Source organism: Tachyglossus aculeatus, chromosome 2, assembly GCF_015852505.1.
Source record: "Tachyglossus aculeatus isolate mTacAcu1 chromosome 2, mTacAcu1.pri, whole genome shotgun sequence".
NCBI classification, from domain to species: Eukaryota; Metazoa; Chordata; class Mammalia; order Monotremata; family Tachyglossidae; genus Tachyglossus; species Tachyglossus aculeatus.
Window position 1 is genome coordinate 29,347,863 of NC_052067.1, and position 72,089 is coordinate 29,419,951.

A 72,089-nucleotide genomic window follows, 5' to 3' on the forward strand; every position below is an offset into this window, starting at 1 on the left:
CACCTCCTCCAGGAGGCCTTCCCAGACTGAGCCCCCTCCTTCCTCTCTCCCTCCCCATCCCCCCAACCCTACCTCCTTCCCCTCCCCACAGCACCTGTATATATGTTTGTACAGATTTATTACTCTATTTTACTTGTACATATTTACTATTCTATTTATTTTATTTTGTTAATATGTTTTGTTTTATTGTCTGTCTCCCACTTCTAGACTGTGAGCCCGCTGTTGGGTAAGGACCATCTGTATATGTTGCCAACTTGTACTTCCCAAGCACTTAGTACAGTGCTCTGCACACAGTAAGCGCTCAATAAATAGGAATGAATGAACGAACAGTGCTTGGCACATAGTAAGTGCTTAACAAATACCATCATTATTATTATTATTACAACACCTTTCTCATGCCGGGGAGGTGATAGCAAAATCAGCATCTAAGGCAATATCACCATCAGAGGAACATGGGACTGGAAGTTAGGAGACCTGAGTTCTAGTCTCAATTTTACCACTCGTCTGCTCTGTGTCCTTAAGCAAGTCTCTTAGTTACTTTGTTTAGTTTCCTCTAGTGTAAAATGGGGTTAAGATAACTGCTTTCCCTGTCTCTTACATTGTGAGTCCTTAGAGACATGGATTGTTTCATTATCATGTATCTATTCCAAAACTTCACACAGTATTAGGTGCATAGTAAGCACCTAATGTCATAATCATTGAACACAAACTTTGTGCAGAACACTGTATTAGGATCTTGGGGGATAATGGTTAATGGTTGAAAACATAATAGTTAATGGTAAGAGAATAGGTACAAATAATGAACAGAAATAAGTGAATTCTAAACACTAGTGTTGTAGTAGCTGATAAAATGATCTGTCCAAGATGAGGAGATAAATTGAGGAAATAGCTCCTAGAAAAGATGCTATTAAAGGAGGCTGTGAAGGAGCAGAGGGAGGTGATTTGGCAAAATGAGAGAATGTATGTACCAACTGTGTTATATTGTACTTTCCCAAGTGCTTAGTGTAGTGATCCGCACACAGTAAGTGCTCAATAAACTTGACTGATTGATAGGGAGGAAAGGCATTCTAGGTGATGAAAAGGCATGTGTCATTGAGCAGAGGTGGGAGTCAACAGCTTTACTTTGCCTGACAGGAGATCAAATGTTACTGGCCTATTGGACAACATTGGAATTGAACATACACCCTATGTTACTATCAACCTGGAGAGGACAGAGTAAAACTTCTTTAATCTGATATGTCTGGCATTATCCTGATTTTTCTGAAGAGCCAAATTTATTTAATGTGTGGCAGAACCCCTGTTTGCATTTATCAATTGCTTTTGTGAGGTTTACAAATTAAGGATAGAATTTTTTTAAGGTATGTGTTAAGCCCCCCATCTCAGGATTGCACCTGGAGAGTTTCCAGTCTTGGATATGGGAGGGAGAGTCAAGCAGAGGCATACTCCTTCCATTCCTAGATTGGGCAATGGCTAGCAAGTGGAAGGCAATCTGCTACAAGTCAAAACTCACCTATTCTGGGCGGCAGTGGCCTGGCAGAGAGTCGAGGGTGGAGACTCAAGTTTACTGTGTGAAAGAAGGCAGTGGTAAACCACTTCCGTATTTTTACCAAGAAACGTCCATGGATACACTACCAGAACGATCGTAGAGGAGGTTTAGGCGTTCTGAGAGAGATGTGTCCATGGAGTCATTATGGGTCGGAGATGACTTGATAGCATAAGACAGGACATATATTAGGAACTTACTATATGTTAAGCACTGTTCTAAGTGCTGGGTTAGATACTAGTTACTCAGAATGGATTTGTCTTAATGTTTTCTGAACGTCGGCATCTCCTGAACAGCAAAGCTTATATTCCCTGAACTCCACTAACATCTGAAGCCACATTGCAAATCCAAGTGCACACACACACACACACACACACCTGCAGAAACCTAAAAATGATCAGTAGAGAAAGTAGAAAGACTCTATCTGATTTGTGCCTCTGGCTTTTTTTTGTATCACCTGTACTAAAGAGCCATCAATGGCATTCAATTGGAAAATTGTCTACTAGTCACATTTGCTTTCGTGGCAATGACCAGAATAAATATTAAGGATAAAAGCATCAGACCAGGAACTTTAATATTTACATTCTCTTTCCTTTTTCTGCTGGGAGGTATTTGACACTGCTATTTTATCTCCTTAAATAAAAAGAATACACTTTGGTATTTTAGTACTTTGATACAAGAGATAGTTATAATGTCTTATGCAGTTTGTAGCACACTGCAATATGCAAACTGTTATCCACAGAACCAAAGAAAATATTCACTTTTAATACAAGACAAAGCAGAGAACTGATTAATATTTTGAGCAAAAATTTGGGAAAATTATGTGAATGAGAGGTAGTAAGCATTTTCCCAGAAACGTTAGGAAAAGTGCAAGGCACTCCTCCAAGTATTGTCATTTTTTTTCACAGTTTAGAGATGGGATAAGATGAATCGTAGGTTTATGTAAACATCCAGAGAAGCTGGTTTAAATGTTACCTGAAAAAATAACTTGCTAAAAATATCCTATTGACTATAATAGGGTGTCTGTACAACCCAAATGTTCTTCATCCATAACTACAGCACTAATAACATTAAGAAGTAGTTGCTTTAGCTGCTCCTGCATATACTCAATTATGGCTGAGACATAAGTCCCCAATCATGTTGAATAATACATAACGTGGCTTAAATGGGTTAAATTTTTCAACAAAAATTGGACCCACATTTCACCACAATTTCTTAAAAAAAGTTCTTTGCAAAGTGAACATGGAACTTCGCCATAGGGTCATTTTCATATTCACTGTGGCTCAAGCGTCCTCCACAAACTCCGCTAAACCATTTTAGCATTGTTTTTAGTTTTTAGTTTATAGTTTTTAGTTTATAGTTTTGAGGCTGTTTGCCTTTCTAATGGAAGTTGTACTGGGAATACACTTGTTAAAGAAAAAACAACAAAGAGCAGACCATCCAGTATGCGCATTTTTAAAATGAAAGTAAGCTTGAGAAATCCTGGTTGTCGAGAGTAAGTACTGAATTATATCTTTACCCAGAATGTGAACCAGGTCTTGAACTAAAACTACTTTAAAAATGTATTTTATTTCCTTTTTTTCATAGACAGATACTGTCATCTACAAATATGTTCTTATTGCATTGGGAGAGAATGTGCCTAGGCATACACACACTCATGCTTTTACATCATCATCAATCGTATTTATTGAGCACTTACTATGTGCAGAGCACTGTACTAAGCGCTTGGGAAGTACAAATTGGCAACATATCCAACAGTGGGCTCACAGTCTAAAAGAGTGGGCTCACAAGCTGGCTGTCCTTATGGGTTAAAATGTATGCAAAATTGGGTTGGGAATTATATAACAACAGTACTGAGTTTGAAAAACAAAATATTCTGGAAGAAGGTTGAAGCAATATAAAGCAGAATAATAAGCAAAGTGCTATTAGTAGATGGCTTTGAGTTCTACTAAACCATAACAATTACTGTTTTCATTAGGAATGGAAACTTTCCTTCAATTCCTTGGAGTTGATTATTTTTTAAACTGTCTTTTAAATATGTTATAAGATGTGAAATTCATATCAGTTTAGGAATAGTTGACAGGTGGCAGTTTGTCTAGGTTATCCACCATCAAAGGGAGGAGTCTTGTTTAAACGTGAACATGTTATTATTAATGTTTACTTTTGTCAAGATTTTTAATAGCTCATGTGATTGTCCCTGGGTGGATGGGGAAAAAAAAACATATCAGATGATTCTTTCCATCTGCTCTGCCAAAATATTATCATCTACTTCTAACAGTGATGATTCTTTCTTTAGCCAGATTCCCAATATCTGCCCGTTCAACTGACCGCCAAGTTGAGGATGTCCATAATTGGTGAACTAAAATTTTTTTAAAAGCCAACCTGAATCACTTCGTTAAACCTTTACTTGAAAGATTGCATAGTTCTACTAACCATAAAGCCGGTTGCATGGGAAATCCTAGATTTCTTTGTAGCTAGTGCAAGTCAATTTTATGAAGAAGTACAAACGTTCCAAGCTTTGGACTCTTCTGGCTGAAGAGGCCATGCTAGTTTGTATTGGACCCTTCCTCCTTTGTTCCTTGTTCCACACCCTGTTACATGAATGTATCCTTCCAAACCAATGACCCACCTCCAAATATTTGGAGGCTGTAGGAGGAGAGATTTCCCAGGAGTGTTATGGCTTTCATTATAGCACTGTTCTTTCTCCCTGAGGGAGTTTCATTTCTTTGGCCCCATCCTCAGAACATTTTTGCTTCATTACCTCTAGTCCCTTTATATAAAATGTTCCTGTTGGAATTTAGTGTAGGGTTTTCATACCATTCTGTTACCCTAGTCAGCTGGTAAACAATGTTCTTGTCTCTTTAATACTGATGACTGAAGTCATCAGTACTGAAAGTCATTTAGCCTAGGGAGTTAAACTCCCTACACCCTGGGGTTAGACTCTTGTGTCTAACCTAGATCACTCTTGCTGTGGTTCCTTCAAGTTATATTCTTAATAGAAACAAGAGAATCTGCAAATCATGATGTAATGAGAATCACTTCTTAAGTATGAATGCTATTCAATTTGTTCTCAGTCTTTTTTTAAAAAAATGGTATTTGTTAAGCACTTTTTATATGTCCAGTATTGTGCTGAGCACTGGGGTAGATAATTGAGTTGAGTTCCTGCCCCAATCTTAATCCCCGTCTTGCAGATGAGGTAACTAAAACACAGAGAAGTGAAATTACTTGCCCAAGATCACAAAACAGACAAGTGGTGGAGCTGGGATTAGAACCCAGGTCCTCTGACTCCTAGGCTTCTGCTCTTTCCACTAGGCCACACTACTTCTGCTCCAGCCTTCCCTTAACTAATCTAAAAGCGCTTAGATTCAAAGAAAAAAATGGCTTTTCTTCCTACAGTCAGGATTTTAAATTTTTAACCGTTTTTGATGCTCCCTTATAGACCATCTACCTATTATCACCCAGTGGCAGTCCAGCGATATGAGATCGGCTCCAGTTATAGCATTGTCCCTCAGCAATGGTGGCACTCAGGGAATTCATTCAGGTCAGGCAGGTGATTGAGGTCACAAGAGGTCACAGCTTCCTATCATAGGGCAAACCCTAGGGAGCTGGGAGCTGCAACCATGTTGGGTATCAGCTGAGGAGCTCCAATTGTCCAGTTTGATCCGAGCTGAGGAAGGAGGGAGATTTACCTTTATGTTTCCAGATGTTAAATTCCTAATTTTACAGCCCAGCCTTACACCTGGGTGTCTAATCACAATACAATTTGGGTACTGGAGAGGGGATATTAGGACAATGGGAGTCACTGTTCTGGTTAAATAGGAGTCAGGCCTGCCCAATAGGATGCTTTGCATAGTCATGCACTGGGTCAGTGAAATCCACAAAATTAGGACCCAGAAGTCATGGGTTCCAATCCTGCCTCTGCCACTTGTCAGCTGTGTGACTTTGGGCAAGTCACTTAACTTCTCTGTGCCTCAGTTACCTCATCTGTAAAATGGGGATTAAGACTGTGAGCCCCACATGAGACAACCTGATTGCCTTGTGTTTACCCCAGCGCTTAGAACAGTGCTTGGCACATAGTAAGCACTTAACAAATACCATCATCGTAATCATCATCATCAGGACCAAAGCCTCAACAAAGGCCTACCAGTGAGCAGTGGATATAATAATAATAGTGATGATGGTATTTGATAAGCACTTATTAAGCTCTAGGGTGGATACAAGCAAATCAAGCTGGACACAGCCCCCGTCCCATGTGGGGCTCACAGTCTCAATCCCCATTTTACAGATGGGGATTTACATTTTACAGTAGGGCCCTTCAAGGCCCTACTGAGAGCTCACCTCCTCCAGGAGGCCTTCCCAGACTGAGCGCCTTCCTTCCTCTCCCCCTCGTCCCCCTCTCCATCCCCCCATCTTACCTCCTTCCCTTCCCCACAGCACCTGTATATATATATATATATATATATATATATATATATATATATATATATATATGTTTGTACATATTTATTACTCTATTTATTTATTTATTTTACTTGTACATATCTATTCTATTTATTTTATTTTGTTGGTATGTTTGGTTTCGTTCTCTGTCTCCCCCTTTTAGACTGTGAGCCCACTGTTGGGTGGGGACTGTCTCTATATGTTGCCAACTTGTACTTCCCAAGTGCTTAGTACAGTGCTCTGCACACAGTAAGCGCTCAATAAATACGATTGATTGATTGATTGATTGATGAGGTAACAGGCACAGAGAAGTTAAGTGACTTGCCCCAGATCACACAGCAAATGGCAGAGCAGGGATTTGAACCCATGACCTTCTGACTCCCAGATCTGTGCTGTCTCTACTACTAATGCTGCTGCTCTGTGTCACTGTGGGGAGAAAGAGGAGTGTGTACAAATCCATCCCACCTGGTCGAAAGTTGCAGTGAAAGTTTGTGCAGAATTCCACCAGGAGCTCCGTAGAATATGATTGTCCCGGAGGCCTTCCTCCCAAGCGATCAGTCAGTCAAGATTGATCCGTATGGGCACATGTTGGAAATGTTTGTTCCTAGAGCTTTCAAATTGGTCAGATACCATATGATAGAGCTTTTTTGAAACAACCCTTTGTAACACTCCATATGATCCTTATGTTCTGTTGTAGGAGTAGACACCCTTCTTCCGTAGCAGTAGTTTTTCTTTTCACATTTCTACCTAGACATTTCCCTATGATTTATAGAAGATTTTGGTTGTTCCCATAACCAAACAGCTCTCTAATTCACACTGTAGGCTTTAGTGATAAGGAAAATTTCAGGAGCTCTTTTCCTACCTTGCTAGTACATCCCCAAACAGAAACCTAGATCTCAAAATGATATCCCACCCAATCTTTAATCATGTGAAAGAGGCAAGTCTTGGAGAAATTCTCTTTCACGTTTTAGGCTGAATTTTATTGAACACCCTCATTGGGTGAGGAAATGTAGAGAATCTGGTCTCCACCTTCAAGGAGTTTACATTTGAAACAGAATGCCTCTCACGATAGGTTTAAGGCTTAGGTGGATCCTGTGTTTATGAACAGTTGCTAGGGAGGGGTCTGAGGGAAGGGAAATTGTCATTCCCCCTTTCTTAGGTGGAGTTTGTCAAGGTTTATGAAATAAAAAGGAGGAAATGACAGTGTATAGGGAGATAGGAGGCTGTTCCCAGTGGATAGACGCATAGAAGATAATGTGGAATTTTAAATGTGCAGACTTCCAAGTTAATTTTCATAGATGTATGACATGCAGATTCATTCAGTCGTATTTATTGAGCACTTACTGTGTGCAGAGCACTGTACTGAGTGCTTGGGAAATACAAATTGGCAGATATTTTATCATCATGGAGTTGAGCTCAATTTCTTATTTCTTATCCAAATGTAATTCAGATTACATTCTTGCTTCTGTGATGTGAAATTCCACCACGTTTTTTTTCCTGACATTATATCTCTTGCCTAATGGCATCGCAATTTGATTTTCGTGTCTTCTGCTTTGTTAATCATGGCAGCTCAAATTTTGACTCAAAATTAAGTCAATCCAGTAATTACCATTTTTCACTTCTTGATAAATAAAGCATGTTAATTTTCTCCTGTTATCACGTGTCTAGAACAAGTTTAAAGTAAAAAAAAACTTGATTGTCCTTAAGTTATCATAGGTTTTTTTGAAGAATACATTTTAACCTGAACTTAATGGTTGTTAGAGGATCCATTTAATCATCATTTTGAAAAATTCATTAGCACTGTCATTATTAATTTTATAACAATGCACTATTGCTTTATTATCAGCTAGTTAAAATCAGTTGCCCGATTTTTGTCAAGAGATTGTTAAAGAAGTCTGGGTCCTAATATTGTTTTTCTTCACATTCACATTGCTTATAAGAGATTCTGTCAGACAGTCACACACTTAATTAGAAATTACCCAGCATAACACACTCAATATTAGAATATTCAAAGCCATTTTAGGCAGGTTTTAAACTGAGGTAGTTAAACTATGTATTTTTGTAGAAAGATGCAGATGGTATTTTATGTTTGTACAACTCCTGATGGTATCAAATCAAATATGCTTAGGTGTCCTTTTATTTGTTTTGAATTTATCCCTTTAAGCTTCAAGGAGTGCCCCCCCCCCCCCCCCCCCGGCTTAGTAGTGTAATACTTGATAATAACAAGTATTCTGTGTTCACCCTGCCATGCCCATCATAATTTCCTCTTTATATGACCCCTCAGCCTTCATCTTTTCATATTGACAGGAACTAATCTTTTCAATCTCTCCATCCTCCAATCATTCATTCTTCATTCATTCATTCAATCTTATTTATTGAATGCTTATTGAGTGTAGAGAACTGTACTAAGTGCTTGGGAGAGTACAGTACAACAATAAACGGACATGTTCCCTGTCCACAACAAACTTACAGTCTAGAAGACTGTAGACTGTTCAGTGACTTCTGCCATTTTATCTCTTACCAGATCTGGAAGGTAAACTCAGATTTTTTTGTTATTCATATTATTCCCTTCTTTATGCATATGGTGCTATATTTCTATATGTTCCCAACAGTTGTAATTATTTTATTTATGGTATTTCTTCAATCAGTGGTATTTATGGAGTGCTTATTGCATTTCTAGACTGTGAGACCACTCTTGGGTAGGGACTGTCTCTATATGTTGCCAGCTTGTACTTCCCAAGCACTTAGTTCAGTGCTCTGCACACAGTAAGCGCTCAATAAATGCAATTGATTGATTGATTCAGTATTGTTTACTGAGCATTTGTCAGAGTATAATAGAGTAGATGGACATGATCCCCTTACTACAGGACCTTACAGATGACCGATGGGAGACAGACATTAAATAGGTTACAGAGTGATATTATATATACACTGCGGGAAAGATGATGCAGAAGAGAGAATTTAGACAGGGAAATGAGGTGTTAATGAGGGAAGGCCTCTTGAAGGCCTCCTCACTCCCCACTCCCTCTTCATACTTCTCCATAGGGCTTGCTCTTTCTAAGGTGATTGTGGGGGAAGTCAAGGGGTGGTAGACAGTCCTTCCCTTCTACCCCCATCACAGAGAAACCCTACAGTAGGAAGACCCAGATGAATAAACATGTACTTGGCTCGCAAGCGTCACCTCTCCAACGGCTTCAACATGAAACGCACTTCTCTCCTTTCTATTCACTGTCAGTTTAATGACCTCTTCTAACCACAGAATCCCAAGTCCTCCTGAAGAAGAAGAGTAGAGGCTAAAACAGTGATTAGCACCTATTTATACTATTCTACCCCTCCCCTCTGTGAGCTAACTGAGGAGAAAGGAAAGGAGACTGAAGGAGAAACAGACACATCTGCACAGTCAAGTTGTTTTTCCCTACACTTCTCCTGATTGAGATGCTTAACAAAAGTCATGTCTGTTGTATATTGCTTTGTTGTTGTGAAGTTTCTCACATGGACCTTCATACTCCAGGAGTTTGACATTTAGGAAATGAAAGTTTGGGACCTATCAGGTAATGGTTAGTCTAGCAATCAGCCTCTCGCCTAAGCAATAATTTAACCATCCTTCAGATCTTTCATTCAGGCAATCATATAATCAATAAAGTATTAGTGCTCAGAAATTCTTCTTTCTGTTGTCCCTTTTGTTGATTTTTCTCCATTGATGAGGGGGATATAAGCTTTGAATAAATATTACCAACAGGACTTTATTTTTTTATTTATTGCAGTTCACTCAAGAATTTATGTTTACTGGTGGGATCCCAATCTTCTATGTATCAGGAAATTTTCCACCACCTGCGACATTGTAGTTGGACCTTAGAGTGAATACAAGTGCTAAAATACCCCTCTTCCAGTGATAAGATTTCCCAGCCTTGGCGTTAGTTGGGGTAGAGATTGCACTAGCAATTATGAATGATATTCAGTATGATTTTAGCCATGCTCAGATGACCAAAACCAATGGGCATCAATGTTTCGTGGGTTTTAGGTTAACAGCAAACCAGCTGACCAGAGAGAGTGCCCAATCATGTTATCCAGTCCCACCCATCTTCAGAGCCCTCCTGAAAATCCACCATATCCAGGAAACATTCCCCAGTATACTACCAGCCACCACAGCCAAGTCATCCACACTCCCACCCTATTTCCATATATAGATGTATTTATTCCATTCATTTAGTCATTTAGGTATCATTTAATCATTTTTCCATATTTTGGCTCTTCCAATTTTATGTTTTTCCTTCTCTTCTCAATCAATTTATGCCTGTCTCTTTCTTCCATTACATTGTCATTTCTCCAGTGTCAAATCTCCAGTGGCTGCCTGTCAACCTACGAATCAAGCAAAAACTCCTCACTCTCGGCTTCAAGGCTCTCCATCACCTCTCCCCGTCCTACCTCAACTCCCTTCTCTCCTTCTACAGCCTAGCCCGCACCCTCCACTCCTCTGCCACTAACCTCCTCACTATACCTTATTCTCGCCTGTCCCGCCATCGACCCCTGGTCCACATCCTTCCCCTGGCCTGGCATGCCCTCCCTCCACATATCCGCCAAGGTAGCTGTCTTCCTCCCTTCAAAGCTCTTCCTCCCTTCAAAGCCCTATTGAGAGCCCACCTCCTCCAAGAGGCCTTCCCAGACTGAGCTCCCTTTTCCCTCTCCTCCTCTCCATCCCCCCCACCCTACCTCCTTCCCCTCCCCACAGCACTTGTATATATATTTGTACAGATGTATTACTCTATTTTACTTGTACATATTTACTATTCTATTTATTTTGTTAATGATGTGCATATAGCTTTAATTCTATTTGTTCTGACGATTTTGACACCTGTCTACATGTTTTGTTGTGTTATCTGTCCCCCCCTTCTAGACTATGAAGCCCGTTGTTGGGTAGGGATCGTCTCTATATGTTGCTGACTTGTATTTCCCAAGTGCTTAGTACAGTGCTCTGCACATTATAAGCACTCAATAAATATGAGTGAATGAATTTCCTTGAGGGCAGGGTCTATGTTTTTCATTTTTATTGTGTGCTCCCATGCATCTAGAATGATGCTCTCTCTGTACCTGGTAATACTAAACATTTTCCCTTGCATCTGCTGGGGAGAGAAACTCTCCACCATCAATCAGTGTTATTTACTGTGTGCAGAACAAGCGTTGGGGAGCGTAAAATAGAGGAGGTAGGCATGATCCCTGATGTCAAGGAGCATATAAGCTAGTGGATAGTCTCTTTCATCCAGGTCCCCTACTTCTCTGTAATCACCACAAAAGGCCAATTGCAGAGGATACTTTGTTAGTTAATGGCACAGGGCTGGCAGAGACTGAAGCGGTGGTAGCAGCATTTAACCTCGGTCCTCCCGTGCCAGTGAACCAACTCACCATGCTGTCCGGAACAGGTGGCACTCTCCCGCTGTGCCATCCTGGGGGCTACCAAGCTGCCTTGCTGGAACAGTCCTGGAAGCCACTGGAGCAGCAGTAACATGCTTCCACAAATTTTAGAACATAAGGCAGGCAGTGCTTGTTGTCATCATTGGATTCGGGACTTCCTGCCTGACCAGTAAAGGAGTCTTAGGCAGGATCTTTCAACTGCAATATTCTGCCGTTCGTACTTCTGTTGTTGGTCTTTAGGCACACAATCTTTCTTCATGTGCCTAACCCCAACCTTTTAGATTGTAAATCCTCTGAAGACCAGGGACTGTCTTATGTAGTGTATTCTTTTGCAATGCTTAGTAAGGGTAGGTGCTGAATAAATACTCTTGAGTGAATGAATGGAAACCAGAATATTCAGGGTTTGTTTCTCCCTTCTCTTGGTTTCCCCTTCAGCCTATCAGGGGTGTTGACACTCAAGGTAATTCTCCAGGAGGCTCTGCACCATGGTTCAGAACTGCTCTTGTACCAGCCCTCGATTTTCTGCATTGTGGTTTAGGAGAAAGAACACAGGCTTGGGAGTCAGGGGTCATGGGTTCTAATCCCAGCTCCACCACTTGTCTGCTGTGTGACTTTGGGCAAGTCACTTAACTTCCCTGTGCCTCAGTTACCTCAACTGTAAAATGGGGATTAAGATTGTGAGCCCCATGTGGGACAACCACTTAGAACAGTGTTTGGAACAAAGTAAGTGCACAACAAATACTATTATTATTATTACTACTAATAATAATAGTAATAATAATAATAATAACTACAACCAATTTGACATAGATTACAGTGACCACTACATTCTGATTTTCCAAATGAGATGGCCCAACTTGGGCCCTACACCAATTAATGATGGGCTTTAAAAATTGGAGAAACAATTCCTTTCATTTATTTGGGGCTTCCAAGGGTATGTGACAGTCTGATGACTTGAATGGACAAGTGCTAGGTGCTAATCTGGGCATATGAATACACTTTGACAGATGTTAATGGAGAAAAATGAAACAATTTGCAGTAACCATAGGCAGCTTGCAGACATTGGTGGAGTAATTTTTACGGGGTTAACCAAAAGTTAATACCATCTAAAATGATACCACTTCTGCCATTTATCTTTGGCTCCACTCCAAGGTGACAGGATCTGGCCATGATATGGTATTAGAAAGTGCTGTATAGCTCTGACCTTTATAATCACAATTCATTCATTCATTCAATCATATTTGTTGAGCGCTTACTGTGTGCAGAGCACTGTACTAAGCGCTTGGGAAGTACAAGTTGGCAACATATAGAGACGGTCCCTACCCAACAGTGGGCTCACAGTCTAGGAAGTGGGCTCATAGTCTAGAAGCTTAGATCTAGACTGTTTAGATCTAGACAATCTAGATGTTTCAGATTGGGCATTATCTATATTTAATGTGGATATAAATTAACTCATGGACCGAGTACTACTTCTCACTTTGAGATTCAAGTTGGCTTCTTGGCATTCCCATTTATAAGGTACCTTACATTTTTTGGATGAAGATTTCTACAAAATTCCAGTTTGGGGAAGGGCATTTATATATATATATATATATATATATATATATATATATATATATATACACGTATATATACGTATACATATATATAGTAATGTATAATTTATATTTAATATAAATATGTATATGGGTTTCTTGGGAGAGAAAGGAGAATAATAATAATAATGATGGTATTAAGTGCTTACTATGTGCCAAGCATTGTTGTAAGCACTGGGGTAGATACAAGGTTATCAGGTTGTCCCACATGGGGCTCACAGTCTTAATCTCCATTTTACAGATGAGGTAACTGAGGTGCAGAGATGTTAAGTGACTTGCCCAAAGTCACACAGCTGACAAGTGGTGGAGCAAGGATTAGAACCCCATGACCCCTGACTCCCAAGCCCATGATCTTTCCACTAAGCCACACAATGTCTCATTTTTAAGATTCACAGTAACAAGGAAGAGCATCCTGAAATCCTGTGGTGGTTTTTAACAGTATAGTTCCATAAACAAGCAATTCCATAAGCAAGTGATTTGTGGAACAGGGAGGGAAATGTCTATAAAACAAACTGGGGGGAAAGTGATGTTTTTATTAATGAAGCAGGTGGCACATCTTTTCAAAATCCTATTTCAGCTGGGCAGTGACTGGCAATGAAAGCTGACATGTTCACTTTTGCTAAGGCTTTTCAACCCTCGAGGCCTGCTGAAAGTCATCTGAAAAAAGTGGTAAAGCCTTTTATAGTGGATTGGAGTTTCTGATGTTGAAGTCATAGATGCTCCTTGCATTTCAAGAGGATTTGTTCATTCACCCTTTTGTTGGTTGCCTAGAAGGATAGTTACTGAGTTATTAATAAATACATTGTCTAGTATATGCAAGGCTGAGGCCTGGGACTGGACAATATTGCAAAGTGTCTCTCTCTCCAGCTGACTGGAGAGACCTCCCCTCTTTTATCTCTCCTTCCAACCTGGAGGTCCATGAGAGAAGCAAGAGCCATGATGAGGGGCTAGCTGACAGTCTCTGCTGATCTTGTTTTTTGGCTCAGCCTGGACTTGTCTACACTTCCAGCAGCAAGAAACCCTGCTCTGACCCTGGCTCCAACCCTGTGACAAGCAGAGTGAGCAAGAGCTCACGCAAGCAAGAAAGCAAAAATCTTAATCTAGCTTTAGCAAAAATATTCAAACGACTCCACATGCAAATATACTGCAGAAACCCCACATCGACCTGGGCTTATGGAGTTAGGACAGAAGGGAGCAAACAGATATGTGAGCAAGAGAGGGAGACTGGGAAAAAGCTGAAAAATAGAGGTGTGAATGGGGAAATTTTCCTAAAGGCTTCATATTTTTTTTCCTAAAGGCTATACCGCACAAAATAGTCATCAAATAGATAACGGCTACATCAAACATGTGATGTGTGCAAACAAGATTAGTGGGGACAATTTAAACTAAACAAACAATTGTTGCTTATTACATTTCTATGTAATCTTAAAATTCAGAAATCCTGCTTTTTTAGGAAGCATTTTGATGTAGAAGACTTCAAGTTAATTCTAGCATTTTGTATTATTCTAGCAATAAATGCATTGAATTCATTTTCAGATTTATATTGTATTTTACTTTTAGAAGAAGATACCTTAGGTTAAAATGACTGAGTCAAACCTCACAGCAACTTGAGCCCTAGAAAAATCGGTAAGTAAAGCTGTTAGTCATGCTTTCTTAGCAGGACAAGGATGATAAGGATAATATACTGCTCTTATGTATCGGAAGCAATGATGTGAGCTTTCCATTAAATTTACAGCAGTCTGCCAGATGAAAGAGAGAAGCTCGTAACTAAGGATCGGAGAGAAGGGAGCTGAAAGTTAGGTCTTTCAAACTGGCTGTCAGGGACATTTCACTGATTCTAGCCACTTTAAAAAGAATCATTAATGGATTTTTGCTTTACTTTGCTAGCAGTTGAAAGTGTCCTTCAATTCTGGCAACATTACCAACTACCTTTTAGTTGTTGGTGACTGAGCCCCCAGACTGAGCCCCCCTTTTCCTCTCCTCCTCCCCATCCCCCCAACCCTGCTCCTTCCCCTCCCCACAGCACCTGTATACATGTTTGTACAGATTTAGTACTCTATTTATTTTATTTGTACATATTTACTATTCTATTTATTTTGTTAATGATGTGCATCTAGCTTTATTTCTATTTGTTCTGACGACTTGATACCTGTCCACATGTTTTGTTTTGTTGTCTGTCTCCCCCTTCTAGACTGTGAGCCCGTTGTTGGGTAGGGACCGTCTCTATATGTTGCCAAATTGTACTTCCCAAGCGCTTAGTACAGTGCTCTGCGCACAGTAAGCTCTCAATAAATACGATTGAATGAATGAATGAATGAATGGTGAATATTGTTAGTGAATATTTGGCTCAAACATTAACTCCTTGTCCTGTGTATTATCCTGCCTTCTGTTCTAAAAACAAAGGCTTTGAAATAATAATATGCTTTGAAGTAGATTACCTCATAAACCTTCAATTTTTCAATCACAGTGACTCCTTTGTGAGGTATGCTTAAATCTCTTCCTCTGCAATTCCAATTTCCTGTTTGTCCTGAATCCTCCTGCAGATTGTTAGCTCATTAGCCATGTCTTCTTGCATTTACAGAAGGCTTGTTCATGTCTTCTTCTTCCTTACCAACTCTTCACGGTATGTTATCATCTCTGCCTGATTGATCTTATGTTCTGGAAAATTCAGTGCAACTTCCAAAAGTGCTAATCTTGTTCCCATGGAACATCCCTAGGGAATGGGAAAGTCTAATATATAAAATTATAAAAATGTTGCGTTATTTTGAATTCTATCACTTTAAATGTCTTTTCTCCAAATGGGTACAAAGGAGGGATGCAGTTTGGTAATCTGTGACTTCCTTTACATTTGAAACCTTTGTTGTTAGAATCCCTTTGTGAGCTGCCCCTCCTGCTCCCTGGTCTGATTGATTCAGCGCTTAAAACAGCGCTCAGTGCTTAGAATGGTGCTCAGTGCTTAGAACAGTGCTCAGCACTTAGAACAGTGCTTGGCACATAGTAAGTGCTTAACAAATATCAACATTATTATTATTCACCCAGGAAGGATCACATTGGTGGAAAATCTGCTGGTTAAGTGATCTCCATGTCCCTTCCTCTGATTAGTCCCTCCCACCTGTAAAGCCCTTCTTCTGATAGATTGCATCAGGTTGGATCTGAACGATGGGCAATCTAGTTGCTGAAGGCCCATTGGATCGGATTGGCCAGTGATACAACCACCTCTGGTACAACCCCTTCCACATCAAATTGTTGAAGACTATAGGTGAGGTGGTAGTGGTACTTTGTGTCTGAGAAAAGATTTTCTTTGGGAAGTGGTCAATAACTTGCAGCCAAGAACATTTGCTCTGGCCTTTCTTTCTCATAAAGAACTTGTTTGCTCCAGCAGGTAGCTGGGCATCAGGATTTCTGCATTATTTTTGAGATTTTGCCATTAATTTGCCGAGTGACCTGTGAAGAAGTTAGAAGTTGTATGTAGAACCCAGGTCTCCTGACTTCCAGTCCTTATTAAATCCCCATTTTACCGATGAGAAAATAAGCATCTGCACAGACTCTCTCTCTCTCCCTCTCTCTCTTCCTCTCTTTCTCTCATTTTGGTGGGGAAGAGGCACTCATTTGGGCAATACTTATGGAATTTGTTAAGCATTTATTATAAGACATAGGCTGGACTAGGTAGTAGAAAATAGTATTATGATTATAATATTTGTTATGCACTTCCTATGTGTCAAACATGGTTCTAAGTAGATATGTTAATCAGGTCAGACACAGTCCATGTCCCACATGAGGCTCACAGTCTAAATAGGGAGGAAAATTTTGAGGTTTTGGCAGGACATTCAAGTAGAGATGCCCTGCAGAGGAGAGAGATTAGGACTGGAGTTACAGATTTGGGGATCATCTACATAGAGATGGTAATTGAAGCCATGGAAACAAATTAGTTCTCCAAGGGTGTGGTTATAGATGGAAGAATAGAAGGGGACTCAGAAGTGAACACTGAGGGACTCCCACAGTTAGGGGGTGGGAGGCAGAGGAGGAGCCCATGACAGAAAGTGAGAATGAGCAGCCAGAGAGAGAAGGAGAACCAGGAGAGAATAGTGTCAATGGGACATGATTGGATCATGTTTCCGGGAGAAGAAGGTGGTCCACAGAATCGAAGGCAGCTGAGAGGTCAAGGATGGAGTAGAGGCCATTGGATTTGGCAAGAAGATATTGCTTGACCTTTGAGAAAGCAGTTTTTGTGGGGTGAAGTATTAACACCTCATTTAGAAAATCATCAGTAACTAGGGACCATCTCTATATGTTGCCGACATATTTCCCAAGCGCTTAGTACAGTGCTCTGCATACAATAAGCACTCAATAAATACAATTGAATGAATGAATGAATGAATACTCTAGTAAAATGCAAAAATACTTCCTCAGAAATTGAAAGTGTGCCAGTGGTATTTTGGATGCTTTTCTGGAGAGATTGATTTTCAAAAATGATTTGATTCGTCATCAGTGACAAACTATAAAGGGCAACTCTTTCTCTTATTTACGTATATTTGAAACTGAATATAAACTATATGTATACAATTTGATGTCATACTGAAATATGAGTTAAAGAAGTTAAGTTAATCATTTTCTAGTGCTTTTATGGGTTAGGTTATTTTGGTAGGCACAGAAATAACATTGCTGCATCATAGCCACGGAGTGCCTCAGTGTACATTTTCAATCAATCAATCAATCAATCGTATTTATTGAGCGCTTACTATGTGCAGAGCACTGTACTAAGCGCTTGGGAAGTACAAATTGGCATCACATAGAGACAGTCCCTACACAGTGGGCTCACAGTCTAAAAGGGGGAGACAGAGAACAGAACCAAACATACCAACAAAATAAAATAAGTAGGATAGAAATGTACAAGTAAAATAAATAAATAAATAAATAAATAGAGTAATAAATATGTACAACCATATATACATATATACAGGTGCTGTGGGGAAGGGCATTAGTAGCATCAGAAGCATTAGTAGCATTCACTACAATTTAGGAAATTTAAACTGAAATTCTGAGGCAAAAGAGAATCCCAGTAGCATAGTTTTAAAGTTCTTTTAAAGTTCCATATGGAAAAGATGTCTATGTATAATAGAAAAGTTTTCATTTTAGACAAAATGGCAATCTCAATTTCTGTCTAGATTTTAGGAATGCAAATGCTGGAAGAACAGCTGGGATTCTTAATGTCTAAATTCTTAATGTCTAAATACCAGTGATTGATTGATTGGATCAGTCTCATTTTATAGCTGACCCCAAATAACTCTATCCTGACTGCAAGGCTCAAGGAGGGTGAGGATTGGAAAATCTTCTACTTCTGGACCTCAAGTGACTCTTCTAGACCATGTACTGTGCCCTGGCAACAGGAATAAAGTTGAATAACATCAGAGAAGCCTCTTTTCATGATTTCCTAAAAGGGCAGATTAGTATGGCTTTGTTCACTTTGGGTGAGAAATCTGTACCTTTGAGGATCTGTGACTCTGCCCACAGACACCAGGGTTGCCCTATATAGCCTTAAGTTAAACCTCAGCAAGCTGAGCCCAGATGGAGCACTGAACAAGTATGTCACATTTATGTCAACCCTGTGAATAACTTTTTAATGAAGATTTACTTGACTGGATTTATTATTTTAAAGGAAACAGAATCCTCACATTTATTTCTAAAGACCTTGGGGAAATTCTCATGAGAATTATTAAGAAGAATAGATAGTTTTTTAAAAATTCTACACTAATAGAAGAGTAGTAAAATAGGTCATTAGACCTGGAATATTATAAAGGAAATCTTCCAAACTATCACAAAATTGTTAGCCTGCACAATCTGGCAACTTACTCTCGAATGAAAAATATATCCTTTCTTGAAAAAGCAGAATTTCTTCATATGATACCTGATTTATCATTTCTGTTTTCTACCTACAGAGGAGTATAAATCGGAGTTCCACAGTCATGGAATCATTTTGGCTCTGTACATATAACTCTCTTGCAGAGGTTCTTATAAAATGATGGAATTCATTTACCCAACAGTAAGAAATGTAGCAAGGAAAACTAGTGATTTGCCCAATCAGCTTAAATAAAAATGGCCAGGTACTTGTTTTACATGCATGAAGTGAATTGCTGCCTCTCAAAAATCCATTTAAGTGCTGCAGTAGACAGCAGCTTTCACCTGAGATTAGAGTTTAGCCTAGAAATGCTTTTATGATGTCAAATGAACAATTTTGTTGAATTATGATTTTCTGTTGTGTTCTCTAACCTTGTCATTCTAGCAAGCAGAGAGTAAATATTAGTGTGTATCAGGAGGTCAGCTCCCTGCCCTTTTTAATCCTTCCAGAGAGTTCCATGGGATGTGGATCTTGTCCAACATTTGACACTGCCTCAAGTCATGCATGTTTACTCAGGAAGAGAGTTTATTAAAATGATTGTGATAGAAGGTAACCCTGTCCATTGGTGAGGGAGAAGAGATGGGCAGTGGTTACCTTAATGACATGTATTCTTCTTCCTCAATCTTGTATGCATTCTGGAAGTCAAAATGTTGACTTGGTTTTGTTAGGACCTGTGCTTATAATAATAATGTTGGTATTTGTTAAGTGCTTACTATGTGCCGAGCACTGTTCTAAGCACTGGGGTAGATACAGGGTAATAATAATAATAATAATGGCATTTATTAAGCGCTTACTATGTGCAAAGCACTGTTCTAAGCGCTGGGGGGATACAAGGTGATCAGGTTGTCCCACGTGGGGCTCACAGTCTTCATCCCCATTTTACAGATGAGGGAATGAGGCACAGAGAAGTTAAGTGACTTGCCCAAAGTCACACAGCTGACAAGTGGCAGAGCCAGGATTTGAACCCATGACTGCTGACTCCAAAGCCCGGGCTCTTTTCCACCGAGCCATGCTGCTTCTCATAATGCATTTATTAAGTGCTTACTATGTGCAAAGCACTGTTCTAAGCGCTGGGGGGATACAATGTGATCAAGTTGTCCCACATGGGGCTCACAGTCTTCATCCCCATTTTTACAGATGAGGTAACTGAGGCTCAGAGAAGTTAAGTGACTTGCCCAAGGTCACACAGCAGACTTGTGGTGGAGCCGGGATTCGAACCCATAACCTCTGACTCCAAAGCCCAGGCTCTTTCCACTGAGCCACGCTGCTTTCTAATATAATCTAAGGTAATCAGGTTGTCCCATGTAGGGTTCACAGTCTCAATCCCCATTTTACAGATGAGGTAACTGAGGCACTGAGAAGTTAAGTGACTTGCCCAAAGTCACACAGCTGACAAGTGGCAGAGGCAGGTTTAGAACCCTTGACCTCTGATTCCCAAGCCCGGGCTCTTTCCACTAAGCCACGCTGCTTCTCATGCTTCTCACACCGCTTATGTAAAAGGTGGGGACAGAAAATTGTGTGGTTTGAGACATTCTGCTAAATGTCTCACTATTAAAGATACTAAATGAAATCATTACTTTGCAGGTCATTTCAGTTAATAAAGCTGTGTATATATGGATTGAAAAATTGATTTTCTTGTCATCTCTCTACCAGTATTATCACCAGAATCACCAGGTTCTTCCACTTTGGCCTGGGACTTCAGTATAGGGGTAAATATAAGTACCTTCACTTTTGAAATCGATTTCAGACTGGAAGTAACTGGGGTAATTGTATAGTTCCTTCTTTGTGTAGCAGTAGACCCACCTTTACTAATACCTATAATTTTGTTTTCAAGCGTATACACACACATACACATACATGCATACACTCTCTCTCACACACATATATGTATGTCTGTGTGTATATACATACATATATATGCACCTGCATACGTATACACTCCGTCACTCAGTCGCAGGCCAGAGAAGAAGATCATGGTGATTCTGGTAGTACTACTGGTGGGGAGGTGAAAGGAGAATCTGATTCTGCAGAGGTGAATTTCTCAGGTCATACTAGGTAAATCAATCAATCAATCGTATTTATTGAGCACTGTACTAAGCGCTTGGGAAGTACAAGTTGGCAACATATAGGGACAGTCCCTACCCAACAGTGGGCTCACAGTCTAAAACCATGTGGTAACACTGAGGCCAGGCACAGACATTGAAAATGTAGAACGTTCTGACCTAGAATAATGGGATTGCAGAAATTTGGACCATTCCAGGAGGAGGCTCTTGGAGATAAAAATCAGGAATTGAGTTAAAAAGAGGCATTTTTATTTCCCTTTTATGATCACACTTTTGCACCACCTTCTGGGGAAGGGTATGAGAACCAGACAACCTCATTTGGGCACCTCAGCCTCCATGGACACTTCATCCCGAACAGGGAACGTGACTACTAACTCTGTTTTATTTTACTCTCGTAATATGTCATCTTCCCAACAATTTTTAAAATGAATACGACATTTGAATCAAGGCCACACCAACCATTTTAGTTAAGCAATTGAAGTGAATGGTTGATTTCACCTGTATATTTTTTAAAGGAAACAACTGATGCACTCCCATCGTTCTAATTTGGTGGATTCACTCTCTTTAGTTCCTGTACTTTTGAACTAGATTGCAGATAAGAAGTAGCTGGAGTAGTTATATAGATCCTTCTTTGTGTAGCAGTAGGCTCACCTTTATTAATATCTGTAATTTTGCCTCCCAAAATAACAATTTTTTTTTAAAAGAGCTCTTTTTCTGATTGAAAAACCCGATGGTACAGAGCACTGGGTAGAAGCTGGATATATTGTTTTTATTGAGTGAGACGCTAAAGAAATGATACAAAATATTGTTCCAACAAAGGATAAAGGGTAGTATGATTCCGTGTCTGTCAGTTCAACTATGTCAAAGAATTTGGTAAAGCACAATAAAGGTAAACTTCTTTCGGTCATTCAGTGGCATTATTTCAACCAATAATGTGTTTTATTAAAAAGATTCATTTTAACTGTCATTAATAGTGCATACCATTACATTGATTATTGGAAAGTAGTAAACTTAATTTGATAAGACCATATACTGATGGTAATTTGACAGTTATTTTGCTTTTTGGTCACTGGGATTAACATTATTTATATGGTAAATTAATTCTCATGTGAACATTGCCAAGAAGGCATTGTGGTCTAGTTGACAGACTGGATTCTAGTCCAACGTCTCTCACTGGTCTGCTGTAGGTCCTTAGGCTTACTTACTTTCTCCACTATAAAATGGAGTTAAAAATATCTGCCTTTCCCTATCTCCTAGGGATATGATAAAGTGAAATTGATTGATGGAAAGGACTTTGGTAAAATGAAAGTGGTATATATATAGAACGTATTATGCTAAGTGAAGTTCAATTATAAACAGACAGTGTGGCTTAGTGGAAAGAGCACGGGCTTGGGAGTCAGAAGACATGGGTTCTAATCCCGGCTCCACCACTTGTCTGATGTGTGACCTTGGGCAAGCCACTTAACTTCTCTGTGCCTCAGTTACCTCTTCTGTAAAATGGGGATTGAGACTGTGAGCACCATGTGGGGCAACCTGATTACCCTGAATCTACCCCAGAGTTTAGAACAGCACTTGGCACATAGTAAGCGCTTAACAAATACCATAATTATTATTACATTATTCTATCTACCCCAGTGCTTAGAACAGTGCTTGGTCCATAGTAAGCACTTAATAAATACCATGATGATTATTATTATTGTTATTAATAAAAGGGAAATGCTATAATATCAGGGCCTCAAAATTGGATGTTCTGATTGGATAAAAGAAACCCTGTTTGCACATCAGGGTTTGGTGAAGCACAAATAATCCTAGTCGCATTCCACATTTAACAGTGGCCAAACAAGGAATCAGTGTAGTTTGCAGATCTCTGTGAAAGTCACCTCAAGTGCCCTCTTCTGACTAGACCTCACTGCCTTATTAGCTGTGTTCACATGAGAATTAATTTAGCGTGCAAATAGTATTAACTTCCTAATTCATGCCAGGAGTCTTCCCGCTAGTTCTCAGGATAATTTAGCATGGTCCTTAAGCTAACCAACACTCAATTGTAGAGGCTTGTCTTCCTTTTGTTCCTATATTATTTGCAGGGATAGCAGAATTCTTGATTGGGTTTGGCTGAGCTCTGAGAACTCGAATGGATTTCAACAGTTCAAGGCATTCAGTCTTGTGAAGAGTATGGCATGCTGTAGTATTTCACTTCACAGCAGGTTTTTGTTAATGTTGTAAACAGTCTTCCCTCCATCCAGTTTTTTCACTGTTAATAATCACTTTAATGATCTGGTTTTCAGTGACAAAGCCTGATTGCTTCAAAACTAGACATTTGATTTCTGAAGTTTAATTTGATTTTCCATACAATTCATAAATAAACTAAAATACCATCCTACCTCATGAGGGAGTTCATATATTATATTTTAGAATTGATGATTGGCCAGTTTTGTAGATTAAAATATTTCTCCTAGAATTTACCTGATTTGATTTTAATGTAAGCAGATTTCATTCAAGTAAACGAAAACTCATGTGTGAGCAATAGTGTTTGAGAATAAAGGAAGGAAAAATTTATCTAAGGACAATTAGAAGAAAATTTTAAAAAGGGGCTTGTATGCAAATTAGGACATTTACAAATAATTTACCTTTTTTGAAGTATAGGGGCTTGCAGGAGAGGGGCTATAATATAATAATAATAATAATTATGGTATTTGTTAAGTGCTAGCTATGTTCAAAGCACTGTTCTAAGCACTGGGGTTGATATAAGGTAATCAGGTTGTCCCACGTGGGGCTCAGTCTTAATCCCCATTTTACAGATGAGGTAACTGAGGCGCAGAGAAGTGACTTGCCCAAAGTAACACAGCTGATAAGTGGTGGGGCTGGGATTAGAACCCACAACTTCTGACTCCCAAGCCTGGGCTCTTTCCACTAAGCCATGCTGCTTCTCTATGAGTCTCTATGAGCTATGAGTCAGGTTACCCCAGACAGGGACCCATGAGAGTTTGATGAAGAGTTGAATAATAAAAAGGTCTCTGTGTCGCCCAACTTCTCTTTTCCTTCATCCAGGTTTGTCTTCTCCTCTGCTTTCCTGTGGAGCTCAAGGAAAGAACCAGAGCAGCTTTCTGAGCCAGAGGTGAGGTCATTGCTGGCCCAATCCCAGACTTCCAGAAGGTCTATCTGGGCAGCAGGTGAAACACCTTTTAAAGCACTACAGTCAGAGCCAGAGGAAAGATCCACACAATTGCATTCATTCATTCAATTCAATCGTATTTATTGAGCTCTTACTGTGTGCAGAGCACTGTGCTAAGAGAATGGTTATCTACATAAGGCTGTCCATCAGTCACACGTCATCTCCATCGCTCTAAATAATTTAATTTAGTCCTATTTATTGAGCACCTAATATGTGCAGAGCAATGTGCTAAGTGGCCTGGGAGTCAGAAGGATCATCATCATCATCATCATTAATCGTATTTATTGAGTGCTTACTGTGTGCAGAGCACTGTACTAAGAGCTTGGGAAGTACAAGTTGGCAATGTATAGAGACAGTCCCTACCCAACAGTGGGCTCACAGTCTAAAAGGGGACTGGGTTCTAATTAGATCTGGGTTCTAATTCCAACTCTGCCACTTGTCTTCTGTGTGACCCTTGGGTAAGTCACTTAACTTCTCTGTGCTGCAGTTACCTCACCTGTGAAATAGGGATTAAGACAGTGAGCTCCATGAGAGACAGGGACTGTCCCACCTGCTTAGCTAGTTGGTATCTACCCCAGTGCTTAGAACAGTGCTTGACACATAGTAAGCACTTAAATGCTATTATTATAATAATTATTATTATTATAAATATAGCAGACACATTCCCTGTCCACAACGATTTTAAAGTCTAGTCTTACTATTGTAGGGGCAACTTTTGGGTTATTTAATGCATATTCTCTACAAATGAGAGTTCCTTCCACAGTGATTTTTAAAATATCAAAGTCCAGTAGTTCTTCATTAATGAAAAATCATGTCAGCAAATGTTTACTTCATTATTTTCTTTTAGCATTTTGTCTACGGAATGCAGATAATATATTATTTAGTATTTTTGATTAGTCCCTTCTATAATCATGTATGTTAGATGGAAATGTTTTTATAGCTTCAAATTTCATCTTTTTGGTATGAAACAATAGTATCAAATATAAAACAGCAAAACATTTCACTATTTTTACATATGCTTGCTGCTATCAGAACTCTTTTCTGATGTTTTATTATACTCTTTTAGCAAGCATTTCGATTTACAATAGTATTAATATGGAGAAACAGCATGACCTAGTGGAAAGAGAACAGGCCTGGAAGTCAGAAGCCTTGAGTTCTAATCCTGGCTCTGCCAATTGTTTGCTCTGTGACCTTGGGCAAGTCACTGTGCCTCATTTCTCTTGTTCTCCCTTTTACTTAGATCCTGAGCATCATGCGGGACAGGGACTGTGTCCAACCTAATTAACTTGTATCTACTCCAGTGCTTAGAACAGTGTCTGACACATAGTAAGCTCTTAACAAATACCATTAAAAATCATGTAGACAGACCTCTTTGCTATGAATTTTATTAAATTTTAAAGACGAGATAATAATAATAAGATGCTTTATTCAGACAGTAAGTCTTATATCCAACACAGCATACTAGAAGCATCTATCTACTGTAAACATTATCTATACTGGACGGCTTGTATCTATACTGTGCAGCTTGTTTATATCTTCCACTGGTCATGTAGCCCACAAAAAACATGTTTTAATGAGATGACTTAAACGACTAAGTTCACGTAGTCTCAACAGGGAGATGTCGAATAGCTTTAGTTATTTGGAGGTAATATCAAAGAGGGTACAAAGGCCGAGCCTGAAAAATGGATCAATTAGTTATCCACTGTATCCTTGGAAGCAGGGGCACTTCAATTACGCTTACTGGTATTAATATTATTAAATAACAAAATCACGACAGTGCTGCCTTTTCATTTCACATTTAAATAATAATAATAATGATGATGGCATTTATTAAGCGCTTACTATGTGCAAAGCACTGTTTAAATGCTCAAGGGCTGACCAGTATAGAAAGTCAGAAAATTAAATTTCTCATGACTACATGGGTTCTTCTGTAGTGCTGTAAAATAGTATGCTCCCAAAAGAACTTTAATTGTCCAAAGATCCCATCATAGACTTTTTAAAGAGGGGACCCAGGGTCTTCTATGGCTATATAGGCGGGAAACAACGGCCAGAGGAGACAAGAGAAGAGGATTGGGAAGATTTCCAACCTGGCGGAGCAGGAGACCTCAAATAGTTTAACCCAGTCACTGGTTCCTCTCCTCTTCAAAATTCTCTTGCTCTTGAGGGGATCAGCAAGACAAATATTGGTTTACCAGAAACTTCTGACATGCAGAAGTCTTGCTAGGTTAATATTAGAACTATATTTTGCTTCATAAGGTGATCTTAACAGGTCATTTTGGGGCACCAGTGAAAAATAAAATAAGGAACTCCCTCACTTTTCCTTTTGTCTACCTTTGCTATCTTAATTACTAATACCCATTTCACCGATCAATGATTCGGTCCCTGCAACTACTTCCACTGCTTTCTCTCCCACTGTGTCTCACTTATCCAGCAATCACGGCAACCCTGGCAGAATCTGCAACAGTGGCAGATCAGGAAGTGGTGACGGTGGCAGAGGAGATACAAGTGGTTGTGGTGGTGGAAGAAACTGTGGTCGTGGCAATGGAGGAGCTGTGGCAGCCTAAGGTAGATGCAGAGGTCGAAGAGAACAGGCCAGTGAGGGATTAGAAGGGACTAGGGACATGCCAGGCCGGACATACCCATCCCTTGTTATGGTAGTTATGGTCATTAGAGAGTGGATGGGGACAGGGTGGGGCAGCATGAGGAGCAGCTTAGGGCAGTGTGGTGTACTTATTTAAATTGACATCAGCTCTAAAGAGTCTCAGTATGAGGTTCCTTGATTATTTATTCATTCATTCAATCAATCATATTTATTGAGTGCTTACTGTGTGCAGAGCACTGTACTAAGCGCTTGGGAAGTACAAGTTGACAACATATAGAGACGGTCCCTACCCAACAACGGGCTCCTGCTGGGTAGTGCAGTAAACTGAGGATATCCTTCCCATACTCATATTAGACTGTGTTGCACAAGGGTGACTAATGAAGAAATGGGTGAGTTCCCTTCTGCCCTATGGTTAACAGTGCCCTTGATGGGTGGTCTTTCATAATAATAATGGTATTTATTAAGTGCTTACTATGTGCCAGACACTGTACTGAGCGCTGGGGTGAATACAAGCAAATCAGGTTGGACAGAGTCCTTGTCCCACATGAGGCTCGCAATATTAATCCCCATTTTACAGATGAAGTAATTGAGACCCAGAGAAATGAAGTAACTTGCCCAAGGTCACACAGCAGACATGTGGTAGAGCTAGGATTAGAACCCGGGTCCTTCTGACTCTTAGGTCCCTTCTGTATCCCCTAAGCCATGCTGCTTCTTAATAATAATAATAGTAATTGTAGTATTTGTTAAGCGCTTACTATATCCCAGGCATTGTAGTAAGCACTGGGGTATATACAAGCTAATCAGGTTGGACATGGTCCTTGTCCCATATTGAGCTCACACTCTTAATCCCCATTTTACAGATGAGGTAACTGAGGCCCAGAGAAGTGAAGGGACCTGCTCAAGGTCACACAGCAGATAAATGGAGGAGCAGAATTAGAACCCAGGTCCTTCTGACTCCCAGGCCTGTGCTGTATGTCAATTGTCATATGCCAGAGATTATGGGGAGAGCAAGGAGATTTAGGACAGAATAGGGTACATTGAATTGGAAGAAGATAATTGGAGAACTTGGACAGCAGAGGAGTGAAGAGTGGGAAGGGGTGAAAATCTGATCATAATGGACTCACAGTCATTTGTTTATTGTTTGCTGCAGCTCATAGGCAACAGTGCTGAATTCAGTAGTTCTTAGAGGAAGGGGAAGAATTGTATACTGAGTTGCATATTAATCCTTTCAATTTTTTTTCTTTGGCTTACCCAGCTGTGTTATTACTGCAGTGGAATTGAGTACTGCGAACAAACTTTTGTGTGCAGATGTACGCCTTATGTGCTTTTAAGCTTTAATTTAATTGCAGTGATTATCCTCATTTTGAAGAGATTAGGCTAAAAAATTACATTGTCATATTAAATTGATCAGATGGCTTCATTGATACGTTAGAAGATAGCTTTAGCTATAAAAAATTAGCTATTTAAAATGAGATGTAATTTTTTCAAGTTGAGAGTTTTAGGTATTGATAAGCAGTATTATGTGTGGTATGCAGTTTGCCATACTTATGAAATGTAAAGTTTATTAATATAAATATAGATCCACAGAGATAGGTTAAGGGTCATTCCTTGCAGGTATCACAACAGGTAAGCAGATAGGGTGACAATATTATTATTATTATTCATAATAATAATGATGATAATAACAATAATGATAATGCCATTTATTAAGCGCTTACTTTTTTCCAAGCACTGAACTGCTTTGAGGTGGATACAAGTTAATTAGGTGAGACACAGTCCCTGTCCCACATAGATCTCGTAGCCTAAGTAGGAAGGAGAATAAGTATTTAATCCCCTTGTTGCAGAAAGTAAGGCATAGAAAGGGTAAGGGACTTGTCCAAGGCCACACAGCAGTACTAAGCACTCCAGAAAACTCTAGGAAGGTTTCCTTTTCTTTGTCCTCCCATCTCGATTTCCAATTCCTCTTACGTGGAAACTCCTCCTTTCCCAAATTCAGCCAGCTCTATCACTTAGGAACTGGTTAGAGCATCATCAGCACTCTTGCATATATGTCTATTTAATTGTACATTCAGTTATTTTGGCTACTCTTGTAAATATTTTCAAGTTTTTCCCCATTACAGTGAGTAGCAAATATGCTACTTTTTAATTCTGTACTTTCTGTGAGAAGCAGCATGGCTCAGTGGAAAGAGCCCGGGCTTGGGAGCCAGAGGTCATGGGGTTCTAATCCCAGCTCCACCATATGTCTGCTGTGTGACCTTGGGCAAGTCACTTAAATTCTCTGAAACTCAGTTACCTCATCTGTAAAATGGGAATGAAGATTGTGAGCCCCATGTGGGACAACCTGATCACCTTGTATCCCCCCAGCGCTTAGAACAGTGCTTTGCACGTAGTAAGCACTTAACAAATGCCATCATTATTATTATTATTATTAATCACCTGGTACACAGTGCATTGCACTCATTAGGTGCTCAGTAAATAGTAATACAGCTGGTTCCCTTCAAGGATAGTGTGAACTGCCATCTCATCCTTACCATTTCACCCCCTAATTGCATCCTCACCCCACACTGTGATCTGTGAACTCTGGACCTGCTCCACCATTTCCCAGCGATCACACCCCTCCTGGAATCCTTCCACTAACCTGTCTCTCCTGTCATGCTATATTCCATACCCTCATCACCTTTCTCTTCACTATATTCAACATTTTCAGCCTCCTGTCCCTCCATCTCTCTCACTCTGGCCACTGCACTCCTGGATCATTCCCAGAATCCACTTCCAAACTCATGTAGCCAGGTGTTCTTGGCAGAAATCTGGGCCAGAGGAAGCTTTGTGTCACATCAAATTCACATTCATCAGCTACAACTGTGCTCTGTCCTCTGCTCTGCAACACTATTTTTCTTTGTTCATCATTTCGCAAACCTGCCTGCCCACCAGTTTACTTAGACTTTAAACTTTACTTAGACTGTAAACTCCATGTGGGACAGGGACTGTGTCCAACTTGATTAGCCTAGAACAGTGCTTAATACAGTGAATGCTTAACAAATACTATTAAACTCCCTTCTGAAACCCCCTTACCTATATCTCCTTCCTTTTTAACTTCTGTTAATCCAGCCAAATATGTTATTGGTAAAATAGAAATCATTAGATAAAAATTTCCACAAGTTTCTCTCTCTCAGCACTTCACTGAAGCAGTGTGGCTCAGTGGAAAGAGCATGGGCTTTGGAGCCAGAGGTCATGGTTCAAATCCCAGCTCTGCCAATTGTCAGCTGTGTGACTTTGGGCAAGTCATTTAACTTTTCTGTGCCTCAGTTACCTCATCTGTAAAATGGGGATTAAGACTATGAGCCCCCCGTGGGACAACCTGATCACCTTATAATGTCCCCAGTGCTTAGAACAGTGCCTTGCACATAGTAAGCACTTAATAAATGCCATTGTTATTATTATTAATACTCCCACTTCCTTTTCCTCCTACTTCCCAGATGTCTCTCAAGAGGTCCTGCCAGCTCTCAAAATTAATCCCCTCTGCCTGTGCCCTAGACCCTTTAATCCTAAAATCTTTTAAAAACTCTTGCTCCCATTCTACAGCCCTCCATTGCTGCCAGCTTCAATCCCTAAATCTTTGATGGCACCTTCCCTTCCATGTTCAAACACGCTTAAGTCTCTACTACACTAAAAAGGCCCTTTCTGGAGCCCAAAACTCCCTTCACCCATCACTCCATCTCCCTCTTTCCATTCTTATCCAGATTCCTTTGGTGGTTGTTTATATGTACAGCCTTCACTTCCTCTCCTCTATTTCCTGTCTTGATCCATTACATTCAGGTTTTCACCCCGTGCACATCCACTGTTACCATGATCTCCAATAAAGCAGGATGGCCTAGTGGATACAGCACGGGCTTGGGAATCTGAAGAATCTGGGTTCCAGTCCTGGCTCTGCCACTTGTCTGCTGTGTGATCTAGGGCAAGTTATTTCACTTTTCTGTGCCTCAGTTACCCCATCTGTAAAGTGGGAATTAAGACTGTGAGCCCCATGTGGGACAGGGACAGCGTCCAACCTGTTTAGCTTGTTTCTACCCCATTGTTTAGAACAGTCTTTACACAAAGTGCTTAGGAAATACCATCATTACTATTAATGACCTCTTCATAGTCCAGTTCAGTGTATTCTATTCTGTCCTAAATCTCCTTGCTCTCTCAGTGACCTTTACACTTGACCATTCCCAGCACTTAGACACACTGTCTGAACTTGGTTTCGCTGCCACAGTACTCACCAGGTTCCCCTCTCACCCTTTTCATTAGGTGGTATCTATCACTATTATTACTATGGTATTTATTATGCACTTTTCTGGAATCAGTCTTTAAGACCCACAAGTACGGATGTCACACTGTATTGAATTCGGAATAGTGGACCAAAGCTGGTGCACACTTAGCAATAACTGTTTGAGAAGAGTGACATTTTGCATCTTTCACTTCTAATTAGAGGTCACTTTTCAAAGGAATGTGCTATCGAGAAGGATATTTAATTCTTTATTGTTGCCAGAAGACTTAAGGATATTTAATTCTTTATTGATGCCTGAAGACTTCAGATGAAAACACTACACCCAAAATGTCTCGTCTTCCCTGCTTCAGTGAAAAGTACAGTTTCTTGCCTCTTCTCAAAGGAATGTGGAGGTTTGAAAGTTATCTTCATTGTTCATTTTAAATAATTCACCCTAATTTGCTCAGTAGAGTCATGAAGTGATACTATCAGTTTTTGCAGTTACAAATTGAATTGTCATTGTCCTTTCCTCCTAGCCATGAATAAATGAGAAGCAGCATGGCCTAAGGGAAAGAGCACAGATTCAGCTCTGCTAATTGTCTACTATATTACCTTGGGCACGTCATTTAACTTACTGCTGCCTCAGTTTCCTCATCTGTAGAATGAAAATTAAATACTTGTTCTACCTCTTACTTAAACTGCAAGCGTCTTTTGGGACAGGGACTGTGTCCAATCTAACTTCTACCTAATATCTTGACATATAGTAAGTGCTTAACATATATAATACCAGCAAAAATAATAATAACAATGATCAACAAATGTGTGAACAACTGTGTCCTCCCTTTGCAAATAGTGTTTGTTTCTCATTCATTCAGTCATATTTATTAAGCGCTGTGTTCAGAGCACTGTACTAAGTGCTTGGGAAAGTACAATACAGCAATAAAGAGTGACAATCTCGGCCCACAGTGAGCTCACAGTCTGGGGGTGGGAGTGGGGGAGTGGTGGATACAGACATCAATACAAACAGACATCAATATAAGTAAATAAAATTACAGGTATATTCATTAGTGCTGTGGGGCAGGGAGACGGGGAAGAGCAAGGGGAGCAAGTCAGGGCAATGCAGAAGGGAGTGATACTTAGTCTGGAAAGACGCCTTAGATGAGATATGCCTCCAGTAAGACTTTGAAGGGGGGTAGAGTAATTGTCTGGTGGATTTGAGGAGGGAGGCTGTCCAGGCCAGAGGTATGACGTGGGCCAGGGGTTGGCAGCGAGACAGGCAAGGTCAAGGCACAATGAGAAGGTTAGCACCAGAGGAGTGAAGTGTATGGGCTGGATTGTAGAAGGAGAGCTGCGAGGTGAGGTAGGAGGGGACAAGGTGATGGATTGCTTTAAAGCCTTTGGTGAGGAGTTTTTGTTTGATATGGAAGTAGATAGGCAACACTGGAGGTTTTTGAGGAGGTGGGTGACATATCCTGAACATTTCTGAAGAAAGATATTCTGGGCAGTGGAGTGAAGTATGGACTGGAGTGGGGAGAGGCAGGAGGTTGGGAGGTCAGCAAGCAGGCTGATGCAGTAATCCAGGTAGGATAAGATGAATGATTGTATTAACGTGGTAGCAGTTTGGATGCAGAAGAAAGGGGAGTACTTTCCTCAGATTCTGGATTCAAGAAAGTTCAGGTGAGGATCACACATTAAAGACTGTATTCAAAGCTGTTGGAATAAGAGTGTCTGGAAAACAGTGAACTTTCTCCCAGGATGTCTCTTTCCTTAAACTTGCCTGTCTGAGCTAACAGAAAATGTCAGGATCAGTAACTATAATATTAAGAAATTCTGTCTGTGCAGGGAATCATTTAATGAACCTGTCAATCCATCATATTTGTGGAGTACTTACTTTGTTCAGAGCACTGTACTAAGCTCTTGGGAGAGTACAGTATAATGGATTTGGTAGACATGTTCCCTGCCCACAAGGAGTTTACAGTTTAGAGGGATTTTCCCAGTATCATAAGACCTTTATTTTCCAATAGTGTGCAAAGCCATTTGACCTAACCTGTTGTATTGTACAAATGTGGGGATGTGAAAGTGAAAAAGGACAGTCTTTTCAAATGCTATGGATTTGCCAGAATTCTTTTGGACAAGTTACCTATCATCCTATGAAACCTTGTGTATGGAATTTTACAAGTGTCTGGCATGTTATAAATGCTTAATTTTTCTTAGAGTTATGGCTTGCCTTAGAATGAATTCTAGGAAATTTAGAACTTACAGTTCCCAGAAATAATGAGTTTGATTTTCCTGAACTTTGAAGGGCATGAAAATTCAAGCATTTGAGTTTGTGTGGGAAGAAGGAGTTTCAAATAGAACATAGTAGTGATATGTATGGGTTTCCAACACCTTTGTTTAAATTTAATCTCATAGCGCAAAGCTCATTATAACAAAGCTCATATTTCTAATTCAACTTTCACTATGACTGGAGAACCTAATAAAGGGGCACCTCTGAAGCCTGGCTTTTCTTTTCTGTTATTTAATGTGTTGACCTTTTGTGAGAGATCCATTTTTTATATCAAAAGACAGTATTTGGTATTTGTAAAATATAATATCCCAGATAGCATGGTATAATATGAAATTGATGGAAAAAGTAAATTCATATATACCCTTAACACTGTCATTGCTAAGTAGGACTCAGAAATAATGTGTGCACAAACCACGGGCCCCCATCGTGTGAGGCCCTGTCAGACTTAACAGGATTCTACTGATTTGTAGTTAATAATAATAATAATGATGGCATCTATTAAGCACTTATTATGTGCAAAGCACTGTTCTAAGCGCTGGGGAGGTTACAAGGTGATCAGGTTGTCCCACGGGGGGCTCACAGTTTTCATCCCCATTTTACAGATGAGGTAACAGGCCCAGAGAAGTCAAGTGACTTGCCCAAAGTCACACAGCTGACAAGTGGCGGAGCCGGAATTTGAACTCATGACCTCTGACTCCAAAGCCCTGGCTCTTTTCCACTGAGCCACGCTGCTTCTTGAAGTTGGAAGCATAGTCCATTTTTCTGGTCCTGAAAAGTTATCTTAAACTTAAACCAAAAACTAAAAGACACTTGATGGAGTATAAAGGTCAGTCACCCCATCAATCCTTCAGTTCTATGTAGGTTAGTGGACTTTGTGTAAAGGCATGATTCTGCTGGGATCTGCAGGAAGACCTGAGCCATTTTCAATTGTTTGATTGCAGCAAAGAAAGGAGAGCAGGTTGAAGACCACCTTGGGCCAAAATCATACATTTAAGATCAGTTTGGACTGGAATTCTGAATTAGGTTCTGTTTCATGCTGTCAGTACTTTAGGTACCTCAGTATCTCCACTTTCCAGCATTTGAGGCTTCTAGGAGGCTCTCTAGGCAAGGTTAGGATGCCTTTTGGAATGCCAGTTTATTGGTTGTCAGCAGCCGTAGGAGACCATAACAAGACTTTGCTTTGTTTTCTTTGCTTTGTTTGCTTTGTTTGTAATCAACAGGCTACTACTTTTTGATGTTTATCTCTGAGTCCATCCTGGATGTGTGTTTTATGTTGCATGTGATAGAACTGGTAAAAAAGATATCTTACTCTACTCTCATTAAATTGGATAGAGGTAATAATTTCAAAATTTCAGCCTCTCCCACTCTGGACAGAATTTCTTTCAGATTTTTCCAGAGTGCCAAGGGCATCCAGTGCCTGATCACCAGACATAAATGGAAAAGATAACTTTGGCTGAAGTCAAGGTTAAGATAAGGGAAGGCCACAGTGCACTAAAACTTGTCTTCATGACAGTTCTCTTTAGCTGCATCAACTGCTTTTTGGTATTCTGTTGCCCAGCCTCAATTTTTCCTTTTTTTGTAACAACTCACTCAGGGGTTTTACCAGAGCAGACAAGCATGAAATGAATTTTCCATAGTAGTTTACTGATGCTGGAAAAGCTTGCAGGTCAGTAATGCTGGTCTTGGTTCTGATGCTAGTTTTGCTGCTTCATTTTCTCTGCCTTTAATTGAAGTGAAATTCATCAGCACCGCTTCCTTGAGCTACATAAAAATGACTCCTCCTTGAAGAAAGAGGAACTTTAATTTTCTTTACATTAAATCTTTGATCCTTTAGGATTGTTTACCCTGAATGCACTTCTCTGACAATTTTGCGTATCCTACTTAGCAAAATATAATGGCCCGTTAGCATGGCTGCTAGAGTAGGTACACAGAGGACTGGAAAACTGGGGTGCTGTTAGCACTCAGTGAAGTAATTGGATTACAGAAGCACTTTCAGTGAATTAGTGACAAGCTGCTTTTTATGATTCAGATTGATCTGAAGCTAATTGTCTATCAAGTCTTGGTTAACTTTCTGTGTCTTGTTCCTCTTAAAACAAAATCCCATATTTTAGCAATCAGATAGGGAATTCATAGGATTCACTGCTGCTTCAAAAATCCTCTATAATTTACAATCACCATTTTCTGGGACACCTGGAATAAATAAACTTCTTTAATAAGTGACAGGAAAGATCATACTGTCATTTGATTGGCCCTTGATCCTCTCTGTTTCAAAATGTCCACATCAAGTATTGTACAACTTCAGCTATCATACTGAAATAAATACTGTATTTCAATAGGGACACCTTAGAAGGTAGAATAAGTTAACTTCTTAATTTGCCTTCTTTTTAGTATTGTTATTATTGTTAATATTACTTAACACTTAGATGCTTATAAGAAACATGTGTCTCTAAAGTATATGTACCTAGACTAGTGATTCTCATATGCGGCCACTAAAGAACTTTTATGTGGTCATCAATCAATCCATCATATTTATTGAGTGCTTACTATGTGCAGACTACTGTACTAAGTGCTTGGGAGAGTACAGTATAACAGAGTTGGTAGACACATTCTCTGTCCACAAGTAGCTTACAGTCTAGAGTCGGAGACAGACATTATGGCTATGTATATAAATTCTGTTGAGCTGAGCGAGTGGTGGAAAAAAGGAGCAAATGTAAGTGCAAGGGTGATGCAGAAGGGAGTAGGAGAAGGGAAATGAGGGCTTAGAGAAGACCTCTTTGAGGAGATGTGACTTCAATAGGACTTTGAAGGTGGGGAGGATGATTGTCAGGTATGAAAAGAGAGGATGTTTCAGGCAAGTGGGAGGATGTGGGCGAGAGGTCAGTGGAGAGATAGACAAGATCGAGGTACAGTGAGTAAGTCATTATTGTAAGTTAGCATTAGAGTAGTGAAGTGTGTGGGCTGAGTTATAGTGGGAAAGCAGCCGGGTAATGTGGAGCGGAGGTGGGGGGGAGGTGATTGAGTAATTTAAAGTCGGTGGTAAGGAGCGTCTGTTTGATGCGGAGGTGGATGGGCAACCACTGGAGGTTCTTGAGGAGTGGGGAAACATGAACTGAACTTTTTTGGTAGAAAAATGATCTGGGTAGCAGAGGGAAGTATGGACTGGAATGGGAGAGACAAGAAGCAGAGAGATAGAGGTGGAGGTAGATAGGAAGATAAATACAGAGAGAAATAGTCAGGAAGTCATTAGGACAGGCAAAGAGAGACAAGCAGAGACACGGATAGTTAGTAAAAGAGATAGTATACATTTCATAATTCTATGAAAAAATTTATGTGTTTCTGCTACTTCTTAAACTGTGAGCTCCATGTGGGACAGGGACTGTATCCAGCTTGATTAATGGATTATCATATCCCAGTGCTTAGTCCAAAACTTGGCACATAGTAAGCTCTAAACAAATTTTATCAGTATTGTTACTATTTTTAGTATTCATTAAAAGGTGCACTAGCTTCACGGCAAGTTGGAACCTTGGCTTTGGCATTGGCTTTTGCATTGGTGTGACCGTGGAAGCTATTTACATAGTGTCTCTGGCTTTCTTAGATTTATGTGGGTCAGGGAGAGAACTGGAATAGGGAGGCAGTGCTAGGAGGAGCAAGACTGCAGTGCTGCTGCCAGGAAAATTGTTACATAATTCTTCCAAAGCAGTACAGACCCAGGAAGCTTGAATGGTCTACCTGAACTGCAGCCTTGACCATTTGCAGTATTACAGCAAAGCCAATGACTTTTTTTTAAAGTGCAATGATCGTTATAAACTTACATTTTACATAATGCTAGTAGTTTATTCCCTCTTTTACTCTCTGCAGTTATGTGTGGCTGAAGAGAAAGATCCATGACCTGCCAACTCCTCCACTATTTGATTTATAAATAGCATTTGGTGATTCCTGCAGTTCCTAAATGAAATTTTGCCTGTTGCCTCCCTGATAATCCAGTTGTTTAATTTAATATGAAAGCTGCCATTACTGATGGTACTTTCCACGTTGATTGCCCTGCTGTGGTTGTTTCCCAGCTGTCAACCAGAATTTGTGGACCTTCAAATTATGCTCAAGTGTGTTCTTAAAATGCCTATTTGGTCTGCCTTGTGTTCTGTACAGAACAAAGAGAAGTTATGGTTCCTGGGTAGTGATCCAGAAATCTGTCACCTTCTTTTTGCTGAAGTCTAGAAATTGTTTCCAGGACCCTGTTGGGTCTAATTTCATTCAGAACCTTATTAGACTATTTAGGTCCAGTTTTGGTCTTTCACTTGGAGGATAGAGAATGCCAAAGAGCATCAGAGGAATGAAAAAAATAAGTCCTCTCAGGGGAGGTTAAATAAATGTGTGTGTTTTACCTGGAGATGAGAAGGATGAAGGGAGACACTGTTTTTAAATATCTGTCTTTAAACTGGCCTGGATAAATACCCTGAAATTCAACACAAGTCCATTTTTCAAATATTTGTCATATTTGGTGTTTCCAAAAATGAAATTAACCTACTGAAATACTTGGGATCCCCAAGAACTGTAATGTTAGAATTAAGGTGAGAGAGAGGTGAAGTTAAATGACAGATTTTGTCAAGAATTGACTTTTGATGCTTGATTTTTAATGATGTGAAATAGAACTGACCATGTTCATGAAGGATCAAAGAGGAGGAAATAAACTTAAATAATAATAGTGATGATGGCATTTGTTAAGCACTATGTGCGAAGCACTGTTCTAAGCACTGGGGGGGATACAAGGTGATCACGTTGTCCCATGTGGGGCTCACAGTCTTCATCCCCATTTTACAGATTAAAGTGAGAGAGATTGCGGTTGGACCAAAGAACTCAGTGACTTTCAGAGTGACTAAGCGCAACCTGCTCCAAGCTGGTTGTGGAGGCAAGAAGAGACAGCCATTTGTCTTGGGTGGTTTAGTCAAACGTGTCACCAACAAACCTGGGGGTATTTCAAAACACTGAGGGTAATACGATCAGTACTGCAGAGACCGAGAAAAGATACGGTGCTTTGCACATAGTAGCGCTTAATAAATGCCATTATTATTATTATTATATGGGGAACCCAAAGGGCCCAGGAAGCAGCAATAGCAGAGCCATAGTAGGTAATTCTGACTTTGCCACTTGCCTTCTCTGTGACCTTGACCAGTCATTTAACTTAGTGCCTCAGTTTCCTCAAATGTAGAATGGGGATTCTCAATATCTGCTCTCCCTTCCCATTAACTGTAAGTACCATGTGGGGCAGGGACTGTGCCCAACCTGACACAGCTCTTAGTACAGTGTTTGCCACAGAGTAAGTGCTTAACAAGTGTTTCAATTATTATTATGTGCAAGGCTTTCTTGATTTAAGCAGACAGAATATGTTTTCTTATGTTAAGTCTTCTTGCTGCCTGCTGCTACTGCTACTTTCAGCTCACCAGTATCAGGGATCAGGTCCAGTGTATGTTTTTGAGTGGGGGGTGTGTGCGCGCGTGCGTATGTGTGTGTGTGTGTGTGTGTGTGTAAGCATGTGTGAGGAATTGTGAAAAGGACTAGATAAAGCAGGGACCTGGTTGAGAGTAAATTAGTATGTCATACTTTGGGTGCAAATATGAGACTATAGGTAAATAGTTTCTAAAAAAGATTGGACCGCTGAGTGTAGTCTCTTCAGCTACTGTGATGCAGAGTGCTGGACAAACTGATCTCTTAAAGTCCCTTCTAGCTGGATGATTCTGAGATTAAAATTTATCCTTTCTGAAGTCTTAAAAGTAAAACCAACACAGCTTTTCCTGACTTTAATGCTGTTCAGTCCAGAACAGTATTCTAATGCATCTATGACTTTCATAGTCATAATACTCATCTTTACTAAAAGATCTCTTTTTTTTCTATAGTTCATATTTCAGTACTATTGACATTGAGAACTGATGGGAGTAGGTATGGAACACATGCAATCAATCAATCACATTTACTGAGCATTTACTGTGTGTAGACCACCGTACTAAGCCTGTAGGGGAGTACAATATTACAGAGTTAGTAGAGATATTTCCTGTCCAAAATGAGCTTACAGTCTAGAGGAGGAAACAGACATTAAAATAAATAAATGAATTACTGATATTGTACATAAAGTGGGGCTGAGGGAGGTGAATAAAAGGAGCAAATTCAAGTGCAAGGGTGATGTAGATGGGAGTGTGAGAAAAGGAAATGAGGGCTTAGTCAGGGAAGGCCACTTGGAAAAGATCTGCCTTCAGTAAGGCTTTGAAGGTTGGGAGAGTGATTGTCTACTGGATATGAAGAGGGAGGGAATGCCAGGCCTTAGGCGGATGTGAGTGAGTGGTTGGCAGTGAAATAGACGAGATCAAAGTACAATGAGTAGGTTGGTATTAGAGGAACAAAGTATATGGGCTGAGTAGTAGTAGGAGAGAAGCAAGGTAAGGTAGGAGGAGCAAGGTGATCCAGTGCTTTAAAGTCCATGGTAACAAATTTCTGTTTTATGCGGAGGTGGATGGACAACCACTGGAGGTTCTTGAGGGGTGGGGAAACATGTCCTGAACATTTCTGTAGAAAAATGATCTGGGCAGCCAGAGTGAAGTATGGACTGGAATAGGAAGAGGCAGAAGACAGGGAGGTCAGCAAGCAGGCCGATACAGTAATCAGTGCTTGGATTAATGTGGTAGTACTCTGGATGGAGAAGAAGGGACTGATTTTAGTGATGTTGTGAAGGTTAAACTGACAGGATTTAGTGACAGATTGCATATGTGAGTTGAATGAGAGACATGAGTTGAGAATTATGCCAAGGTTTTTTTTTTAGTGGGCTCATTTCTAGACATATTTCATCTTTCTGTCCATCTTTAGTGCCCTTCAGAGGATGCCGGCTGGGTTAGGGGACATCGGTTTGTGAAAGCCACAGGCTAACAAGGATGACCTTTGTCATCCTCCACAAGAAGCAGCATTGCATAGTGGATAGAACGCAGGCATGGGAGTCAGAAGGGCCTGGGTTCTAATCTCAACTCTACCACTTTTCTGCTGTGTGATCTTGGGCAAGTCACTTAGCTTCTCCGTGCCTCAGTTACCTCACCTGTAAAATGGGAATTAAACCTGTGAGCCCCATGTGGGATCTGGACTCAGTCCCACCTGAACAACTTGTATCTACCCCAGGGCTTAGTACAGTGTCTGGCACATAGTAAGCGCTTAACAAATACCATAATAAAATATCCCCAAGGCTACTTCTCCTTGCACTGGTATGATGCAGGAGGCCCTTTTGCCACCTCATCAGCAGTCATCATTATTTTCAGCAGCATTTATTGAATACATACTGTGGGCAGCACACTGTATAGGAGCCTGGGGAATTTAAAATAGATGTACAAGATGGAGACCTTTCAATGAAATACCATAAATATCATAGAAAAATAGAAGCTACTTCTGGCTTCTCAGTTACTTTTGTTTTTTATTCTTACCTTTTTCCGATGTTGACGGGCCCAGTTTCTTTAAGTTATAGGTTTAGGGTATCCTTCAGTGCTTCTTGTGTGAAGTGTTTAAGAATCATGGATAGCTTTCCTTTTGTTTTAGATGCTTTAGCCAATTTTTACAATAACATCCTTGTGTGAACTTAAAGGAGAAATATCTTAAGCCTTTAGCACTGCAGTGAACAATCAGATTCCAGAATAAAAACAAAAATCAATTGATGTTTCCCCTGGTTCTCCTTCTGGCTTTCCTGATGTTTTGCACATGTTGACCTGTTATTTCTGGTAAATGCATAACCAATGAAAAATGTTTATAAAGACATATAGAAAGACCCTCAAAAGGTTTTATTATTTCAAAAGCAAACTCATAGAAATGAAAATCAAAAAATGACAGAGTTTTCATGGAAAGTGCCATTTGAACACTCCAGGTTATTCTTATTGTCAAAAAGGAATTTAAAATTGATGGTAATTAGGCCATGTAGTTAGGCCCAAATCCGTACATTGTCTTTGTCTTGTCTTATGTTGTTGTCATTTCCGACCCATAGCGACACCATCGACACATCTCTCCCCGAACGCCCTGCTCTCCATCTGCTATCACTCTGGTAGTATATCCATAGAGTTTTCTTGGTAAAACTGCAGAATTGGTTCACCATTGATGCCTTCCACGCAGTAAACTCGAGTCTACCCCCTCGACTCTCTCCCATGCTGCTGCTGCCCAGCATGGGTGAGTTTTAACTTGTAGCAGTTTGCCTTCTACTCGCTAGCCACTGCCCAAGCTAGGAATGGAATGGGAAGGTCTCCGCTTGACTCTTCCTCCCATAGCCGAGACTGGTAGAGTACTGGAAACTCTCCAGGCACAACCCTGAGAGGGGAAGATTGTTTTTACCCCCTAAACAAGTGCCTAGACCCAGCTATCAAGTATCCTAGGCATAGATACTAACCATGGGTTTCCAGCTGTGGAGATAAAGTCAGTGTTTTTGTTTGTGTAATTTTTTTTTTTAGTTGGGTGGCCAGCTCTTCTTGATGGAGGTCTCTGATGAAACTCTAGAGCCTCCACAAGAGTGAACAAGTGTCAAGAGTGTTTGAGCAGGACTGGAAATCTACAAAAGTTGGGTCTCATTTAGTACCTTTCAAGCTGCCTGAGCCCTTCCCCCTCACAACCCACCAGCCCTCCTACTCCCTCTGCCTCCAACTCCTTTTGTTCCCAAGGTGATGAATATAGGGCTGGACCCACCTCATATGGGCCAGGGTGGGCTAAGAGGGTGACCACAATGGCTACTACTCCGCAGAATGTCAGGACTGGGGGACTGACTGTTCCTCTATGAGTGATGGAGATGGAGAGGAGGCTGACACTATCCTGGGACCACTGTGCTCATGAAACAAGTTTCCCCTGGCCATCATGGACAACTGGACAACTGTGCTTTGGCCAGGAGGTATGTGACCACCCTGGAGACCACTGGGTCTTGGGAGGCCGGGTGGGCAGGGATTGTCTCTCTGTATTGCTGTATTGTACTTTTCAAGCACTTAGTACAGTGCTCTGCGCACACTAAGAGCTCTAGAAATATGATTGAATGAATGGATGAATGAAATGCATGGGGACCAGAGTCTCATCTACCAAATCTATTGCGTTGTTCTCTCCCATACAGTAAGTGCTCAGTGAATAACATTGATTGATTACCCCTGTGACTGCCACAGGCAAGGGAGTGGCCAAGGTGGTCGATTAACTTCCACTACCCACCATCTTGTTGCTTGAAGCTGATTCTGCCTTCTCTGTTTGACTGATGGTTTTTTATATCCCCAAAATGGACCAAGAGGGCTTGTCAAAGATGCCGTGGAAAAATTGGAAGCAGCAGCAGCAAAAAGGAGGAAACAATGGAAGAGGGAGAAGGATCAAGAGGAGAAAGTGGCAGTGAAAGCTAGAGAAAGAAATGGGAGCGGAGGAAATCACTGAAGATGCATGATCCAGTGGGACCTGGCTGGATAATATATCAATAATATTTATTGAAAGCTTACTGTGTGTGAAGCATTGTACTAAGCCCTTGAAAGAGTACAGTACAACAGAGTTGGTAGACGTGTTCCCTGCCCACAACAATATGACAGCCTAAAGGATAGTGGCGGTGGTGGATTTCCCTTAGACTCCAACTGGAAATGACACATTTTGGAGGGTGAAACTATTTTTTTAAAAAAGGAGAAAAGAACAGGCACAAAGTTGACGCTACAGCTACACTGCTTAGGCTTCCCTTGGGCTTGGAGGATCTGTAAGATGGCACCTTCCTTCCTTCAGTGCCATGGCCAGGGAGTTTACAGTAATCCTGCTACATCTTTATAAGACATCAAACTCAAATTCAGTTCTGATCTTTCTTTAATCCTTGAAAGGTCAAAGTAGGGGTTGACAATGTTTTTTTGTTGTCGACCAAAACAAAATGACATCACACTGCACACTGCTCAGTGTGATGTAATCATTTCATCATGTTGCTCCTTGACGCTCTAGCCTCCATATAGCAACTGCTGTTGCTGCCAACAGGGCTAATTCTGTTGTATCTCCCTACTCCTCCCCAAATCCAGTCCCGATCCCTAGCCGAGGAAGGGAAGAGGAAGGGGAGGGAAAAGGTGGCCGACATATAAGCGCTGTTATGTGGGCCCCCATCCTGCTCTCCCTATCCCTGACTCCCATGGCTGGGGCTGGGAATGAGAAGTGGGGTTACAGCTGGGGACTAATAATTATAATTGTGGTATTTCTCAAGTGCTCACTATGTGTCAGGCACTGTACTAAGTGCTAGGGTGGATACAAGCAAATCAGGTCGGACACAGTCCCTGTCCCATTTGGGGCTCACAATCTCAATCCACATTTTACAGATGAGGTAACTGAGGCACAGAGAAGTCAAGTGACTTGCCCATGGTCACACAGCAGACAAATGGCAGATCTGGGATTAGAACCCATGAACTTGTGATTCCCAGGCCCCGCTCTATCCACTATTCCATGCTGCCTCTAGTGAGTGGTTCTATGGGGACCGACTGCAGATCCGGCCCGAGGGCAAATTTTATAAATGCCATCTCCCCTGCTTTAGCTGCAGGAATGTTTGAAGGAGTATTCAGTGCTCTCTTTCCCTCCACACCATGCTGGCTCCCAGGGAGTACAACAGAATGCGTCTCGAGAGATTGGGCAGGGAATGGTGCACAGGAGAGGGAGAAGGAAGGGAAAAAGGAGAAATAGGAAGCAGGGGAGGCTGGGGGAGAAAGGGAGGCATCCCACTCCATGGCTCTGCCCTGCACATGGTGGGTGGGTGGGCACTTTCCCAGAGCAGCATGGCTCCAGTGCCCATTGAAGCTGCAGCCAGAGAGTGTGGGGAAGGTGGGAGGAAGGGGGCCACAGCTTCCTGACTGAGGGGTGGCTTTGCCTCAAAACTGCCTGTTGAACACCTGCAGCAGGAAGAGCAAGCCCTGGGCATATGGCTGTTCACTGGAGTTGGGCCTAGGGTTTGCTCTTCCACATTTTCATCTAAGAGCCATATGTGGCTCATGAGCCAAATGTAGCTAAACCCTGGTCTCTGATAGGGCACAAATAGGGCTATTGCATTTGTCTCCAGTTCAGAATGAAACCAAGGAGCAGCACTAGAGAAAGTTTTATTCAGAGACGGTTGGAAGGGTGGCAATGGTTCCCTTTACCGAGGACGTTTCCCTGCTTCCTTTCTTCTTCAATAATGTAAGCATCTACTAAATTGGGGTTGGGGTGGGGTGATGAAAGCGCCAGATTTGAGAGCTATTTCCTCTTCTGTTTGACCCAAAACCACATCCATCAGTTTGGTGCTATTTTGGTTTCTGGACTTGGAAGATAGGGTCGTTAAAGGATGGCTCTCCATCAGCCAGCTTGGGCTATTTCCAAGGCATCTGGAAGTTGGGAAGGTTGCGGCTGTTGGAAACCTTGGAGCCCTGCCTGGAGCAGCAAGGACCCCTAGGATTAATTCCCTTCAGCAATAATGGAACACAGTTCAGAGCAAACTCACAATGTTGAAATAAGTATAAACACTTATTTCAACAAATAACAATTTTGTAATTATTTAAAATGATTTTTATTAAAAAAAAACTAAAGGTGGTGATGCTTAGTCTTCCCGGGCAGCTAAATTATAAATCCATCATGATAGTGAGCTGACCTGAGGCCGGGCAAGATGACAATGGGGGGAGAAGCAAGTGGCAAAATTTGGCCCGGAAGGAAGAGCAGAATAAGGCAGGCACGACCTGCCAAGCTGAGCAGAAATTTGACTCTGAGTAGGTGCCGGGGGAGCCAGTATTCAGTTCTTTGGTTACATTTTGATTTGGCTCTGGTATGGCTCTGATCTTTATTAGCGCTTCTCTGGGGCCTGTATGCTCATTGTGGTCAGGGAATGTGTCTAGCAACTCTATCCTATTGTACTCTCTCAAGTGCTTAGTATAATGCTTTGCACAAAGAAAGTGCTCAAGTACCATTGATGATGTTTGCTGGGATGGCTGCATCTTCAGAATGCTTAAGAACAAGTGCCTAATTCACCTTTTATTAGGATATGATTTGGTCTTCTAAATTTAACAGTCCTTTAATAGTCCTTAAATATATATCTACATTTGACGTCAGTTTTGAAAACCTGACCCCACCTTTTTTCCTTTTACATAACCCTATGCTTAAAATGAACAGTTGAGATGGGGATTCCAAGGTACAGTTTTCATACCAAGATAGTTGAACCTTGTGACAGGTCTGCCATCTTTTTAGTTAGACAGTAGAATAGAGGTCTAACTGGAAACAGGAAGAGAGAAATCATGTGCTAGTTTGATACTGTTGAGGAATGGTTTGTTGGAGCCAACAGAGTTAGTAATACAACTGGAAACATGACAGGTTCTGAACAGGTTGACTCTTTGGCTGAAGGAGTTTCTAAGAAAAGCATTTGCTCATTCTAAAAAACTTCTGAGGTGCAAATGTGACATTTATCAAATATATGGTTGGCAAGCTGGATGAGAAATGGAAGTGCCAAATTGCTTTAAACTCACTTTACTCTTTGCAACATAGACATATGAGAGAGGAATTGATGCTAGAGGAATTAAACATGTAAAGAAAACATTTTGACTTTTTTTTCAATTATTGGAGTCATATACTTTGGGGATTTAATATTGTTATTTCATATTATTCTTCATTTTATCAAATCCTTTGCCATCAATAAAGACACAAACTAAATTAATTCACTCTCAAGGTGTATTTCAATACAGAGGGGATGGTCTAGTCTAGTAACATCTGTTATGCCCTGAAGGACCATACACTGACATGCAAATACTTTCCATTTTTCATGATTTTTTTTGAGTTGATGTTTTTTAGCCAAAGTAGCTTTGATAACCCCTCACTTATTTGCAACTTTGCAAATAAGGACAAAACATTTACCATTCCACAAATGTGATTTATCTCTGTCTCTCCCTATGAAAATACACTAGTGATGAAATCAATGGAATCAGCACCCTTTACCACTTGCTAGGATGAATTGTTAATGGTGCCACTATTTGCAAGACTGCTCTAAAGTACCTCTTCTTAGAGATGAATTCTGAACTTGGATATATTCATGGTCAGCACACTTGTTTAAGTGGATTTCTTTTTAATAATAGCAATGTTTTCAAGAAAGATAATTACATTTGTAATTGAGAGGCCGCATGACTGACTGAATCATCCAGTGTCCTGCCACGCAGGAATTCTAAAGTCTTCCTTGACTATGCTCTTGACTTGGGGCTGACTTCTAAATAATAATAGTGGTATTTCTTAAGCACTTACTATGTGCAAAGCACTGTTCTAAGCACTGGAAATCTACATCTTCAGAATTGACTTACCAGTCTTTGTACAGTTCTGCTTTTCTTACTGTCTGCAGGACACCTGCCCACCTAAACATGTCTAAAACTGAGCATGTTAGTTCATTTTCCTCTTCTCAACTTAATCACCACCTTTAATGGCACTAAACCCAATCTTTTTTGGCTCTTTCCTGTAATTCCCAATCTGTCTGCCATTGATTCTTCTTCAGTTCATCTCTTAAATCTGCCTTTGTCTCTTCTCCTCCTCCTCCCTTTCCCTCTCCTTTTCTTCTTTTCCCCACCTTGACAAGACATATCTACCTAAGCCTTGTAAACAGGCAGGATGGTGCAGTAGCCTCCATGTTGCCTCCTAGACTCCATTGAGATCACCCACAACCTTCTTTTTGCCAAATCTAAAGGACTTTACTCTGCCCCTAATCCTGCTCAACCCCTTGGCTGCCTTCAACACTGTGGACCCCTCACTTCTTCTGGAAGCACTAATTTCATTTTCTTCTGACACGGTTCCTTCCTGCTTCTCCTTCTACTTCTCTGGCTGTTTCTTCTCAGTTCCTCTGATGGCTGAAGGCAGGAGGAAATGTGAGACTGTAGAAAAGAAGAGAAGTCAAGGCTGGAGAGGTAGATTTGAAAATCATCCACAAAGAGATGGTAGTTGAAGCCATGGGACCGACATATATCCAATAATCCTCTTCTCTGCCCACACCTTATCTCATTCCCTCTGGCCCAGTCAGGCCAAGCCCCTCTGTAACTCTCCCCAATTTTTATATTCATGTTATCATGGCATCATGACACTGTGATTCTGCAGATGGAAAATCTCCAAGTTTAAATACCATTGATTGATTGAGCGCTTAAATTTTCTGAGTGCTTCCTCCACAGGATAGTAGGCTGAAAGCTCTCTATGGGCAGGGAATGTGTCTACCAACTCTGTTGTGATGTACTCCCCCGTGCACTTAGTACAGTACATTAAGCACTCAATGAAAACCATTGATGGATTGATTGATAAACTTGCCGCTGGTAGGCAAATTTCTCACCTCGTCTGCATTCATTTGCTTAACCGTAAAATCCAAATAATTTGATATGATTTCCACTCCACACGTTGAGCATTAATTATCAATCAAGTCATCAATGGTAGTAATTGAGCTCTTACTGTGTGCTTACTGTACTAAGTGCTTAGGAGAATAATATACAACTGAGGGGGTAGAAATCTTCCCTGCTGATAACAAGCTTACAGTCTAGAGGGGGAACAGAGATTAATATAAATAAGTTATAGCTATGTATGTAATTGCTGTGGGGCTGAGGGTAGGGTGACTACCTGCAGAATGAAAGCATTACAAAAGTACATTGATCAATTGATTCCCAATATGAACAATAAAAGTATTTGTTAAGCAAATCGAGTTGGGTACAGTCCATCCCATGTGGGGCTCTCAGCCTCAATTCCTGTTTTACACATGAGGTAGCTGAGGCACAAGAACTGAAGTGACTTGTCCAAGGTCACACAGCAGACAAGCGGCAGAGCCAGGATTAGAACCCATGACCTTCTGACTCCCAGGCCCATGCTCTATCCAATATGCATGCTTATTCCCGGCAGCTTTCATATTTCACCTCCCCACAACCACAAAATAATAATAATAATAATAACTGTGCTACATATAGATCTTGTATCTATTTCTACAAAGGGAGATAAAGGCTGTCTTTGCCAGAAAATAATAATAATAATGATAATAATAATAATAATAATAATAATAACTGTGCTACATATAGATCTTGTATCTATTTCTACAAAGGGAGATAAAGGCTGTCTTTGACCACCAGAAGTTTCCAATCCAAAGCCTAGGGAGCACTGACCCTCCAGGCAGACTGAGGGTGCAAATAAAGCAATTACAATTCATCATATTTACACATATTCCCAATTTTAAATTTGATTAGTAACATACTCTGAAAGGCATGCAGATTCAGTCCTCTGGGGTTTCTTGAGGGCAGAAATGTTGCAAACACACAAATCATTACTGTGTTCTAGTCTCTGACCTTTATCCTCTACATAGCCCCATGTACCTGGCCTTATGTGTCTTCAGAATAATGGAAACTGTGGCCTCATAATTAATTGCAACATTAAATTTGGTTTCTTCCGGGTTTATTTTTCCCTAAATATCTTTTCCTTTTTAGTCACTGCTTACGAAATTGGAGAACAGAGCAAAAGATGCAACAGAACATTACCAGTGAATGGCATTTGGTCACTAAAACTAAGCCTTAATAGAAATCTGAAAAGGGGTTTTGGTGAAAACAAGGATATTTTGATGACCATTGATTTAAACTAAATAAATTATTTAATTTCAATGGCTTGTTTGACAGGTTGCTTGCCAAGTAAACAAAGTAGTAGTCAAAAACTCAATAGCCTTAAAGCTTAAGCAATTTGCTAGGCAACTGGAAAACTCAATATAAATCTAAATTTATTTATTTATATAAATAAATTTATTTATTTATATAAATTTATTTATTTATATAAATAAATTTATATAAATATAAATGAGAAGCAGCGTGGCTCAGTGGAGAAGAGCATGGGCTTTGGAGTCAGAGGTCATGAGTTCAAACCCCGGCTCTGCCAATTGTCAGCTGTGTGACTTTGGGCAAGTCACTTAACTTCTCTGTGCCTCAGTTACCTCATCTGTAAAATGGGGATTGAGACTCTGAGCCCCCCATGGGACAACCTGATCACCTTGTAACCTCCCCAGCGCTTAGAACAGTGCTTTGCACATAGTAAGTGCTTAATAAATGCCATTATAAAAAAAAAATCTGAATGTTGCTCTTTCCTGTCCCCCAAGTAAGCAATTCCATTTTCTCACCCATCCTTACACTATCCTACTGACCACCCCAATTGCCCTGCACTCCTCTAAACATCTGTCCCAACAGCTCCACTGCATGCTTCCCTTTTCCTCCCATCCTCGGCACCGGGCACATGAAAGTCTAAATCTACCTCGGGTCGTTTTTCCTAACTTGACACTCCCTCCCTGCCCCTCTCATTTCCTTGCCACATGGTTCCCCTCCAACTGATACCACACAGGACTTCCAAAGCTGTAGGGTGGAAGGGAAGGTGGAAGTGGTCTCCCTCCCCCTCCTCCTCCTCCTTTTTTATGGTTATTAAGCACTTACTATGTGCCAGGAATTGGGGTAGATACAAGCTAATCTGTCCAAGTTTCAACGTCTTTATCCCCTTTTTACAGATGAGTAACTGAGGCACGGAAAAGGTCACACAGCAGACAAGTGGTGGAGCTGAGATTAGAACCCAGGTCCTGCTGACTCTCAGGCCCAAGCATCCACTAGGTCATGCCGCTTCCATCCTAGGCCACACCTCCTTCTCTGTAGCTTTGGAAATCCAGATAGAGTGGGCTGGAAAGTACAGTGCTCTGCACATAGTAAGCGCTCAATAAATACGATTGATTGATTGACTGTGGGCTGAGGAGGTGGGACAAATTTTCAAGGAAGGCAAATGCGGGGTGGTTTGGGATTCCCAGCCATGACTGTATGGGTAGGGCTCAGGGGAGCATCGGGGGAGGGAGAGCACTTTGGGGGCTTCGAGGATCCAGGGAAGTCCTGGGGGTAGAAGTATAAAAGAGGGCATTAGGAGTATGGAGTGGAGCAAAGGCAGTTCCAGTGAGGAAAAGAGCAGTGAAATAGCTTACCTGGCACCAAACTGGAAGCAACAGGGGGATTTATGTTGGGCTTGCAGTGATGGCTAGTATAGATGCCCAGCTGATCTGGAACTGCCTCAAAGAAACACATTTTCCCCAGTTCACATCAGAAAGACCGAGTGGACAATCAGCAATAGGCATTTTTGAAACACACACCGTACAAGGGCGAATTTAATGGAAAGCTGAAAAAATGGCAGATTCCAACTGTGTCTTAATGGTACTAATGGAAGCTGACTTGTTATCCAGCTAACAATGGGGATATTTGATATAGGTTCTTTCTGTGACAGCAAGGGCTGATTACAGCAATGTAACCAGTGCATTATTGCCTTGAAAGTGTGTCCTTCTTCACCCAAATGAATGAGGGCTGCTAGCCGGGAGTGCTCATGACTCCACGCTCATCTCCTAAGTGCACTACCAAGCTGCCTGGATCAGGAGGAGCATCTGAGGCCACCAGGGTAGGAGTGAGGTGTGGTAGAGGTGACGTCTGTGGATAGAATTAGGTTAGGAGGGTGAGGATGGAGCTAGGGAACAGAAGGAGCCGAGACGTCCTAGCCGGAAATGTTGTCTGTTATTCAGGTAGGTGTGGTGATGTCTTGGTTTCCTGGAGAGTCTTGTTAGAAAGTTGCTCCTAAAAGAGTTTTACTTTGCACCGGCCCCACTGATTCCAGATTTAACTTGTACAGATTCAGGTCCCAAATGAATTTTATTACTGTCTTCAAAGACATATTTTCCATGTATTGACAGAGAACTTTTTTTGGTGCTACTAATTTAAGCATCACCTAGGTGGGCGAGGTACCTGAGCAGGGGTACGCAACCTTTCCTACCTCTCTCCCTTTGCACTTGGGTACATCTCCCTACACTCTATTGCTTCCCCTCCCTTACCTTTAAGTGATTTAATCTGTCTCCTCCCCTAGACTTTAAATTCGAGGACGGGAATCCAGTCTACTACCATAATGCACTCCCCCAGGTGCTCACGACAGTACTCTGCACACAGTAAGTGCACAACCACTATTATTGATAGATTGAAGAAGTTACAATGAGATCAACTCCATCGATAATTTTAATATAGATGAAAAGTAGTGAGTAAGGGTTCAGTATTAGAATGAAATTGTCGCTACAACGCACTGGATGCTTCTGCTATCTACCTGGGGATAATAGAACATCTCATTTTAAATCTAAACTGACATCCGTTTTAAATCTAAACCGACATGCTCATTTTTGGTATTGTCCCACTTTTTGTTCCTATCATAAGTATCTTAATGTAAAGTCTGAAATAAAACACTGCAGAGGATTTTATGTCAAGGGATTAACTTCCAAAACATTTCGAACTTGCCGTGCTGATAACTTGGGCTAGGTCCTTGACAATTAGCTTCTGCTTTCAGGGCATGTCACTCCCCTCCTCAAAAATCTCCAGTGGCTGCCTGTCAACCTACGAATGAAGCAAAAACTCACTCTCGGCTTCAAGGCTGTCCATCACCTCGCCCCCTCCTACCTCACCCCCCTTCTCTCCTTCTCCAGCCCAGCCTGCACCCTCCGCTCCTCTGCCACTAACTTCCTCACTGAGCCTGTCCCACCGTCGACCCCCAGCCCACGTCCTTCCCCTGGCCTGGAATGCCCTCCCTCCACACATCCGCCAAGCTAGCTCTTTTCCTCCCTTCAAAGCCATACTGAGAGCTCACCTCCTCCAGGAGGCCTTCCAGACTGAGCCCCCTTTTTCCTCTCCTCCTTCCCTCCCCATCGCCCCCCTCCCTCTACCCAAATCCCTTTCCCCTCCCCACAGCACTTGTATATATTTGTACATATTTATTACTCTATTTTACTTGTACATATTTACTACTCTATTTTATTAATGCTGTGCATATAGCTATAATTCTATTTATTTTGACAGCTTTGACACCTGTCTACTTATTTTGTTTTCTGTCTTCCCCCTTCTAGACTGTGAGCCCGTTGCTTGGTAGGGACCGTCTCTATATGTTGCCGACTTGTACTTCCCAAGCGCTTACTACAGTGCTCTGCACACAGTAAGCGCTCAATACGTACAATTGAATGAATGAATGAACGAACGAGAGGGAATGGAGAGCGCTGCTCCGAATGGCTAGTGCAAGGCTCCAGTGTAGGGCTCGGGAGACTGATCCTTTTTTTGGTGCTACAGGCCGGAGGGCCACAGGCATGTTAGGAAAAAAAAAAAGTCTGCCAACTAACAAGATGCCGATACATTGTTGAATATGTGAGCCCACTGTTGGGTAGGGACTGTCTCTATATGTTGCCAACTTGTACTTCCCAAGCGCTTAGTACAGTGCTCTGCCACAGTAAGCACTCAATAAATACGATTGATGATGATGATGATTTAGCCAACGAGAGATCCCATTCTGAGTTCTTGGAAAGGAGGGAGGCAAGAAGGTTGCATTAGGGAGGCTGATGAGTAATAAGCTGCTTCTGCTGCTGCTGTTTTTGATAGAGATAGAGCGTGGCTTTGTGGCAAGAGCCCGGGCTTGGGAGTCAGAGGTCGTGGGTTCTAATTCCGCCTCCGCCGCATGTCTGCTGTGGGACCTTGGGCAAGTCACTTCACTTCTCTGAGCCTCAGTTCCGTCATCTGCGAAATGGGGATGAAGACTGCGAGCCCCACGTGGGACAACCCGATCACCTTGTATCCCCTCCAGCGTTTAGAACAGTGCTAAGCACATAGTAAGCGCTTAACAAATGCCATTATTATTATTATTATTATTATTTCTAGGGAGGGCCGCGCAGGGAGCCGTGCGCCCCTGCTTCCTGGGCCCAAGGGGCTGCACGCCCATGCACCCCCCGGGCCCGCGGAGCTGCGCGCCCCACATATTTAATCAATCAATCAATCAATCGTATTTATTGAGCGCTTACTGTGTGCAGAGCACTGTACTAAGCGCTTAGGAAGTACAAGCTGGCAACATATAGAGACAGTCCCTACCCAACAGTGGGCTCACAGTCTAGAAGGGGGAGACAGAGAACAAAACCAAACATACTAACAAAATAAAATAAATAGAATAGGTACAAGTAAAATAAGTAATAATAATAATAATAATAGTAATAATAATAATAATAGCATCTGCTAAGCGCTTACTATGTGCAAAGCTCTGTTCTAAGTGCTGGGGGGATACAAGGTGATCTGGTTGACCTGCTTGGGGCTCACAATCATCCCCATTTTACAGATGAGGTAACTGAGACTCCGAGAAGTTAAGTGACTTGCCCAAGGTCACACAGCAGACGTGTGGCGGAGCGGGATTCGAACCCATGACCTGAATAAATAGAGTACTAAATATGTACAAACACATATACATAGATACAGGTGCTGTGGGGAAGGGAAGGAGGTAAAACGGGGGGATAGAGAGAGGGACGAGGGGGAGAGGAATCAATCAATCATATTTATTGAGCGCTTACTGTGTGCAGAGCACTGTACTAAGCGCTTGGGAAGTACAAGTTGGCAACATATAGAGACAGTCCCTACCCAACAGTGGGCTCACAGTCCAAAAGGGGGAGACAGAGAACAAAACCAAACATACTAACAAAATAAAATAAATAGAATAGATATGTACAAGTAAAATAAATAGAGTAATAAATATGTACAAACATATATACATATATACAGGTGCTATGGGGAAGGGAAGGAGGTAAGATGGGGGGATGGAGAGGGGGACGAGGGGGAGAGGAAGGAAGGGGCTCAGTCTGGGAAGGCCTCCTGGAGGAGGTTTTAGACTGTGAGCCCACTGTTGGGTAGGGACTGTCTCTATATGTTGCCACCTTGTACTTCCCAAGCGCTTAGTACAGTGCTCTGCACACAGTAAGCGCTCAATAAATACGATTGATGATGATGATGAGGTGAGCTCTCAGTAGGGCCTTGAAGGGAGGAAGAGAGCTAGCTTGGCGGATGGGCAGGAAGGAAGGGGCTCAGTCTGGGAAGGCCTCCTGGAGGAGATGAGCCCTCAGTAGGACCTTGAAGGGAGGAAGAGAGCTACTATTCTATTATTTTATTTTGTTAATATATTTTGTTGTCCGTCTCCCCCTTCTAGACTGTGAGCCCGTTGCTGGGTAGGGACCGTCTCTATCTGTTGCCAACCTGTACTTCCCAAGCGCTTAGTACAGTGCTCTGCACACAGTAAGCGCTCCAGAAATACGATTGAATGAGTGAAAGAGAATGCGCGCGGGACCTCCTCGGATTTTGCACGGGGGGCGGAGGAGGAGGCGGGGCCGCCGGGGCTCTTCGGGGCAGGCGGCGGGGAAGCGGCCGCCCCTTTCGGCCGCTCCGCCCTGCTCCGCCCCGCTCCGCTCCGCTCGTCCCGTCCGCCGTCGCCCACCTGAGCGTCCGGCGGCGGTGGCGGTGGCGGTGGCCGGGCCGGCGGGCAGCTCGGCGGCCGGCCGGAGGATGAGGAGCCCCGTGGGCTGCGGGAGGGGCAGGACACCAGCGGGAGCCAAGCCCCCGTCCCGGCTCGGTGAGTGCCCGCCGGTGGACCTTCCCTCCTTCCTTCTCCCTCCCTTCCTCCGAACAGGGGCGCCCCGGGGAAGTTGGCGGGGGCCCCCGGGCCGGGGACGGAGCCCTCCGGGGGCGCCCCTCCCTGCCCACCCGTCTTAGAAGGGTCTGAAAGCGGGGGGAGGCGCCGCCGCCGCCCCCGCCCCCTCGTCCCCGCTCCGTTCGTCCCCCGGGCTCGGCGCAGGTGCCTCCGCCTCGGGACCGCCCCGTGGCCCGGCCGCCCCGGGGGCACGGAGGGGGCGCAACGCGGGCACGGGGGAGAGGGGGCACGGAGGGCGCACTGAGCGTACACAGGAGCGTGTACGGGGGGTGCACGGAGGTTGCACAACGGGTGCTTGGAGGGTACACGGGGGGGTGAACGGAGGGCACACGGGGGTGCTTGGAGGGTGCACGGATGGCACACGGGGGTGCACGGATGGCACACGGGGGTGCATGGAGGGTGCACGGATGGCACACGGGGGTGCATGGAGGGAGCACGGATGGCACACGGGGGTGCATGGAGGGAGCATGGATGGCACACGAGGGTGCATGGGGGGTGCAGGGATGACACACGGGGGTGCATGGGGGGGTACACGGTTGGCACACCGAGATACGTGGAGGGTGCACGGACGGCACAGGGGGGTGCATGGAGGGTGCACGGATGGCACATGGGGGTGCATGGAGAGAGCACGGATGGCACACGAGGGTGCATGGGGGTGCACGGAGGGCACACGGGGGTGCATGGGGGGGTATACGGTTGGCACACCGACATACGTGGAGGGTGCACGGAGGGCACACGGGGGTGCACGGAGGGCACAGGGGGGTGCATGGAGGGTGCACGGATGGCACATGGGGGTGCATGGAGGGAGTACGGATGGCACACGAGGGTGCATGGGGGGGTACACGGTTGGCACACCGACATACGTGGAGGGTGCACGGAGGGCACACGGGGGTGCACGGAGGGCACACGGGAGTACAGCGTGGCCCCGTGGACAGAGCCCGGGCTTTGGAGGCACAGGTCGTGGGTCCGAATCCCGGCCCCACCACAAGTCTGCCGTGTGACCTTGGGCAAGTCCCTTAACTTCTCTGAGCCTCAGTTACCCCATCTGTAAAAATGGGGATGAAGACTGTGAGCCCTACGTGGGCAACTTGATCACATTGTATCCCCCGCCAGCGCTTAGAACAGTGCTTTGCGCGTAGTAAGCGCTTAACAAATGCCATGATTATTATTATTATTACATGGAGGGTGCAGTGATGGCACACGGGGATGCGTAGAGGGTGTACGGGTGGCACACCGGGGTGCATGGAGGGTGCATGGGGGGCATCGGGTACATGGAGAGTGCATTGATGGCACATGGGGGTGCCCGCACCTGGGCCTCTTTTGCATCGAAAAATCTGGGCGATCCCTATGGGATGGGAGGTGTTCGGGAGCCTCGGGGTGGAGTTGAGTTTGCAGACGGACAGACAGCGACTTTGAAGGTTGCTGGTGATGTGGGGGCCCCGTCCGAGCCTTAGGGCTGAGCCCGGGCACGGTTGGTGCCCCTCCTTTCTTGGTCGACGGCCCAGGCCGACGGTTCACCCAGCAGATTGAAAATTTGGCATTTCCAACTCCCCCCCATCCATTCGTCCCCCGTTGGATTTCATGCCACCCTTTGATCTACGCTTAATTGGTCGGTGGCTCAGTGGGCCACTTTAAAGTATGTCGTTCAGGGAGTTTAGAGGTGGAAAAAAAATCCTTCCGTTGGCTGCCAGTTGTTGTGCAGGAAAGAACTTGGAGCCTCCATGCCGGTGATGGAAATGTAGGCCACATGAATGGTCGGCCGCTTGGGTTTTATGAATGGTCTTCAAATGATAAACATAGAATTACTACGATTGGCAGGTCGTAGTGATTCGGGAGAGGAATCCTTCCCAGACTGAGCCCCTTCCTTCCTCTCCCCCTCGTCCCCCTCTCCATCCCCACCATCTTACCTCCTTCCCTTCCCCACAGCACCTGTATATATGTATATATGTTTGTATATATTTATTACTCTATTTTACTTGTACATATCTATCCTATTTATTTTATTTTGTTAGTATGTTTGGTTTTGTTCTCAGTCTCCCCCTTTTAGACTGTGAGCCCACTGTTGGGTAGGGACTGTCTCTATATGTTGCCAATTTGTACTTCCCAAGCGCTTAGTACAGTGCTCTGCACATAGTAAGCGCTCGATAAATACGATTGATGATGAAAGGGGGCAGTCCTAGATGTGGACTCGGACTGCGTAGATTTTTATAATTGCCGTTCTCATTCAATAGGACAGGTTACACGCAAAAAAAAAAAATTAAATCCTCCCGAGGTGAATGGCTTTCTATTGTTCCTGGACTCCTTTCAGATCCAACTTGTACTTCCCAAGCGCTTAGTACAGTGTTCTGTACACTGTAAGCGCTCAATAAATACGATTTATTGATTGATTGAATGAATGAATGAATCCATAGAGTGGTGTTTTGAAAAAGTGTTCAAACCTGATTGACGGAAAGGTCAGATTTGTTTAGCAACCTGGTGTCTGTTTAGATTCAGATGATGATCTGAATCCAATAACTATCACCCAGTTATTGATTATAAATTGCGTTTCAACAGGAGGAAGTACCAACAAGTTTGTTGTATTTTTTTTAGTGGCATTTATTAAGCGCTTACTATGTGCAAAGCACTGTTCTAAGCGCTGGGGGAGGATACAAAGTGATCATTTTGTCCCACAGGGGGCTCACAGTCTTCATCCCCATTTTACAGATGAGGGAACTGAGTTCTTTTTTGCAGTTCTTTTTTTGATATAATTTTCAGCCATTTTCAAAACAATTACTCCCCCTGGTGTGTTTTGTTTTCAAGGTGTGTAAAAAGTTCAATAATGATGAGTCTTTGTCATATAAATAAAGAGAAGCATTTTTTTGCACAATAGCGTAAATTGCGTGGCTTTGTGGAAAGAGCCCGGGCTTGGGAGTCAGGGTAATAGGTTCTAATTCCACCACCGCCTCATGTCTGCTGCGTGACCTTGGGCAAGTCACTTAACTTCTCTGAGCCTCAGTTCCCTCATCTGTAAAATGGGGATTAAGACTGTGAGCCCCACGTGGGACACCCTGATCGCCTTGTATCCCCCCAATGCTTAGAACAGTGCTTCACACATAGTAAGTGCTTTACAAATGCCGTTATTATTATCTTCAGCTGGATGCCCAGGTCTAAATCAATGCTGACTTTTTTTAATACCTGAAATGTATTTAAGATGTTATGTGCACATTTTAAAAATGAAAAATGTATTTTCCCAACTAACCCTAGCCTTTCATCTTTGGCAGTCCCTAACTTCGGAAGTATTTACTCTGTGAATTTCTTAAGTTTATTTGTTAACCTTCGTGTAAACTAACCATTTCCTTTTATTTTGGAAAGTTAAAAATTAGGAGTGAGAGGTGTAAACCAGATACATTTCTCATATTTCTATGTAAAATCATAACTGTGCTTCTTTTGGCAATAAACTGTTTTAAGAAGCAGGTTTGAGGTATGTAGGAGAAGACTGATCAAATTTGCATCAGTTCTTTGGGGCAGTATTAGTTCCACCGCAGAAAGAGTAACTTTCAGAAATGGGAAGTCTTTGGGATGTTAAGGAGAGTTTTACCATGTTTATCTCATTTTCTTGGCATCTTCACAGTCTCTTGAGGCAAAACCAGCACTTCCGTGCATCATTAGACTGATAGGTATTGCTCTGTCTTCTGCTCTGTCTTGGCATATAGTTGCTGAGAGAAACTTGCCTATTTAATGAAACATAAACTTAAGTATTATTTCTTTGGTATGGTTGACCAAGTTTATTTTTAAAATAGATTTTGCCCACTGGCAGCGATACATTGCAGAACAGGCAGAGATTTAATAATGATATAAAAGTGCTGTAATGCTGCGTCCTGAGACTATGGGGAAGCAGCATGGCCTAGTGGGTAGAGCATGGGCCTGGGAGTCAGGAGGACCTGGGTTCTAATCCTGCCTTCGTCACTTGTCTGCTGCGTGGCCTTGGGCAAGTCACTTAATGTTTCTGGGTCTCAGTTGCCTCATCAGTAAGATGGGGATTAACACTGTGAGCCCCGTGTGTTACATGGACTGTGTCCAACCTGATTAGCTTCTATCTACCCCAGCACTTAGAACAGTGCTTCTAGACTGTAAACCCAGGGTGGGCAGGGATTTTCTCTCTTTATTGCTGAATTGTGCTTTCCAAGTGCTTAGTACAGTGCTCTGCGTCCAGTAAGCACTCAATAAATATGATTGAATGAATGAATGAATCCTCCACTGGCTCCCTGTGTGCCTCTTTACAGTTGGCTTTAAGGCTGCCCACCAACTACCTCACCTTGAGTATCTGCTGTCTTCATCTGCTGTCTTCAGCCCACTGTCATTGTTCCTTCCAGGCTAACCTAACTGTACCTGTCTCTTGAATTTCCTGTCTCCTTCCTCTCACTCACACCGTTTCCCAGCTTGGAACTCTCTCCGTGCTCAAATCTGACAGACCGCAGCCCTCCCCATAGTCAAAGCCTTCCTGAGAGCCCCACCTCCTCCACTATGGCTTCTCGGTTTTAGTTCCCAGAATCCAGTGTAGACTAGGGGAAAGAGTGTGTGCCTGGGTGGGAGTTGGAGGACCTAGGTTCTAATCCTGGCTTTTCCACTTGTCTGCTGTGTGACCTTGGGTAAATTACTTACCATCTCTGTACCTCAGTTACCTCATCTGTAAAATGGGGATTTCGTACCTATTCTCCCTCCTACTTAGACTGTGAGCCCCATTTGGGACCTGAGAAGCACCATGGCTTAGTGGAAATCAATCAATCAATCATATTTATTGAGCGCTTACTGTGTGCAGAACACTGTACTAAGAGCTTGGAAAGAGCATGTGCTTGGGGGTCAGAGGACTTGGGTTCTAATTCCGGCTCTTGACACTTTTCTGCTGTGTGACTTTAGGCAAACCACTTAATTTCTCTGTTGTACCTCAGTTGCCTCATCTGTAAAATGGGGATTGAGACTGTAAGCCCCATGTGGGACAAACTGATTACCTTGTATATACCCTAGTGCTTAGAACAGTGCTTGGCACATAGCACTTAACAGATAATAATAATAATAATAATGATGGCATTTATTAAGCACTTACTATGTGCAACGCACTTTTCTAAGCGCTGGGGAGGTTACAAAGTGATCAGGTTGTCTCACGGGGGTCACGGGGTAGGGGGGCTCACAGTCTTAATCCCCATTTTACAGATGAGGGAACTGAGGCCCAGAGAAGTTAAGTGACTTGCCCAAAGTCACACAGCTGACAATTGGCGGAGCTGGGATTTGAACCCATGACCTCTGACTCCAAAGCCCGTGCTCTTTCCAGTCAGCCACACTGCTTCTCTAAATCAAATACCATTATTCTGTAATAAAATACCGTTATTGTTGTTATCATTATTATTATCATTTTATGTCTATGCCAGCGCTTACTACAGTGCTTGGCACATAGTAACAAGTATTTTTATTATTATTAATTATTATTATTATCATCCCAAGTTGTCTTATGGCTGTCTTCCCCACTAGAGGGCAAACTTCTAGTTGAGCAGGAAAGTGGCACTTGCTTGCACCTAGTTGGTGCTCACTAGGTGCTATTACTGCAAAGCTCATTTGTAAGCTTATTAAAAAGGGTTTGGTATTTCTGAGGGAGGGCATTTTGATAAGAGGAGCAGAATGACTTCCTTTCCAAAGCTTATCCACTCTTGTCACAATCCTTCTCAATCTCTTGGCTCCTTTCAACACTGGGGATCACTCCCTTCTCCTGAAAATATTAGCTAGCTTGGGTTTTCCTGACCCAGTTACTTACATGTCTGCCTCCTTACCTGAATTGGAAGATTCTCGATGGCCTGAATTATGTATGTTCATTTCTGTTGTACTCTTCCATGTGCTCACTGTAGGGCACTGCGCATTAGGCAGTCAATAAAGAAGTGAAAAGACACTGACCGACGCATAAGTAACTGCAGCACCCCTTAAAGGTTAGTCTTCTCTTTGCTCTAATTCTCCCTCCTGCTGGGGATTTTTGTCTTGCTGCTTGCCTTTCAAAATCCGCCTCTAGTTTACTCTTGGTCCCCATTGGCTGTCTGGGAACACGAAAGTGGCCGACATGATTGACAGACATTTCTCCCCTGACTCCAGGCTCCCTTCCAGAGCTTGGGAAAGGAGAGCCTAGCAGACCTGTGCTATTTCCACTGCTGGCCGACCTGTGTCGCAGCTTCTGCTTCCCTTCTCTCCCTGGGAAGTACAGGGGGACTGGGAATTGGAAAGGATCTTAACGGGACAATAGTCCGCTTGTCTGCTTGCTTTGCTTTGTTGTCTGTCTCCCCCTTCTAGACTGTGAGCCCATTGTTGGGATAGAGGTTGTCTCTGTTGCCGAATTGTACTTTCCAAGCGCTTAATACAGTTCTCTGCACATAGTAAGTGCTCAATAAATATGCTTGAATGAATGAATGAACTGTCTGTCATCATCAGTGGTATTTATTGAACACTTGCTTTGTGCAGAGCATTTACTGCACTTTTTCCAGTAGGACAGCAAGCATCTAGGCTAGGAAGATATTTGTGTAGAGGAGGCCAAGCCTCACAAACTGAGGATTTGCTAAACAAAAACGTAATATGATCAAGAGATGCAGATCACCAAATTCCTACATTCCTTTTTCTAAATGGTATATTTGAAGGGCCTACTCTGTGTCATGCACGGTTCTAAATGCTGGGTAGATACAGTCCATGTCCCACATATGCCTCACAGTCTTAATCCCCTAACTGAGGCACAGAAAGGTAAGTGACTTCTCCAAATTAACCCAGCAGATGAGTGGTGGACTGGAATTAGAACCCAGGTCCTCTGACTCTCAGCCCCGTGCTCTTTCCATGGGGCCATGCTGCTTTCCATGAACTGAAGAACCAATGAACTAAAAACGTAGTATGGCCGAGAGCCAGGTCCAAAAACATTCCTATATTCTTTTAACCGGAGTGGGCATAGATAAGGTGTGGAAGGGTGGAAGGGGGTGGGGTTAGTAGCTAAGCAAACAGGAGTCAGCGGATGTGGGCTTGTGATCCTGGTGCTGAGTCCAGGCTTTACATTCCTTTCCCACCAGGGCTCACCAGGGAACTGTTGCAGAAAGGGCTGGAGCAGTGGCACACCATAGCTCATTGTTGTTGCAGAGTAATAAATAATAATAATGATAATGATGGTATCTGTGAGAAGCAGCGTGGCTCAGTGGAAAGAGCACAGGCTTGGGAGTCAGAGGTCATGGGTTCAAATTCCGGCTCCACCAATTGTCTGCTCTGTGACTTTGGGCAAGTTACTTCACTTCTCTGTGCCTGTTACCTCATCTGTAAAATGGGGATTAAGACTGTGAGCCCCACGTGGGACAACCTGATCACCTTGTATCCACCTCTGTGCTTAGAACAGTGCTGTGAACATAGTAAGAGCTTTACAAATGCCATCATTATTATTGTTAATAATAATAATAACCAATCAGTCAATTATATTGAGCACTTACCGTGTGCAGAGGACTGAATTAAACACTTGGGAGATTACAGTATAACAATAAACAGACACATTCCATGCCCACAATGGGCTTACAGTCTAGAGAGGGAGACAGGCCTTAATATAAATAAAAAAAAATATTATTTAGCATTCTTGCATAGGACTGGGGTAAGATACAAGAGAATCGAATTGGCAGAGCCTTTGTCCCATGTGGGAATTACAGTCTGACAGACAGAGGACAGGTGTTTTATCCACATTTTACAGATGAGGAAACGAAAGCACAGAGCGGTAAGATGACTTGCCCTAGGTCACACGACAGGCAGCAGATGTAATCATGACTAGAACCCATCTTATGCTTTTTCTACTAGGCTGCCCGTGTTATCTCACTTTTCCGTGTAAGCTGCTCAGTGAGCGAAGAGAAGCCGTAGTTTGGCCAGCCCTGAATTAGTGGTAGGATTTTTAAATCCTTTACATTTATTGTGAACAGCTGTCCAGAATCTCTGTCTCCGAGCTCCAGGGTTAATATTCTTGAAATGTTTTCTTTACCTTTATCACTCTTTCAGACTCACAGCCAGGCTCAGACCTGGAGTCAGTGGTTCAGGACATTTTTTTATAGGAAAAAGTCTCCTATCTGTTTTATTTGATCATGCTTGATAGGTTGGGGGGAAACAGTCCTTAGAGAAGGGGAAGATCTTTCAGTGATAGCAAATGTCTACCAGGAAATACAGATTTACATGAATTGTTATTGGATAATCACTGGCAATTTCCATTTAAAATAATTCAAGAGCCTGAAAATTAAGATAAAGGTTTGTAGTCAGCTTTATTATAAGGACTCTCAAAGTACAGGTGTGAGGGTTGGAATAAATAGACTCTCATGGTGTAAATCAAGCAAATAGTTAGGTGGCCACTTAACCTTTGAAAAGCTTATAGTGGAAGGGCAAAATTGATAACTGTAGTTAATCTTTTGAAGAACAAGCTTGGAGAGCTTGTGAAAAGACCTAAAAATTGTCATTATACTGAATCTTGCTCATTGAAACAGTTTTTGTCCCTGTTAACTTGATGATAAATTATTATTTTTATTTTAAATTAATTGCCTCCTATTTGGGGGCTATTTGTCAGTACCATGGAAATCAGTGAATTAACATGAATTTGATATTTCACTGTCGAGAATGAGTAGAATGAGTACCCCTCTAATGAAATGAATGGAAAAATAGTCTTAAATGTTAATTTTTCCAATTATCCTAAAGGACTCAGTGCTCTGCCCTATATTTTTTGCTTCTCCATAACATAGAGAGAAAGAAGATTAGAATGTAAGATCAGGCTCCTTCAGTTGGAAGCCAAACTTTGTTTAAGAATTTTAAGATTCCGGGGGAAAGTATAAATGCTAAAGATTGTTAGTTTTAAGTGTTGGGTTTAGTTTACAACTTTTGATTTGAGTCATCTAAGGCTATGCAAGGGACCCAAAGGACATCTGAGAGGTAAGGGTATCTTTTATCAGGGGAAAATATTGTTAAATAAACAATTGATGTTTACCCTCTATCAGATTTAGTAGAACTATCAAGCATTTTCTATAAATTAAATTTTTTTAAATATAATGCTTGAAAGGAAGATGATAAATTTATCTTCTAAGAAACCAACATAATGGCACAAAATAAGCTGTACAGAGAATATAAGCAGATGAGAAAATATTCTAAAGACACTAAAATGTCTTAAAATATTAGATAAATATTAAAATAAAATGAGCAACCCCTTCGCCTTGCTTAGCAAAGACTTGAACAAAGAGGGATTTGACAGTGGTCATGGAGAGGCAACCAGAGGATAGGAGAGTTGAAGGGAATTTAGGCACAAGGGTATCTCAAGTTACCTACCACTGCCCCACAATTTGTGCAGTCCAGAATTTTGCCCTGTACCATTAGACCCTGAACCCCTGATCTCCTCAGGAGATCGAAATTGGGGATACTTATCGAGAACTTTTGGCTAGGACCAAAATCAGCTTTCCGTTGTTTGGAGCTATCTAAGGAAGATAGGGACTAAAAGCTCCATTTGGGACCCAGTTCATAGTACTGTAATGGCCAAATCAGATTGCCTAACAAAATAAGACCAAAGCAAAGATTTAATCAGATCACAAATTGGAAAGGAGCACACCAGAAAATACTTAAATTGAGGTTCATAAGGTGTTGTTTAAAGCCACTGAGTCGGAAGACTCTCAGCGCCAAAGCCAGACACCTTGTGTTTTGGCCATGCAGTTGCCTGAGGACTTACTTGGGGAAAAGGTTATAAACAGGATTTAGTTTCAGAACCCCCCAAATGAAATGAGTGATTGAATAAAGCAGATTGTTCTCTCTGCACATTCTGTAAGTTCCTCTTCTTTTCATCCTGTTTTTTGTTATTGTCTGAATTAGTATCTTGGTATCTGTAGAATAACTGAAACCCTGGCAACTCAGCCGCTATCCCAAATATATTTTTAGTGGGCATTTCACTAGACCTGTCCTTCATTTCAGTCAGTCAATGATATTGATTGAGCAATTGGAAGATATCGCTGCTGATAATAAGATTGCGTCCAAGAGTATGTTTGTCAGTGAGGAAGAATCTCTTGCACTGTTCCTCACTGCAGTATAATAGTGCACCTTGTCTGATCCCATGCTGTCCAGGTAGCCATTACTCAGAGACCGATGGCTAAGGAGGGAAATATATGTCCCACCACTAGCAGAGCCTCAGCCTGAGTTATTTTTGGCGTAGTGCTGGTGGTGTACACCAAGCCACCCACATTCCATTGCCCAGTATTGCGCGATGGCTGGTAGGGAGAATGGATGAGTCTGAAGGTCATAAAAAGGAGTCACACTTAGACCTGATCAGAAGCAGACATTATGTGCCCTTACCCACTCTATAAGTGGTTATTTAGGTATGAGGATGGTAGTCAAAGTGCTTCAGAAAGGTTTGGGGGTTCTTTTCCACTTGTAGAAACAAGAAACAATAATAACAGACGACTAGTTTTGGGTACCAACATTAAAATAACAAGATTAAGCAGTGTGGTCTAGTGAAAAGAGCACAGGCTTGGGAGTCAGAAGACCTGAGTTCTAATACTAGCTCTTCTGTATGGCCTTGGGCAAGTCACTTAACTTCTCTCTGCCTCAGGTTCCTCATCTGTAAAGTGGGGATTTAATAACTCTTCTCTCTCCTACTTTGATTGTAAGCTCTGAAAGAATTGTGCCTGACCTGATAAACTTGTTATCTGCTAGAGCTTAGTCCCTGTAAGGTAAGGGATGGGACCAGACAAGTTGCACTGTTATACTGCAGAAAGGAAGAGAGCAAGAGTTTCTTCCTCACTGACAAACATGCTCTTGGATGCAGTCTTATTACCAGCAATGATATCTTCAAATTGCTTAATCAATATCATTGACTGACTGATTGAAATGAAGGACAGGTCTACTGAACTGCCCATCACAAATATATATGGGAGAGCGTCTCAGTTGCAGAGCTTGGCACATAGTAAGTGCTTAACAGATAATTAATGTTAAAAGTCATTAATATTAAAGGTAATTAATATTATTTATTCAACAAGGTTTTCCTTTGGTGTAAATTGAATTGAATATTGGAATATTTGTCTTTCCATGCTAAGGAATGGAATTAAAGAATTGCAATTAAAGAACCTCCAGGTAAGGAGACTAAAAAAAATGTAGTAGAAAATTATTGATTTTTTTCAAAGTTTGATTGGAACTAAAATGTGCCCATTCAGCCATCACCTTTATTATCAGAAGCTCTTGGGAATGCATTATGATTCGTTTTTATTTCACAACCTGCTTAGCAAATGAAAATCAAAATCTTAAGCAAATTTAGAAGAACTTAAGTTGTTTAGAATAATAAGTAACAAACTGAAAAGAGGGTCTCACAGTGGGATGGCCTATGCTAGTACAACCTGCCTTGTGTTCCCTATTGTGAACAGGCATAGAGATGACACCAGGTACTGCTCATTATAGAGGTTGTCTTCCATTTCCAAGAAGTTGAAATGAAGAGCACTGAACCTGTCCTTTGCATCTGCCCCAGGTCTACGAGAGAGAACTTATTTTCTGCCAAGTCTCAGCCCCTGGCACTTTTGGAATTGCAGTTAGTATTCCTAGTGCTGCTGGTTTTGGCCGTTTGTAGCATTGGCAGCATGATAGGGACTTCCACACATTCAAATCAGAACAGATTCAAAATGTAAAAAACAAACAAAAAACCCCTACATTTTCACTTGAACCCCAGGATGGTTTTCATTAGATATTAAGCACAGTCTAGATATAATGTAGCAGAGTATCTCAAATTCTGATTACTTTTAATTATTGGAAGTCACATTGGTGCGTTGTATTTACAGAGGCTTTTTAAAAGGTGTATTTCTCCATAATAGCAATAATATTTGGGATTAGAACCTCTGGTGTCCCTATGACCCTATGAGTCAAGGTTGCAGGGGCTTAGCTTGCAAAAAGCAAAGAAAATGACCTAAACCTAAAATCAGCAGAAAAGCCCTGTTTTTTCAGGGGTGGGGATATTAAAGGTTCTGTGTTGGTTTAAAAAAATGGGAGGCTTTGGATCTCCTTTTTAAGTTAAATTCTGAGAAGTTGCTCTGCTAGCATGAGTTCATGGACTATGTCTCCCAAAAGAGCAAAACTTTCTGTTCTAGGAATACTTTAATGTAGACTTTAGTTTACTGGTAGATCAGTTCTCCATTCCTGCGAGGATTGGTTTCTTAACCTTCAAGACATGTGAGAGAGAAACTTTGTAATCTTATTCCTAACAGTTGCCATGTTAGTAAACCATAAATTTAGTTCCTTTTCACTGGGAACACCATCATCATCTTAGATATACTGTCAGAAAGGGCTGGTGCCTGCTCTTTTCTGGGAATCTAGATCTAGAATGTAGATTAGGCAGGTTTGGGGGTTGTATTTATTCATTCAATTATATTTATTGAGTGCTAACTGTGTGCAGAGCACTGTACTAAGCGCTTATGAACTATTGAGAGTGAAGGTCATAAAAATGATTCAACCTCTGGGGCAGTTCAGTGTTCCACGGATTTCCTTATAGCCTATGGAAATTCTTCTTTTGACATTTACATAGTGCCTTTATATTTCAAGGATCTCAGATAGCTTTACATTGTCAAATGACTAAGCTCATTGTGGGCAGAAAATGTGTCTGCTTATTGTTTTATTGTACTCTCCCAAGTGCTTAGTACAGTGCTATGTACACAGTAAGTACTCAGTAAGTACGATTGAATGAATGAAAAAGCCCAGACTCATTGTAGAAAACTTTAATGGAGCAGGATGATGGGAATCAGTCAATAGTATTTTATTGAGCACTTATGCTGCAGAATACTGTGCTAAGCACTTGGGAGAGTACAGAGTTGGGGGACTTGATTTGGTTCTGATAATTGAAAATTTGGATAAACCTTTGATTTGTCTATTAGATGTAGCACTAGATGATTATACCACATTTTTAGATTAAAATAGGCCTGGTATAGATCATCTGTAATTCCAATCATTAGAGGGCTCATTTAAATAGTTCAAAATTGTAAAAAATTGAAATTTTCAACTTTAACGCAGTAAGGATGTTGACTGTCAGAAATGCTTGCATGGGTCAGGATTTTCTAACCAGGCAAAATCTCTTCTGCTCTCCCTAAGAGTTAGCAGAGGAAGATTTGGGGAGAAGTGTTAATAGGGGCTGGAGAGAGGCCTGCAGACCTGGGCTTCCCCCCAACTCTGGCCCACCTGCCTTACTTCAGTCACCAACGCTTCTCCATGCCTGATTTTTCTGGTTGCCTGTCCTTGGGTCCCATCGCTGTTCACCCTTCCCTACCTTTGTTTTCCTCCCTCCCAGTTGAAATATTCCTTGACTATCTAGGAATTTATGTTTTTTGCATTACCCTCAAAATAAAACAGAAGCTGTCATTTTAAATTTTATAAGTGTACCCCGAATTTATTCATTCAGTTTAATCGTATTGAGTGCTTACTATATGCAGAGCACTGTACTAAGCACTTGGGAGAGCACAGTATAACAGTAAACAGGCATTCCCTGCCCACAAGGAGATTAGAGGCTAGAGGACTATTAACTAAATTGTATTGAAAACTCAACTCCATTTAATGAAAATTTGTCAGTAAGCCCAAGGTACTGACAAATTACCTTTATAAGCCCAAGGTAATACGTGTTCAATGCAGTAACTAAGGATATTATTTTATTGGGTAACACCATTCACTGAAGGAAATAAATTGGCCATGTGTTCATTTCTAAATGTGTTTCCCTTTACCTCCAAAAGAAATTTGACCTTGACCATGTAGGAGACTAGGAATGTGGAGTCCCATGATATCTCTGTAATAATAATAATGATGGAATTTATTAAATGCTTACTATGTGCAAAGCACTGTTCTAAGTGCTGGGGAGGTTACAAGGTGATCAGGTTGCCCCACGGGGGGTTCAGAGTCTTAATCCCCATTTTACAGATGAGGGAACTGAGGCACAGAAAAATTAAGTGACCTGCCCGAAGTCACACAGCTGACAAGTGGTGTAGTCGGGATTTTAACTCATAACCTCCGACTCCAAAGCCCGGGCTTGTTCCGCTGAGCCACGCTGCTTCTCTAGGTCTTGGTCCATATGAGTCCACCCTGTGAGAAAATGTCTAATCAACATTTTCCATCCTTTGCCTGGGTCTTTGGACAGGTACTAGAGAATATAATGAATATTCTTTCCTTGTAGGGGGCCAGGGAAAATGAAAGAAAACAGCAATTTTGCTATCAGGCTCTATTTCTCTCAATGTACTGTCAAATTGATGCATTATCATGTAACATTATGGGCTGTTCAACCCAAAGCTATGATGCAATTTTGTGTATTTCTTTGTTTATGTGAGGAAATGGCTTGCCGGTTTTTAAGTATATAGCTCCTGGGAGTAAAATGAAATATAAATATTAAAATATGCTTCATAAAATGGAATGATAAGTTGATCAAATAATTGCATAATAGAATAAGCATTGGGATTTCCAGGCAAAATTGTATTTAAATGGTTTTGTGCATATTAGAATTTTCAGTTACAGATCTTAATTATGCCAAATCCCTTCTGCCTCGCCAGTGCACTTAGATCTGTAATAATAATGATGGCATTTATTAAGCGTTTACTTTGTGCAAAGCACTGTTCTCAGTGCTGGGGAGGTTACAAGGTGTTCAGGTTGTCCCACTGGGGGCTCACAGTCTTAATCCCCATTTTGCAGATGAGGTAACTGAGGCACAGAGAAGTTAAGTGACTTGCCCAAAGTCACACAGCTGACAATTGGTGGAGCAGAGATTTGAACCCATGACCTCTTGACTCCAAAGCCCGTGCTCTTTCCATTGAGCCACGCTGCTTCTTTGTAGTCTTTTAGCACTTGATATTTACTCCACCTTCAGTCCCACAGCACGTATGTACATTTCTGTAATATATTTATTTTAACGTTTGTCTTTCCCTCCAGATTGTGAGCTCCTCTGGAGCAGGGAACATTTCTACCAATTTGTATTGTAGTTCTTCCAGTTGCATAGTACAGTGCTCTGCCCACAGTAAGCATTCAATAAATACTATTAAGAAGATACAAATAAATTTACTCAACAAAAATGATTATATCTTCCACTGTATTGTCATTGTTAGCAAAGTTTAAAACCAACTGCATTTTAAGTTTTTTTTTCATGAGTTTCATTTGACCTTGGAAGATGTTCGGTTTTGGTGACCACCTTTATTGGCATTCAGAGAGAAATTGTATGTGTGGCTCCAGCCATAAAGCCAGAATCTGAGTTGTGAAAAAGGCATCTTAGTTTGAGTATGATGAGAATATTTAGACTTTGGAATTCAGATATGCCACTGGTGCTGCAGATGATGCTCTGGAAATTGCCAGAGATTGCAGAACAGTTGCAGAAGGAGGGAAGTCCAGCATCTTGGGGTCAGAAGAAATATTTTGAAGACCCAATGAATTACAAGTTGAAGCTACGTTACACCAGTATCAGTGTTTAGGAAATAATAATAATAATAGTAGTAATATTTATGGTTTTCAGTAAGTGCGTACTACGTGCTAAGCACTGATCTAAGTGCTGAGGTAGATGCAAGGTAATCAGGTTGTCCCACGACGGTTCACAGTCTCAATCCCCATTTTACAGTTGATGTAATTGAGGCACAGAGAAGTTAAGTGGCTTGTCCAAGGTCACATAGCAGACAAGTGGCAGAGGTGGGATTAGAACCCACGTCCTCTGACTCCCAAGCCCATGCTCTTGCCACTAAGCCATGCTGCTTCTCTGACAATGACAGTCAAAGGTAGCATGAGTTGATTCATCTCAGACAACAGAGTAGTACAGTTTATGGAAAAGCAGGATCCTGATCCTGAGATTGTGAGACCACTGCAAATAGGGCCTGGAGGCATGGGTGGGGAAGTTTTTTCAAAGGAAAGGACAAATGGTTCCACAAGGTCTGCTAATCTTGCTTCCATCTTGGCAGGTATGTCCTACTGCGTTTTACGGTGTCATTATCCAGTAGGAAGGACAAAGCCTGGGAGTTCTAGCTCTTCTTAATTGTGAGAAAGTATGGTATTAACAATTACTTGTCTTAAAAAAAAGTCATATAACTTGTATGTTGAATTGGTCTCCAGTGTCTCTTTTAATATGAGTATTTTCCGCCCTTTCTAGACTGTGAGCCCGCTGTTGGGTAGGGACTTTCTCTATATGTTGTCGATTTGTGCTTCCCAAGTGCTTAGTACAGTGCTCTGCACACAGTAAATGCTCAATAAATACGATTGAATGACTGAATAAAGTTAAATGACGTGGATTGCTTTTTCTAGCATGATTTTTAAATGAGGAAATATTGCCCAGCCCATCATAGCAAATCTGTTTCTGGATGGTAGTGCTAATGTAGTACCACCAATATTTTGAATAAAATAAATGGACTAGAAGTTGGCATGGTTTCATTTTAATTCTACTAGTGATTTTTATATCTTCCTACTTCCTCAAAAATCGTCTCTGGTCCTTTTTGAAGCAGTCTTCTCATCTTATTCGCAGTCGTATGTTATTACTCCCTTCCTTGACCAGAAATCCCATACTGGCTCTTGGCCTGAGCCAGACCCAGCCGAATCAGAACTCCAGAACTCAGCATTTCATAGTGTTCCAGGTGTTGCCAGGTCAGCCTCACACCCATGCCGACCTGGAAATGCCCCAGGACTCAGTTATGGGCATACTGCTGTGCATGTACAGTTTCCTCCATGCATTGCTGGGAATTGCAGTTTCAACCACCCAGGGGAATGCTCTGGGCACGCTCTGTCTCCCTCACCAAAGTGAGGCTCGCTTTGGCGAAATTTAATCCAGTAGTGTTTCAGCCATTACACTCTAGCCCTTCCAATCTCAGTGTCTGTAACAGATATCTTTATCTTCAGGCTTACCTGAAATATAAAATCTTTACAACCTCCTGATCCCTGTTGTCTGGATTAGTAGGTATATTTATTCCACGTGGAAACTCAGATACATCTGCACAGTAGCATTTCCCAAACATGGGAAGTACAGTTTGAAAAATGAGGTGCAACATCTTAGTGGTAATATTCTTTTTTAAGCACTTACTGTATGTAGAGCACTGTACTAAGCACTGAGACAGAATAGCTAGGTGGGAAAGAAGCACGGTCCCTATCCACAGTGGGGCTCACAATCTAAAGGTTTAAGTGCGGAGAAGGGATTAGAGACAGATATATCAGGAGTGAGGAAACATTAAAACACAACACAAATTTACAAAATCCCTAAATGAATGAATCACAGTCTGGAAGATCCAAGAATTTGGAGGGCTGATGTGAACTCTGTATTTTAATATGTTTAAGAGGTCACTGGGGTGTGTTTAAAATGATTTTCATGTGT

General features: G+C 41.8%; 1 non-coding gene across 1 annotated transcript; it reads right to left on the reverse strand.

The window, feature by feature from the left end:
• Positions 1-41,450: 41,450 nt before the first annotated feature.
• LOC119923483 lies at positions 41,451-41,588 on the reverse strand. Its single transcript, XR_005448870.1, has one exon. It is a non-coding gene; the product is annotated as a small nucleolar RNA SNORA7 (small nucleolar RNA).
• Between the last annotated feature and the right edge of the window lie 30,501 nt (positions 41,589-72,089).